This window comes from Pongo pygmaeus, chromosome 2, assembly GCF_028885625.2.
Source record: "Pongo pygmaeus isolate AG05252 chromosome 2, NHGRI_mPonPyg2-v2.0_pri, whole genome shotgun sequence".
NCBI lineage: Eukaryota > Metazoa > Chordata > Mammalia > Primates > Hominidae > Pongo > Pongo pygmaeus.
The window spans coordinates 170,202,941-170,275,029 of NC_085930.1; the positions used below are offsets into that span (position 1 = coordinate 170,202,941).

Here is a 72,089-nt window from a genome sequence, read left to right on the forward strand (position 1 = left end):
GAGGACCTGCCAGTTGGTCTTCATGGCTTGCGAGTACGTGTGCTTGGGAGTAGGACAGGATATGTGGAGATCAGATCCTGAAAGGTCTTCTTTCCATGCAAAGAAACTGGAAATAATGCTGAAGGTAATCAGAGGCCACTGAAGGATTAAAAGCAGGGGAGTGTGACAAAATCAGAACTGCATTTCAGAAGGATGAATTAAAGTCTACAAGTAGAGACAGCAGACGAGAGGTTACTTAAGTATTCTGGGCAAGAAATGATGAGAGGCTGTCTATGATCATCCTCTACAAAACGCCTTTGCTTATTCCTTGAAATTTGGGATGAGAAGATTTAGAAAAAAAAAATGGTTGTACTCTTCAAATATTTGAAAGGCTGTCATGAGACAGATTAGACACGGTCTGTGAGGCTCCAAGTTTGAGGGATAAATCAGTCATAAGAAGATATTAAGTGCACTATCCGGAAGCACATAATTAATAATTTGTCTAAAAATCGCATAGACTTCTTCACAGATAATTATGCTTTACATTTCATTCTTTCAACAAATAATCATTTGAGCAGTTAGCATGTAGCAGGCATCAGGCCTGTATATGATGGTGAACCAAACAGACAAAGGCACCTCCCTGGATGGAGTTTCTTTGCGTAAGGTATTGTTTACAAATAACTTTTATATAAAATAATCATTTAATCAAGAAGCAAGCTCACAGTTGGGATAGCTGAAAAGAGACTAATATACGGGCGAGGTTGGTATGGAGTGAACCCTGGCTTGGGAAGATCGAGACGATAACTGAAAAGCAGTCACTGACGGCAAATGAGCCCCTAGGACTTCTCTCCGCCGGCTTTCCCAGCCGCCAGGCCGCTCCCATAACCCTTCCGCCCGTCGGTGCCGCCCCTTTCCTCGCCCCCACCCCACCCCTTTCAACACGTCACTCAGGCCGCGGGATTTCGAGCATTTCTCTCGCGAGATCTTCTCTGTGGCGGAGACAGCCAGGTTGGCAGCTGACAGGACGGCCGGGGCCTATTTTGTTGCGGGTTTTGAGCAAATCCAGGCCTGGTCTGGAGGCGCGAAGTAGGTTCCGGGGTCCGAGACCTGGGCTGCCGGCCGCGGGCCCCTGAGTAGGGGGTGGGGCGGGATCACCGGGCTTGGGCCGTGCTCAGTGTGCGTGAGCGCCGCGTGCCCGGAACCCGTGTGCGGTCGCGCCCCGGGGTTGGGGGTCGGCGTGGGTGGCCCTCGGGCGCCGGGACGCCGTCCGGGGATTCCTGCGGCGTGGGTTTGAGGCGCGGTGATCCGGTGCGGTCCCTGGGCTGGTGGAGAGCGGGAGGGCCCGGGCGTCCGCAATCCCGAGCTGACCTCGCCCTGGGTCGTCCAGGGTTGGAGCCCAGGTGAGATGGAGGTCAGCGGCAGAGCTGGGTGGCCCGAGGGTCTTGCAGCTGGGAAGCTCAGGAAATCCCATGGTCCTCATCTTTCTTTTTAACGAACTTACCCAGTGGAGTTGGGTTTCCTTCTTTCCTGCTTTTTCGAAGTTCTGTGAATATGTTAATTATTCAGAGAGACTGCAGGAAGACGTAAAAAGAGGAGACCAGGTAAAGTGATTTAAATCCCAACATTCTCTTTTTTTTTTTTTTAAAAAAAAAAAACTTAAGGCATACAGAACGATGGAGTATATGACAGAATCCACCGACCGCAGCCCTGGACACATGTGAGTGCGACACTTCTTCCTTCCCCCTTAAATGTGAAAATCTTCATTGAGCCTGGGAAACTCACTATGGGGAACACTTGAGGGTGGGTGGGAAGGAGCGTTTATTGTCATAAATGGGAAATAATAAAAGTCTTATTTCAGTAGAAAATCGAATTAGTTTCTGGTTATAAAGCTTGTTCTAGTAAATATAAGCTCTAAGAGGGTTAAAATATTTACCATACATCCTTTTAGATCGGCACTGTCCAGTATGTAGCCATTAGCTACGTGTGGCTATTTAAATTTACTTTTTACTTATTTTTATTTTTTATTTTTTTGAGACGGAATCTCGCTCTGTTGCCCAGGCTGGAGTGCAGTAGTGTGATCTCGGCTCACTGCAGCGTCCACCTCCCGGGTTCAAGCAGTTTCCTGCCTCAGCCTCCCGAGTATCTGGGATGACTTACTGATTTTTATTGGATATTATAATGTAGTAATTTTTAAATTTTGAACATCTTAAAACTTAATTATCAATTTTTAATTTCTTGCATTTAAGTTCAAATTAACTTTTTTTTTTTTTTTTTTGCTGTTAAATAGGTTTAATGATACAGTGCTCTTCAAAGAGATGACTACAGAGACTTTTAAACGATAATCCTGGAATCATTGAGCACAGACCAATTAGCTAAATCTAAAATAAATTGGCTTCTTACCACAACTACCGTGTAAACATTGTAGTCCTTCTGTCTAGAATGACCCTAATCTCACAGGAAAACAGTAACTATGGAGAAACTAGTTTTGTGGCCAAAAGTAAAAACCAAAGGAAAAATAGGAATTCAGTGGTTAGTGAAAGCAGGAAATTTGGCCCCCTTCCCTGTGATGCTTTACTCTTCCCTTGTCCCTCAGTTAGCTCAGTGGGTTTGAATAAGCCATCTGAAAATGTCTTTGGAGCTCAGCATAGTGCTGATCTTCCTTGTTCTATCAGTAGCTTTTAACAGTTGTCTAAGGGCTCAAAGCCCTTCACAGAACCCTTTCTTGGAATGGGTTGTTTGACCATTATACTTCCCTGCCAGACAACCAGCACTTCTGGAAGAGCCTGGTTAGCTCTGTCTGGAACTGCTTGCTTTCCAGGTGGTACCGCTGGCTCCACTCTGTCAACATAAACCCCAAGCAGTTTAAGTTGGAAGTTTCCTAAATTAATTTAAACGGAATAAAATTAAATACTTGGTTGCTTGTTTGTACTAGCCATGTTGCCACATGTGGCTAGTGGCTACCATTGGACATGGAAGATTATTGAACTTTTATTTTGGACAATGTTGTTCTACATTAGGGGTTCTCAGACTTTTTCTGCCCCCAGTACATCTCGAATTATGATAGTTCCGTCATTTATACTGAGTCTCTAGATGTTGATAGACTTCCTATACTGTTAAAAAAAAAATTCTGCTATGGGTAAATGTTTATATTTTAGGAGTCCTTTTGCTTTTTTTTTTTAATTGGCCTTGGAGTATATTGGTGTCTGATTCTGTTAGAAATGATTTACATATTAGTTTCTATTGGTGTAGTCCAGAGATATACTTGAAGAAATGTTCATTAGAGATAAGTAGACAGCTGTAGTCTTTTAATGTAGTGACACCATACTGTTCACCTAAGCCATGGTCCTCTGTATGCCCTGAATAAATAGATTTTTGAAGGCTTAGTATTTAGAGGTGAGGTGGTTGAATTAAAAGGAGACAAACTGATCTTACATATTCTTGATACAGGATTTTCTTTTTGGTTTTTGCTATTGACACACTATTGCCTTGTTAATTGATTCTTTCTTGGTTTTCCAATTTTCAACAAGGGATAATGAATAACAGTGCTTCTCAAATTTTTCCCAAGTTTGCTATTACACTTGTGGTTGGGAAGTTTATCTGTTTATTTGTAAAAGTTAATGTGAATGTTTGTGTCTGCATAGAAAATGTTTGGAAGGATAGATACAAATTGTTAATAAATGTTATCTTTATGGATAGTGTTGGTTGGGTGTGGTAAAGAGCACGTTAACATTTTTTATTATATTTCAGTATCTAAAATTGAAATTAGTGCAAGATTTGTATTCTTCATCAATATACCTCCATTTGTTTTAATGCGACAACATAGTTTCATTTGCTTTTAATAAAAACGACTTGTTTAGACCCATACTGGCTATTTAAATGTAAATTTGAATTAAAAAAAATAATAAAATTGAGTTTCTCAATTGTACTAGTCACTTTTCATGGCCCAGTTGCCACATGTGGCTAGTGGCTACCTTGTTGTACAGACCAGAATAGAACATTTCTATCGTGGCATGAAGTTCTGTTGGACAGTACTGACCTTCTAGAACCTTTAGGACATTGGCCTTATATTGAGGATTTTTAGAGTTATAGCCATTTTTGGTGTTTTTGCCCCTGTATTACAGGGTTATTCTTTATCTACTGCATCTTTGAAGATTGCTTTGTTTCTTTTTTTTGTTTCTTTTTTTTGAGACATTGTCTTGGTCTGTCACCCAGGCTGTAGTGCAGTGGCGTGATCTGGCTCACTGCAACTTCCACCTCCTGGGTTTGATACGCATGCCTCAGCCTCCCAAGTAGCTGGGATTACAGGCGTGCGCCACCATGCCTGGCTAATTTTTGTATTTTTAGTAGAGATGGGGTTTCACCATGTTGGCCAGGCTGGTCTTGAACTCCTTATCTCAGGTGATCTACGCACCTCAGCCTCCCAAAGTGCTGGAATTACAGGTGTGAGCCACTGGCTGGCCCAGGTTGCTTTGTTTCTGTTATTTTTTTGAAAAGGGCAAAGATGCTGTGGCCTAACTTGAAGGCTTTTGTTTGTTTGGCCTCTAAAAAAAAATTTAGTGTATTTTAAAAATCTAATTTGAAAAATTTATCCTTTATTTCTTAAAGCTTGTGCTGTGAGTGTGGTGTTCCGATAAGTCCAAATCCTGCCAATATTTGTGTGGCCTGTTTGCGAAGTAAAGTGGACATCAGCCAAGGTATTCCGAAACAAGTCTCGATTTCGTTCTGCAAACAATGTCAAAGGTACAGTGCGGTACAATTTTGCTCTTTTTAAAGTTGGAATTTACATTTAGAGGTCCACCGAGATATGCTGAGATTACACGAAGGTATATGGAGTAAAGTGCGTACAATTAAGGTTTAAATTTTCTGTTGGTGTCGCCAAAGATTTTAGAATTTGCAATTTTATAATGTACTTTTCTAGTGTATCCTTCTAATCTGGTAAAGATAGTGTAAATGTATTTGAATCTGTTCTTCTGTTAAAGGATCTAATAGATTTGATGTATATAGTTAATAGATAGGAGTTGATGTTTGTAAGGGTGAGAGCAGGTTATTGAGGACATATTCTTGTTATTATGAGGTTTTTTTTTCTTTAGTTATTAGAAGCCATGTATGATAAAAAGCACCTTATGTTTGGAGTAATTTAGTAATATGTTTTAAAAACTCATAACGTTCACGTGTAATTAAAATAACTTGTTGGTGGAAAAGAAGCTCAATAAATCATATCTGGAATGGTCTGAAATAAAGATTGGATTTGAAGGCAGAAGACTTCTTCTGAATGTTAATGTTTCATTCCTCTTGATTTTCTTTGTCGGCATAAACAACTTACATCTATTAGGCCATTGAGTAACACAAAACTGCCTAATGAGTGTAAAAGTGTATGCCTGTGATTTCCAAAATGGATTAAGACCCTAATTTTTTGAGTGTGTATCTCTAGAGGGGTGGTTCATGGACTCCTTTGAGAATTTGAAAACTGTATCTCTTCCCCAAAATATTTACATACATGTATATATATGTGTGTGTATATATATATGTAAAAATATATATGTGTGTGTGTATATATACATATATACACACAAACACATGAAACTGTGTACTGTTTCAGGGAGTTTACAGTGTATAAGCTTAACAAGTGTGAGGCTTAATCTTTTATAAATATTTGCTATTAAAAGCCTGGTGGAGTTAGAAAAGTACTGATAAAGAACTACACAGACTTAGTTTGTCTTGGCTTCCTCACAAACTAGCTGTTTGAAACCCTTAGCCGTTTATCATGTCTGGGCCTCAATTTCCTCATCAGAATGAAAGGTTTCATTAGGTGATATGTGAAGCCCTTTCTAACTCTAAAAGTTTACTTATAGGCCAGGCTTGGTGGCTCATGCCTGTAATCCAAGCACTTGAGGAGGCTGAGGCGGGTGGCTCACTTGAGGTCAGGAGTTCGAGACCAGACTGGCCAACATGGTGAAACCCTATCGCTACTAAAAATACAAAAATTAGCCGGGCGTGGTGGGGCATGCATGTAATCCTAGCTACTGGGGAGGTAGGAGAATCGCTTGAACCCGAGAGGCAGAGGTTGCAGTGAGCCGAGATCATACACTGCACACCATCCTGGGGGACAGAGTGAGACTCTGTCTCAAAAAAAAAAAGAAAAAAAAAACAATAAATAAATATGTACTTATAAACAAAGGGAGACCTGTGTAATGTTTTTGATTGAACCTTGAAAAGTGAAAATCAAAACTTTCTGTTATTTAACAAGTATGGCAAAAAGACATTCACATAACACGTTTGGAAGTATTTTATATTTAGGAAGCATTTACTGAACACCTACTATAAGATGTATGTGGCATAGTGCTAAGTCCTGGGTAGGCGGGACTAAAAACCTTAAAGCACATACGTAAGAGATTTAAGTTTTGTTTTAGTCTGATTTTACCTAAGATTTTAAATGTTGTTTTACAATTTACAATTTGAAAAGGACTTGAAATGTAGATGAATAGACTGAACTATTGTTGATTTTTAGTGTTGTGAGGTACTAATGTACCTTTTTTTTGTGAAAAATAAGCAGTTCTCAGGCATTTTAGAAGTACATAATAAACCATTTTAATGCCATTTTGAGATGATTCTCACCTGTTTTTCAGAGCATAGCTTCAAGAGACTCTTGGACATTTTAGTGGTGATTTGGTGATTGAGTAATAAGATCACTTTAGTAGGTTATTTCAGATTGGCTTTCTCAGTCAGAATTTTACCTTTTTAATTAAAGCTACTAGTCTAGTTGAAAGTTTTGGAACCATTAAAATATGTTTGAGTTAAATGCTTCATATCATTCTTGGGTTTTATTCTGCCTGGTTAATAATTTGGGTTATATCTGTATATTCAGATGGAAATTTCTGTGTTTCCTGAGAGATGTTGGATTTCAGTATGTTATCTTCTCTTTTAGGTATTTTCAACCACCAGGAACTTGGATACAGTGTGCTTTAGAATCCAGGGAACTTCTTGCTTTGTGCTTGAAAAAAATCAAAGCCCCTCTGAGTAAGGTAAGTTAAACAGCTAAAATCAGTATTTATAGGTATGTTTTCATTAAAGGTCTCATTTTCAGAAAATTCTTGTGAGTGGGTTTTTCAAAAGGAATTTTTTTTTTTTTGAGGTGGGGTCTCGAACTGTCACCTGGGCTGGAGTACAATGGCGTGATCTCGGCTCACTGCAACCTTCACCTCCCGGGTTCACACGATTCTCCTGCCTCAGCCTCCTGAGTAGCTGGGATTACAGGCGCACACCACCACATCTGGCAAATTTTTTGTATTTTTAGTAGAGACAGGGTTTCACTATGTTGGGCAGACTGGTCTCGAACTCCTGACCTCGTGATCTGCCTGCCTCGGCCTCCCAAAGTGCTGGGATTACAGGCGTGAGCCACCATGCTGGCCTCGAAAGTAACTATTAAATGTTACTATTGTTGCCAGTAGCACCCCACTACAAACACTTTTTAAAGTTATATATATTCTTTTTATGAAAAGTAAAAATATCTTTTTGCTTTAAAAAGACAGAATTTAATTTTTTTGGTCTGTGATTTATCGAGAACCTCGTATAATTTTTTAACGGAAATTTTTATGTAAAACCATCACTAAATATAATTGAGATTATAATATTAGGGCTATGTTATTTGGTTTCTTTTTATTGTCATTATTGATCTGGAAATAAAATACTTGTGCCTGTCACTGAAAGTCAGTGCATAAATGTATTAAAAAAAAACAGAGTTTGTTTAAAGTACAGTTTATTTCCTGATATAAAATTGAAAGTGATTGACACTTTGAGTTTTCTTTATGTTAAGCTTTATGACTCACTTCTACCATGTTTTTAATTGAAATTGACTCTTTCAGATTGAAGACTTTTCTGATTCTCCTTTAAGCTCTAATAAAATTTCATGTAATAGTTCTTTGAAATTTCTGCCTTTATTTTCCTACTAGGTCCCAGCCAACCCCACAAATTTCTAATGGTCACTTGTTGGCCCTCCTGGCATAAAACTTTGTCTTTTTCCCTTCATATTTTAAAAAACCTTTTTGGTTTTTTCACTCCCTTCTGTTCTTGGTGATTTTTACTTTATCTTCCGATCTTTCTAATGAATTGTTTTTTTCCAGTAGTAATGTTTTTAAGTTCCAGAGTCTTTCATGTTCTTGATGCACTTTAAGTTTTTCTGAAGATTTTGATAATAGGACTTTTTTGTTTGTTTCCTTCTGTTCCCTCATTTGTCTCTGTTTTTTTTTATGAAGTCACTTTTTGTGTATCTTGGTTTTTTGCTTTTATACTTGGGGTTTTTGTCAAATGTCTAGTGAGTCTTAACAGTTCATTAATTAATTCATCAGATGTTTATTAAATACCAACTCTGTGCCAAACTGCTTTTGGTGTTGGGGATATGGCAGTGAATAAGACAATCCCTGTCTTAGAAAGCGTGTCTTCTAATTGCACACTAACATGCCAGTGTGGAGCAGCATGTTAGTATGCAATGATCAAAATAGGTAGATATATTACATGGTATATTAAAAGGTATATTCTGTGGAGAAAGGAGCTAGGAAGAGGATAAGAACTGTTCATGGAAGAGTTGAAATTTAAAGTAAGGGTGTTCAGGGGAGGTCTCACTGATAGGGTGACATTTGAGTAAACATTAAAGATGGTAAGGGAGGAAGCTGTGCAGAAATCTGGAAGAAGAGCATTAGGGGTAAAGAAAACAAATGTAGAGACCAAAAGCAAGAGCATACTTGTGTGAATAGAACGGAGTGGTGAGGGGAAAAGTAGTTGGGGATAGAGTTCAGAAAAGTCATGGAAGGCCACAGTATGTCTGGCCTTGTAGGCCCTTATAGGGGCTGTTTCTTACTCTGAGTGTAAGGAGTATAGAGGGTGAAGAGCAGAGTAGTGAGATGACATGACTTATTAGTATCCCTCTGGCTGCTGTCTTTAGAATGGACGTAAGGGAGGTAAAGGTGTAAGTGTTTGTAATAATCATGAGAAATGGTTTTGGATCAGCAATGGAGGTGGTAAGAAGTGGACAGATTTTGGATCTATTTTTAAGGTAGTAACATTTACTGATGTAGCTGGATGTGTTTTTGTAAGAGACAGAAGGGTTAAGGATACCTTCCATTGTTCATGACCTGAGCAGCCAAGTCACTGGGTAGGGGACATCAGAGTTCATCTGTAACTGGTATTTAGATGTCTACTAGACACTTAAGTAGAAATACTGAGTAGGCAGGTTGATAAATAAGCCAGTGAGTGGTCCAGTCTAGAGATAATGAATTTAGGTTATAGACAGTATTTAAGGTCATGAATTGGATTAGATTACTTCAGGAGTTTACATAGAGAAGGAAAGAAACTGGAGGACTGAATCCTGGAATCATTCCTTTAATGGGTAATGAGGAAGAAATAATTGGGTAATGAGGAGGAATCAGCAAAGGAGACTGAAAGGAGCTGCTAGGAGGTAGGAGGAAAATAGGGTGAGTGTGTTGTCCTGGGAGAAAAGGGAAGTGTTTTAAGAAGAAAGGAGCGAGTAGCTATGTGATTTGCAGTTGATGAGTCGAGTATTGAGTTCTGTAGATTTAGTTATGTGGACGACCTTAATAACATGGGCAATTTCTATTTAGTGGTGGTGGTAAAGATGTCATTTAAATAGAAATGAAAATGGGAGAAGGAAGATAGACAATTCTTTTGAGATTTGCTGTAAATGAAAACAAAGAAATGGGGCAGTGGTTGAAGGGGAAGTTTGGGAAGGGACACGTGTCTTTATTTTATTTTATTTTTTGGAGATAAGGTCTTGCTTTATTGCTCAGGCTAGAGTGCAGTGGCGCTGTCATGGCTCACTGCAGCCTCAGACTCCTGGGCTCAGGTGATCTTTCTGCCTCAGCCTCCCAAGTAGTTGGTACTACAAACATGCACCACCACACCTGGCTGATTTTTATTTTTACTAGGGATGAGATCTCTCTCTTTCTGTCTCTTTTTGGCCCTGTAGAGCAGAGATCTCACCATGTTGCCCAGACTGGTCTTGAACTCCTGAGCTCAAGCGATCCTCCTGCCTCAGCCTCCCAAAGTGTTGGGATTACAAGCATGAGCCACTGTGCTTGGCCAGGACACATTTCTTAAGATGGTATATATAACTGTATTTATAAGCTCTCTGGGAGTGTTAGAGTACGGAGGGAAATTTTTGTGAAATTGCAGGGAGAAGAATAATTGGCTGGGGGGTGGCCTCAAAAAGTGGAAAAGAGATATAGCACATAGTGAAAGAATACATTTATTTGTTAATTCACTCCTTCATTCAACAAGTATTCAGCACTTACTCTTCACCAAGCACCATTTTGGGAGGCCATAATATTTCATGGAACAAAGTGAAGATCTCTGCTCTCTAGAGGGGCATTCTAGAGGTTGATCTTGATGGGAGTATGGACAGTTCATCTGTGATAACAGGAGGGAAGGTGTTGAGTGGGAGCTTCTGGGAATTCTCCTCTGGTTCCTTCTTTTTTACTGGAGAAAACAGAAGCGTGGGCAGTAGCTATGTGGGAAGAGCTGTTAGATGTTTGAGGAGAGAGCGGAAGATATGAAATAGTCCTCTAGAACAGTTGGAGAGGAAATGCACCAGGACAGTGTTGGATGGGTGCTGGGCAGTGCTGAGGGTTACTGTTACAAATTTAGACTAGTCACTGTTGTGTGCATCTATTTCTCTGGTTCTGTCAGCCACATAGTTAAGGCATAGAGCAGGCAGAGCACTGGATTTAACCAAATTTATAATTTAGCTTAGTGGCTAAGGTGAAATAAGAGGGGGAACAAGGAAATTGAGTGTGTACATGAGAATAATTTTGATTATTGATTTTGAAGCTAGTGAGGAGGAATGAGGAATAAAGTTGGTAGGATGAATGGATTGTCCATTATATTAGCTTGAAAGATTTTTGGTGCCCAGGAACTAGAGGAAATAAGCTGGAAAGATGGGAGGTGGTAGTCAGGGAGTAGGATGTTTGGAATTGATAGTTTGGAGGGTTTGCAGTTACTGGTAATAAAAGCATATGGGTGACTGAGATAGGAAGGTGGATAATATTTTGGGAGAAGAAGAACTCAAAGAATGGAGAGAGAGGTCAGGGTATTGTGGGGATCACCTGTGTGGATATTGAAATCACTAGGTATTAATATTGTTGGAAAGTGTGATGGTGAGCCAGAAGCTAAAATCTTTTGAGAAATGAAAACAAGTGATACAAAGATGAATAGATTACTATAACAAAGAGAGTTGCGGGTGGTAGAGTCTAATGACTTTAGACTCACAGCTGGGTATATTTGAGGAGGAGACAAGGAGAATGGTCTGTGATTAGCAATGAAGAGCAAGGAGGATACCTGTCTGGTGCCTGGTCCAATGATAGGAAGAAAATGAGAGAAATAGCAGTCATCACTTAATATAGCTGCAGGGGAGAGGGAGAATCAGGAGATCTAGAAGGTGAAGGGAATGTTCAGCAAAGTTGAGGATTTAGGAGATTTCATTGTTAATGAATGTTGAGCTCCGGAGGGCACAGTAGAAGGGTTTTAGGATTCGGGGAGGAGTGTTAGATGGGGACAGAATAGGGAATATGCATAACCATATGGAAATTGCAGTATGGGAGATGAGGGGTGACTGAGGTGTCTGGGACTATGGTAAAGAAGGAAAGGGACTAATAAGGTTGATGAGTCGTGGTTGTCTGAGGACACATGGTGTAGTGGTTGTGTTGGGGAATGCCGAGCAGGATGTCAAGGAGACTCTCCATTCCTGCAGGTGGAGGTTGGAGCTTGAGGGGAAGATCAGTCTTATTCAGTGCCTTTGGGGCTTATTTTTATTTATTTATTTATTTATTTTTTGCCGCTGCAGATGGAGATTGAAGGAATAGGAATCTGCCTATATCACCCTGTGTACCTGGCGTCACTTGTTAACTACTAGGCTTTGCTTTAGGGAGGCCAGTTGCATGAGGAGGGTTTTACTCTGGTGTGTTGAATCTTTGCATCTACACTAAAAGTGTCTAGTCTACTTTTTACCAGACAGTACTTGATAAAAGTATAATCTGCTGCTGATACCTCTCAAATCTGTTAACTACAGCCCAAATTTTTTCATTGATCTCCAGACCCATTGTATCTTACTGTTCACTGAAAAGTCCTCTTGGGTATCTTACAGATACTGTCTTAAACTGAAATGTCTGAAATCAAATGTAACATCTTTTTCTCATTATATCCGTTGTTTGTTTGTGTCACAAAAATTGTACTACCTAGTTGTCTAAGCAGATACTTGAGCATCATTCTAGAGTCTGTTCTCTTCCTCTTTTCCATATCCAGTTACCATTAAATCTTACAGATTTTTTTTCTACATCACTTGGACTGTGCAGATAAATCTTACAGATTTTTATCTCCTAACTAGCCCTTGCATCTGCTTTTGTTATTTCCAGTGCCTCTCAGTTCAGATTATCTACAATCTCTGCCCAGATTATTACAGCAGCCTCCATTCTTGTTCTCCCACCCACCCCTTCTCCCCAAACACCCATTCTGGCCATTCTTGAGTTATATTCAGATCTTCACATATAGCAAACTGTTTTTGGTCTATGCAGATGCTGCAGATTTAGTAGTGAGTTATAGTTGTGGATTTAGTATTCAGTGCGTGAAACTTCTCTAATGAATGTCACTTCTTAAAAAAAAAGTCACAGAATATAGAGAGAATAATATAAGTGGAAACTTTTGTTCATGGGGTTACTAATAGATAATGAGGTCACCAGGTCTTTGCTTTCCTCCAAAAAATATAATTTCCTTTTAAAGGACAATGTACTTTTTTTTTTAAGGGAAAAGAATTTTTTTCCTATGCAAATACTTTAATTTTTGCTTAAATTATATCAGTTGCATTAATATAATCATTGGGTTGTCCTTTGATTTGCTGCTATTGTTACATAACTGATGATTAATCTTTTTGTGATGATTGTGTGTAGTATGCTGATCACAGATTCCTTAAGCATCTTATGAAATCTGCTTATTGATGATTTGTTCTTTCATGTTTTTTTTTCTCCTTTGGTGAGAACTTATGTTTCTTTTTGTTTGTGTTTTATTGAAGGTACGGCTTGTAGATGCAGGCTTTGTTTGGACTGAGCCTCATTCTAAGAGACTTAAAGTTAAACTGACTGTTCAGAAAGAGGTAAGCAGTACATAATTTTCTCAGCATGGTTAAAGTGCAGGTAGTGAAAATGAGGACCTAGTGATAAGTTATTCTTGAGCAGCTTAAAAGAAAAAGAGTACACTCAATTTTAGCTGTTTGTTTTCTTTTGAGCATCTGTACAAATAATTAGATCGCTAGTAAGAGTAGTCATTGCTTCTGATTAGCAGACTTACTGATCTTTTCCAGAGTTATTTTTATTAGGAAAGGACTGAAGTGAAAACATGGGCTAAGGTACTGATTCTCAAACTTGGCTGATCATTGTAATGACTCATCGTAACTGAAGCAAAAATTCTCTGTATGTGAGGCCTGGGAATCTATATGTAGGTTGAGTATCCCTTATCTGAAATGCTTGGGACAAGAAGTGTTTCAGATTTTGGATTTTTTGGAGTTTGGAATTTTCATTATACTTAACTGGTTGAACATCCCTAATTCAAATACAAAATGTTCCAGTGAACATTTTCTTTGAGTGTCATTTAGAAACTCAAGAAGTTTCAGATTTTGAAGCTGAAATTTCAGATTCTGGGTTTTTGGATTTGGAATGTTCAATCTGTATTTAAAAAGCCTCCCATGTGATTTCTGATCAGCTATGTTTGGGAACCATTAAGGAATTTTTTTTTTTTTGAGAAGTTTTCCTTCTTTTTCTCTTCTGAGGATAATTTTTCTATATAAACATCTATAGGCTGGGCATGGTGGCTCACACCTGTGATCCCAGCACTTTGGGAGGCCAAGGTAGGCAGATCACTTGAGCCCAGGAGTTTGAGACCCCATCTCTACTGAAAATACAAAAGTTAGCTGGGCGTGGTGGTGTGTGCTACTTGGGAGGCTAAGGTGGAGAATCACTTGAGCCCAGCTCGGAAGTTGCAGTGCACCGAGATCGTGCCCCTGCACTCCAGGCTGGGCAACAGGCAGAGTGAGACCCTGTCTCAAAAAAAATTATATGTATATATATGTGTGTGTAAAATATACACTGAATATTCTCACAACCACTTCAGCTAAAGGAAAATTTGAAATGCTAATCTAATAAATCTTAGGAATTAAATCTGTATACCATTCTTGAAATAGTGTAACTTGTTTTTATGACTTTAAATTTGAGGACATTTGATTGATGTCCTCAAAGCATTAATGCAAAAAGTTTTAAGTTAAATATTAAAGGTTCTTCTTTTAAAGAAAATACTTGTTATTAAACAAAACCAAAAGAATGAAGGAGTGTAATTGTTTTCTTTATCAGGTGATGAATGGTGCTATCCTTCAACAAGTGTTTGTGGTAGATTATGTTGTTCAGTCCCAAATGTGTGGAGATTGCCATAGAGTAGAAGCTAAGGATTTCTGGAAGGCTGTGATTCAAGTGAGGCAAAAGGTAATGAGAGAAGATGATGAGTGAGTCCTACATCTTATATTTCATCTTTGTTAATTATAAGACATCTGGTAAAACCTCTTTTCCTTCTTTCTAAATCCTATGGGTACCAGGGATAGTCTGGGTCCCTGAAGCATTCACCTTTGGAAATAGATCATTATTACATTTTAGATAATCTTTAAAGATTGTTATTGTTTGAAAAATCAGTATGCTCTATCTGTAGATGGTATGGTGTGTCCTATACCTATAAATGGCTTTTTATGGGCATTTATTGATCAAATAATTTATGTTTTAGACTTTGCATAAAAAAACTTTCTACTATCTGGAACAGTTAATTCTGAAATATGGAATGCATCAGAATACACTTCGTATCAAAGAGATTCATGGTGAGTTAAAACTCAAAAGCATTTGAAATGATGTCAGATTTTTATTTCAACATACCTAAGTAATCTTATATTTACTGATAATATCTGGATTAGTACTGTCCAAAAGAACTTTCTGTTAGAAAAAAAAAAAAAAAAACTTAATTCTTTATCTGCACTGTCCAGTATGGTATAGTCAGTAGCCACATGTGGCTGTTGAGTACTTGAAATGTGGCTAGAGCAACTGAGAAACTGAATTTTTAATTTTCTGCTAATGTCAAACATAATTGTCTTTTTATGTTTCATACCTAAGTATAATATTTCTTGAGGTTTCTGTTTGATATATATGCACACATGCTTCTGTCCAATCTTGCTCTCAGTCATGTGAGTGACATTGAAAAGAGTTAGAAAGAAAGCTTGGCTTCTTTCTACCTAGCATTTAATTAACCTCTACAAGTTTTTTAAGAACTTGCCTATTAAGCCATCCAATTTGATATCTCATAGGGGATGTCTTTTCAGTTTCTTTTATGATATTCACCTCTCAGGTATTCTACCCCTTGAGTCAATTTTAATACCATTTTCCAAGAAAAACCATTTCATCTAGCTTTTTTAGATTCTTGGTATAAAATTGAACAAATAAAATAAAATCTCATCCGTAACTGTAGTTATGTCCTCTCTATTGTTCCTAATGTTTATATTTTCTCTTTTTCTACTCACCTCATCTTAGACTTGCCACTTTTATCTCATATGTCAGTTTTTTCAAAAAACTATTTTTAGTTTTATTTTAAACAATCTTTTTCTTAATTTTGTTTTGTTTGTTTGTTTGTTTGTTTTTGAGATGGAGTCTCGCTCTGTCACCCAGGCTGGAATGCAATGGCGCGATCTCAGCTCACTGCAAGCTCCGCCTCCCGGGTTCACGCCATTCTCCTGCCTCAGCCTCCCGAGTAGCTGGGACTACAGGCGCCCGCCATCACGCCTGGCTAATTTTTTGTATTTTTTTTAGTAGAGACGGGTTTTCACTATGTTAGCCAGGATGGTCTCGATCTCCTGACCTCGTGATCCACCCGCCTCGGCCTCCCAAAGTGGTGGGATTACAGGCCTTAATTTTGTTTTTAACACTAATTCCTTCAACTCTATTTAGTTCTGTCTTGTTTTACTTGAAAGCTTAGTTTATTTTTAATTTCTAATAAATATATTTAAGATCATAAATTTTCTTCCGAGTACTATAATGGGTCTGTAGCTGGTACTTATAGCTACCTTTTTCCACTGCCCGTTGCGTATTTTATTTGCCCTCAGCAAGCACCTCAGCTGTTTCATTCTTTTGGGTACATACTTAGGTGTGGAATTACTAAGTCATATGGTAAATTTATGTTTGTATATAAGAAACTGCCAAACTGCTTCAAAGTGGCTGTACCATTTTACATTCCTGCCAGCAATATTTCTCTGTATCCTCCTCAACACTTGTTATTATATTTTTGTTTATAGCCATTCTAGAGGGTGGTATGAAGTGGTATCTCATTGCGGTTTTAATTTCCATTTTGCTAATGACTAATGATGTTGAGCATATTCTGGATACAAGTCTCTTACTGCATATATGGTTTGCACATATTTTCTCCTAGTGTGTAGGAGAAGATTCACACTGGATATTCTTAATGGTGTCCTTTGAATTGCAAAAGTTTTAAATTTTGATGAAGTCCAGTTTATCAAGTTTTTTCTTTTAATTGTGGTTTTGGGGTTATGCTTAAAAACTGTTTGTCTAATCAAGGTCACAAAGATTTTCTCCTATAGTTTCTTTCAAATGTTTCATAGTTTTAGGTCTTATATATTTAGGTCTAACTCTTTTGAGTTAATTTTTGTGCAGAGTGTGAGATAAGTGTCTAAATTCATATTTTTCTATGTGGATATTCTTCATCCCAGTGAAAACTCTGTCCTTTCCCCAGTGAATGCCTTGGGTCTTCTGTCAAAGATCTGTTGACTGTAAATGTAATGGTTTATTTCTAGAATCTCAAGTCTACTCCCATTGATCTATATATCTATCCTTATATTAGTACCATGCTGTCTTGAATACTTACTAAAGTTAGTGAGTTTTGACATTAAATGTGTAATGTTCATTTTCTTCAAAATTGTTTTGGCTATTCTGGGTAATTTTAGTATTGGCTGTTTTGGTAATTATATTTAGTTGAGTTATTTGCAAGAATATCTTTAATATTTCTCAGCTAGGTAGGTTTGCTTTTGGCTATTCCTTTCTTGATTTCTAGTGCTGCTGTTTTGTGATGAGATAATGTTGTCTTTAGTAATTTCTACTGTTTAGGATTTATTGAAATTGTTTTTCTTTTTAAAATCTTAATGCATGATTTTTAAATGAATGTTTTATGAATGTTTGAAAAAATATGTATTCTTTCTTAGAACTGTGTTCTATAATCTCAGTTAACTCGACCTTGATAATTGGTTATTCAAGTTCTGTGAATTGTTACTATTTTTTGTCAATTTGATCATTTTGGTTTTGAGAGAGTCTTATTCTAGTCCTTCACAATGATTGTATGTGTTAATATTTGTTAATTTTTTCTTTTCTTTTCCTAATGGTTTTTGTTTTCTGTATCTCAGATAGTTTCCTGTTATCTTCTTGGTGGATTATTCCATTTATTACATAAGATAACTTTCTTTTTTTTTTTTGAGACGAAGTCTTGCTCTGTCACCCAGGCTGGAGTGCAGTGTTGTGATCTGGGCTCACTGCAACCTCCGCCAACTGGATTCAAGCAATTCTCCTGCCTCAGCCTCCCGAGTAGCTGAGATTTGGCACATGCCACCACGTCCGGCTGATTTTTTGTATTTCTAGTAGAGATGGGGTTTCACCAGGATAGTCTTGATCTGCTGACCTCATGATCCACCCAGCTCAGCCTCCCAAAGTGCTGGGATTACAGGCATGAGCCACCGTGCCCGGCTGTTCATAAACTTTCTTTGTTCTTTGTTTTTCTGTCCCCCTTGGCCTTGAGTTTTATTTTTTCTAGAATTAGAATTATGAGTTTTATTTTCATTTGCTGATTTATTTTGTCTGTCTTTTTGCCAAAGAAGTCTTAAGTGATATCTCTAATCTGTTGTGACTACAATAGAGTTTTCTAATAATTTGATTTTATTTAAAACAGATGTAATTTATAATATAGTCATATTAGTAGAGGAGAATCCTATTTTGCATAATTATTTTCATATGGCTTTTTTTTTTTTTTAAGATGGTCTGGATTTTTATTATTCCTCAAAACAACATGCTCAGAAGATGGTCGAATTTCTTCAGTGTACAGTTCCCTGTAGGTATGTTCTGAACCTTGAATGTGACTAAATCTAAGGACCTGGGAATGGATGTGGATCACATATGTTCTTCAGGCTCAACTTCTCTTTATTTAAAATCGTAGTAGAAATACTTACACAATCAGGAAGCATATGTTGGGTTAACCACCCACTCATAGAGGTGGTAGGACTTGTGCTCCAAAGATTGGGAAGTTTTCATAGCTGGAGTTTATATTGAAAGGTACTGTTAGTGTGAACAAAGACTTGCAGTGGGCGTGTGACTTTTAATAATGCTATGTAGAAAGTAGATTGGTCTGAGCCAACAGCATGTTCTAGAGGTTTGGTGGAAAAGGTTCAAAATAGGTAGGGCTTAGAATGGTGAGGGTTTTGACATTCAAGTGGAGGACAGTAGGTTTTACCAGAGGAGGCATCATGAAGCCATTTTAGACCTTGGACAATGATGGTTTGATTTAATGAAAACTGATATTCCTGAGTCCATACAAGTTAATGATCTTTGTCTTTATATTACTATTAACTTTTTTCTTAATAGATACAAAGCATCACAAAGACTGATCTCTCAAGATATCCATAGTAACACATACAATTACAAAAGCACTTTTTCTGTGGAAATTGTTCCAATATGCAAGGTACTTTTTTTTTTTTTCATTTAATCCATATCTGTAAAAGAGTACAAGTAATTAATTGGCTTATATGTAATTTGTAGCTCCTGGTTTTCCTCTAGGGTTGGTTAAAAATTTAGAATAAGTTCCTTAAGTGATTTCTAACATATTCAGCTATGTTAAAAGATATATTTTTTTTAAAAAAGTCGTGCTTATAATTATGAATTGACATGCGTTTTATTTTGGTGTATTAAAATGAAAAGACCTGGTTACAGTTAATAAAAGTCCATATTCTTTAAAATTTGTGATCCTATGAGCCTATATCAGGTAGTTCAGTGAAATTGAATAAAAGAAATGACATTAAAATCAATATTAGTGAGCCACTTTGTGGAATATGTACAAACAAAATTTTGGCAAATTAAAGAATATTGTGATAATGTGAAAATGAGATCATAGAATCATTTTATGATTTTAAAACATAAGCTGAATAAAGCGTTTAAAATGTAGATTATTTCATTTAATTGTACTAAGATAAAACCCTGCTTCAAAAAAAAAATGAATTAAAATTCAATAAATAGTTATTGAGCATCTATAGTATAGAAGGCTGTGTACTGAGGATTGTATAACTGCAGGTCTCTGCCATGTAAGAATTTATATGTCAGTATTAAATCACTAAGAATGATAACTGCCATTATTTATTGTGACCATTCTACATAAAGTTAATCTAGATACTTTAGTGTCTTTCGCCTCGTTCTCATCTCATAATAACTGAGGTAAGCCACATCATTTTGATGATGAGGAAATTGAAGTTTGAGGAGGTTAGACAACTTGCCCAAAGTTACACGATCACAAAATGATGAAGCTAGGATTTGCACCCAGGTCTGTGTCTCTAAAGCTTTAAAACTGCTTTGCTATTTTATAGTATGTACTAGGGATGAAGTGATAGCTTAAAATAGGGTCAGCAAACTTTCTCTGTAAAGAGCCAGATGGTAAATTTTTTAACTTTCAGGTCGTATACTGTCTTTTGCAGCTACTCAGCTTTGCTGTTGTACCAAAGTAGCATGGGTAATATGTAAAGTAATGTCAGGGCCGTGTTCTGGTAAAACTTTATTTACAAAAACAGATGGTGGGTCAGATTTGTCCTGAGGGTGGCATTTTGCCAACCTCTGGTTTAAAACAGTGAATGTTTCCCTGGTACAAAGCTTGAGAAATATGAATTTAGGTGTGAGGGCATATTTAGGCCTTGTGTAACTGAATTTTACACATGTAAAAATTAACATATGTATTACACTATGTAAAAAAGTGTATTTGTTTATCTTTGGAAACTCATATATTAAAAACCAAGGACTGGATTAAGAGCTGTTATGATTGTGAATAGATAAACCTTAAAATATAACTCAGATCTTTTTTGTATTTGAATTCAGTTTAAAAACAGATAATTACGTTGCTGCTTCATGTCTCCCAATATAAATGTAGACATGTGACTTTTTTGGGCTTAAATCTTTGATTGTATATTGGCACATGTAGCCTTGTAAGAGAAATGTGTTCCTTTGAAGTTTATTTTTAATGGAGATTGAAAGAAGTCACAGGTGGATTTATAGAATCACTCTCCTGCTGATGTTTATAATACTCTGTTTAGAATGTACACTGTATTAACATATAGAGTGATAAGAGGCATTCACACTGCAATAAAATGGAAATAATAGCTTGGTGATTCAGGCCCTGAATATTTTTTTTTTTGAGAGACAGTTTTGCTCTGTCACCTAGGCTAGAGTGCAGTGGCACCACCTCAACTCACTGAAGCCTCGGCCTCCTGGGCCCAGGCTGTCATTCCACCTCAGCCTCCCAAGTAGCTAGGCCCCCAGGCATGCACCACCACGTTTGGCTAATTAAACAAACAAACAAACAAAATATATATATATATGTATGTATATATATATATGTATATGGAGACAGGGTCTCCATGTATAACTCCTGGGCTCAAGGGATTCTCCCACCTTGTCCTCCCAGATTGCTGGAATTACAGGAGCGAGCCACTGTGCTCAGCCAGGATTTTTTTTTTAAAGCATTTTTATTAAGACAAAATGCCTGTCATACTTAAGGTCTGATTCTTTTCTTTAGTCTCTTTGTTGATTGATAGAATTGAAAATAACGTTTTGGTTGGTCAAGTGCAATTGGATTGGGTGTTTATTGATGAGTGTTTATTGGACTGTTATTTAGGATATGCCTCATTCTAAATGGTAGTTCTTATGCCTAGGATAATGTTGTCTGTCTGTCTCCAAAACTGGCACAAAGCCTGGGAAATATGAACCAGATTTGTGTGTGTATTCGAGTAACCAGTGCCATTCACCTCATTGATCCAAACACCCTACAAGGTAAATTCTGGAAATGATTTGCCTTGACAATTTTGTTCTGTATGACAAACAATAATAATTCGTGTTGTTAATTTTTCAAGAGTTCTTGCTAATATTGTTTTGAAAGGTTAGTTAAAATTTGTGCTATTGTTTAATACAAAACACTGTGGAATTACAAGCTTTGATTAGTTACTCTTGTATTTTTTATTTAAAACAATTCTGTTAACTTTTACATATTTACTGGTTTATTCTATTAATTTTTACTGAAATTGACTTTTTTTTTTTTTTTTTTTTTGAGATGGAGTCTGGCTCTATCTCCCAGGCTGGTGTGCAGTGGCGCAATCTCAGCTCACTGCAATCTCCGCCTCCCAGGTTCAAGCGATTCTCCTGCTGCAGCTTCCCAAATAGCTGGGATTACAGGTGCCCGCCACCACGCCCAGCTAATTTTTGTATTTTTAGTACAGACGGGGTTTCACTGTGTTGGCCAGGCTGGTCTCGAACTCCTGACCTCGTGATCTGCCCGCCTCGGCCTCCCAAGGTGCTGGGATTACAAGCGTGAGCCACCATGTCCAGCCTGAAATTGACTTATTTACCTCATTTAATTTTTGTGACTATTTACTTAAGTCCATTGCCAAAATTTGGTTGTCTAGCAGTTATTTTAAATTTTGGAACTTTTGGCTTTTTGTGACCCATTGGAACATTCAGTTTGTGAATTTTAAGCAATTTTATTACTGTAGATCATTTTTTAACATTGTCTATAGAATAAATTATTTTTTAAAGAAGACCACATTTTGGTAGGTATCTTAGTATTTGGTTTTATCTTCTACTTGATCTTTTTCATGTATTTTCTGTAATATAAGTTTCCTTTATACAAAAAGTGAGTTTATTTTGATATTTTTCTGGAAAGTCATTCATTATCTTTATCAATTAGGATTCATAAGTTAAAGATCTGTTTGCAATATTGGGATAGACATTCTTTACCTATTTGGTAGAACTAGGCTTTATTTCCCATACACTAAGCAGCTAAGATGACAGATATGTTTCGAAAATAAAGTGCCAGCACATGAAACAGCTATACCACTGATTGGATCTGATCTTATTTAAAAGGCACTTAGCCCTGTGGCATTCTGGTTATAGTAACTATTTAATATATGTTTGACATCTGATATATTTTTCTTGTGCTTTGAGAAGTTTGGGGTTGGTTTATAGGAGTAGTTGATGACCCTAAGGAGTGAGTTGACACTAGTTCTGTTGACCTGCCACTTCCCAGTTGGTATCTACCAGTTTCTTCTTAGTTAATACATTTGATGACTCTGAAATATATAATTTTTCTTATGTTTTTGTGTTCTATCCTTATTTTTAGTTGCAGATATTGATGGGAGCACTTTCTGGAGTCACCCTTTCAATAGTTTATGTCATCCCAAACAGCTAGAGGAGTTTATTGTGATGGAATGCAGCATAGTCCGAGATATAAAACGTGCTGCAGGTGCTGGAATGATATCAAAAAAGGTAAGCTACATCCTGCCTGCCAGTGTATTTTTTTTTCCCTCAGTTATTATTGTTTCAGTCCCTCTTTAAAAAAAAATTTGTTGGTGATTCCACAGTATGGAATACAAACTTAGCACCTCATTAGGAAAAAAATTCTTTTTGTGTGTGTGTTTTTAATATGTGGTCATTGTGGAAATTATTAGACTGTTAAGTTAATTTATTCTCTTTTGTGTAGGAAAAATCTTTTAAATGTTTACTCCATTATATTTAAAAAAGGCATTTCTTTGCTTTATTTTTATAGAGGAGGACCTTTATTTTTGTAGTGGTTATCTTGACTTTTAAAAAGTCATCACCAAATACTAAATACTTCAGTGTGCATCTCTCACACATGGGAATATTTTTCTACATAATGAAAATGTTGTTACCATACCTATAAAACATATAGTCTACACAGTATTCTGCTCTTATCCATGGGGATACATTCAAGACCCCCAGTGGATTTTTGAAACAACTGACAATAGTACCAACCTCTATGTATATTGTTTATTCCTATACATACATACCTATGATAAAGTTTAATTTATAAATTAGGCAAAGTAAGAGATTAACAGTAATTAATAATAAAATAGACCAATTATAAGAATATACTGTAATAAAAGTTGTGTGAATGTAGTCTCTTTCTCGAAGTTATCTAATTCTACTCTACCAACCTGTTTTTGGATAGCGATTAACTGTGGGCAGATGAAACCTTTGAAAGGGAAACTGTGGATAAGGGGGGATTTCTGTGTTCAGATTTCCTCATTTGTCCCAAAAGTGTCTTTTATGCCTTGTTCAAACAGGTATTCAATTGGATACCACTCATTAAATGGGAATATTATACGTTTTTAGTCTTTTATTTAATAATAGTCCCCTTCTTTTTTCTTTTATTGGTTATGATACCAACTTCCTTAGACAACTAGTGCATTTATCTTGTAGAATACTCCACTTTCTAAATCTATCTAATTGTTTCCTCATGATGCCATTTAACTAGCTTCTTAATTCGTTGTGTTTCTCTAAACTGGAAAGTTGATCTAAAGGTTTGGTTACGTTTAGGTTAAATTTTTCTTGCCAGAATATTTCAGAGATGATGCCGTATACTTTTTATGATATCAAGAGACAAGTAATGTCTGACTGTTTCACTTGTTAACATAGTGATAGTCAGATTCCTCCCCTGTAATGTTATGATTTTTTTTCCTTTTGACCAGCAAGCAATCTGTGGCTTAATACTATAATAATATGCAAGTATTGAGTTCCTGTTATCTCTTTTTTTTCTGGCTTTAGCATCTGTTGATAATTCTTGCCCATAAATTAATTATTTTATTCAGGATTACAAAATGGTGAATTTTCTATTTCTAGGCTACATTTATTAGCTGTCATTCTTAAAGAAGAGCTTTTCATTATTAACTAGGGGCTATGTAGCTCTCCTGAAATGCTCGCCTGCATACATTCTTTTAATTAATTAATTAATTAATTTTAGACATGATCTTGCCGTGTTGTTTGGGCTGGAGTGCGGTGTGGCTTCATAGCTCACTGCAGCCTCAAACTCCTGGGCTCAAGTGATCCTCCTGCCTCAGCCTCTTGAGTAGCTGGGACCACAAGTATGTGCCACCATGCCCAGCTAATTTTTTTATTTCTTTGTAGAGATGGGGGTCTCCATGTTACTCAGGCTGGTCTCGAACTCCTGAGCTGAAACAATGCTCCTGCATTGCCTCCCAAAGTGTTGGGATTACAGGTGTGAGCCACCTCCCCTGGCCTATGCATAAATTATTAATTCTTTTAGCAAATACTTTTAGAGTAAAGAGTTGATCTAGGAATCATTTCCAGTGGTGAAAATTAGCTTACATGTACAGGTGGTGTCTCTCTTTGTGATTATCATTATGATCTCATGAAGTATACGTATTATATATTTACTGTATTTTCTTTTGTTTTCTTCTCTCCTCCTCTGCCTTCATCTTTTCTTTTCCTTTTTTTTTTTTTTAAAAGAGACAAGGTCTCACTCTGTCTCTCAGAGCTGGAGTTCAATGGTATGATCATAGGTCACTGGAACCTTGAGGTTGTGTGCTCCAGTGATCTTACCACCTCAGCATGCTGCCACACCTGTCTAATTTCTATTTTTTAATTTTTTGTAAAGTCAATCTCACTGTTTTTTCAGGCTGGTCTCAAACGATCCTACTGCCTTCCTTATAGGAATGAGCATGAGCGCCTGCCCTTTCTTTTTAAATCCTCATATTGCCCCAAATTTATTCAATGGGAGCCCCTTCAGAATGGTTCCTATGTTGTTTTGACGTGACTTTCCTAGTCTTTGAAAGCATCCTTGATTTCTGGCGCAACACAGCATTCAGGTGTTCCAGAATCACATGTATAGTTTATAACCCATATCTGAAATCAAATGTTTCTTCAAAGATGAAAATCTGGCTTCTTTTACTGTGAAATAGTATCTAGAGACTCCCAGGGTACCCTTTTGTGTGTGTGTGTGTGTGTGTGTGTGTGTGTGTGTATGTGTGTGTGTGCGTGCTAATAATGCTTCTTGAGACAAAAATAACTTGTGATAATTTGGGAAAAATCAATGGAAATGGAAGACAGATGACTTTCTACATTTTATTTAAAAATTAAGGTAATGTACTTAGGGCAAACTTTTCATTTATAATAAATGTAGAGTACCGCTTCCCCTCAGGCAGATATAAAACCAGATACTATATTTTCTTGTTTTTTAAAAAATAGCTAGAAGAGGTTAATAAATTTCTTACAAGCAGAAGAAGTCTAATAGCTAGAAAGTAAATCCTTTTTAAATAAAATGTAGTCTCCCTGTTAATTGACTTTGCTTTTGCAGTTCTTAAGTTTGAGACTTGTCTTTTATTTCAGTTTCTCCTTCTGCTCTATTTCTTTTCATTTTTTTCATTTCTTTTTCTTTGACCAACTGCAATAAGAAACACTTGATTCTTTTCATAACTTTATTTTGAGATTCCTTAATATTATTTATAACTCTTAGTATTTTGCTCTTGATCTCACTTCAGTTGGTCTGTCTTTGTTGTTAAAGGTGTTGGCATGTTGGAAAGGGAATTAATAGTTGTCTAGTTTAAAAATTGGCATGTTGTTTCTGCTATATATAGATATTATATATATATATGAATGATTATACTCTACACTAGTAGATACTTTAAAAATTAATTTGATAAAGATTTGGCATCTCTAGTGGTTTACTACTAGGATTTCTAGGCTGTTTTGTCTGAACTGTGATTTTCTGAACCCTTGTGTCAGGCAAGAGTTTGCTTGGAATGCTTTCTTGCTTTAAGATTCCCCTACCTTTTCAGTTATTTTGTTCACTCTGCCTATGTTGGCCCATCTTCCTGTGAAAACATTTCTTTTGAAAATTCTACATATATATATTTTTAGGGACATTGTTAATGTTTTATAAAAGTCTTGAATAAAATCTTAGAAAAAGTCAATGATTTATTTTTATGAATTGCTTGTGAGTCTTTCTATACTCATGATTCAGTAATTTGTTAATTTTTACAGTGTTTCATGTATCAGAAAAATAAAAAAAATTTTCCGTCTTTAAAAATTAGAAAACCAAAAATCAATATTGTATTTAACTTTTCTCTGAGATGCTTTTAGAGTTATGTTTAGATTATTGAAGAATATGTTTTCTTTCCTCTTAAGCATACCCTTGGGGAAGTCTGGGTACAGAAGACATCTGAAATGAATACAGATAAACAGTATTTTTGTCGTACTCATTTGGGACATCTTCTAAATCCCGGAGACCTGGTGTTAGGGTTTGTATTATTTCATATTTTAAACTGCCAATTAGGATTGTAAATTTTCTTTGGGAACCAGCAAAACTACCTAAGATACTAACATTGTTTATTCTAAAAAGATCGAAGGGTTCTTAGGAGCCTTATAACTCATTTTATTGTTGATAACTAAATTAAACTGGGTTGGACAGAAGCCCATAGTTACTCCATTTTGGTTATAATCTTAAAGAGTAATTTGTCGTAAGATTTTGTTAATTGAACCTTGAAGTTATGTGGTTGTATCCGTATTTAGAACTGCATTTGCAGATTGGGTCGTTTTTTATTGTGCAGTTGCTACTGCTCAGATAACTCACTTTTAAGATATGACAACTATATATATACAAAGGGCTTGTAAAGGCATAGATCAGTTCTTTCTGAATCAGAGCTTATCAGTGAGTGTGATTAAACCCTCAAATATTACTTTTGCTTTTAGGATTTCAGTTTCTTTTACTAGAGAATGAGGTTTTTTGTTTTGTTTTGTTTAAAATAAACTAGAAGGAAGCTTCTAATTGAATTCTAAAGTTGGACTGTTATGTAAGTCTGTTTTGCTTTTACAAATGTATGGCAAGGTGGACAATAATTGATTATAAGTGAAACTCAGAATTCCTTATTGTCTTTACCAGCATCTACAGAAGCATGTTCATTGTGTAATAAATGACAGAACTTTTTAAGTGGGAAGCATATTAAATGTTTGATTTTTAGGAAGTTTTAGGTGATATCCATAAAATAAAAAGTTACACACAAAGGGTAAATGGTCACTAAGTTTTTCATTGTTTACATTTCAGGTTTGATTTGGCCAACTGTAACTTAAATGATGAGCATGTCAACAAAATGAACTCAGATAGAGTTCCAGATGTGGTAAGGCTTTAGATTTTTCTCTTTTTTCCTGTGTTAAAGAGGGTGAATATAACTCTTAGGGGTAAGAGGTAGGAGTTCACACTTTTGAAAATAACAAATCAATTTAGAGATTTCTGAAACTGCAGATAAGGTATAATAGCAAGTCTTCATTTTGTTTTTTTTTTTTTTTAAAGAAACAGGAGGCTGGGTGCAGTGGCTCAAGCCTGTAATCCCAGCACTTTGGGAGGCCTAGGCAGGTGGATCACCTGAGGTCAGGAGTTCGAGACCAGCCTGACCAACATGGAGAAACCTTGTCTCTATTAAAAATACAAAAAAATTAGCCAGGCGTGGTGGTGCATGCTTGTAATCCCAGCTACTCGGGAGGCTGAGGCAGGACAATTGCCTGAACCCAGGAGTTGGAGGTTGTGGTAAGCTGAGATCGCACTGTTGCACTCCAGCCTGGGCAACAAGAACAAAACTCGGTCTCAAAAAAAAAAAAAGAAACGGGAGTCTTGCTTTATTGCCCAGTCTTGTGTGCAGTGTCATGATCACTCACTGCACCTCAAAATTCTGAGCTCGAGTAATCCTCCCACCTCAGCCTCCTGAGTAGCTGAGACTACAGGCACATGCCACCACTCCCAGCTAATGTTTAAAACACGTTTTGTAGAGACGGGGTCTTGTTATGTTGCTCAGGCTGGTCTCGAACTCCTGGCTTCAAGTGATCCTCCCACCTCAGCCTCTCAAGTAGCTGGGATTACAGGTGTCACCTATCATGCCTGGCTTCATTTTAAATAATTTTTCTTGGTGGGGTAAATCCAAGATTTATTGTGATTTTTTGTTTCTTTTCTAATCACATTTTCATTCTCGATCAAAATACCTGTTATTATCTGTAGAGCAAAAATAAATTTAGCCAGGTGCGGTGGCTCACTCCTGTAATCCTAGCACTTTGGGAGGCTGAGGTGGGCGGATTGCTGGAGCTCAGGAGTTCGAGACCAGCCTGGAAAACACAGTGAAACCCCATCTTTACTAAAATACAAAAAATTAGCCAGGCGTGGTGGCATGCACCTGTAGTCCCAGCTACTTAGGAGGCTGAGGCAGGAGAATTGCTTGAACCTGGGAAGTAGAGGTTGCAGTGAGCCAAGATCATGCCACTGCATTCCAGCCTGGGTGACAGAGCGAGATTCCGTCTCCTAAAGATAAATAAATAAATTTGCAGCTAAAAGTGATGACATTTAGCATTTATTCGGGTTCATTTTTATGAGGCTAACTTCGTTTCACATACATTGTTCAGTTAAGAAGGCATTTAGAGTTAAGGCTGTTATTCAAAGCTGAATAAAATATCAGTGAAAAATAATCTTCACAGTATCAAGCCTTGGAAAAAAACTATTAATTCTGAAAAATCTGTTAAGTTCTAACATGATGAGGTTAAGAATCATGAGAAGCAGTGAATGAAATTAGTGTGAAAGACCCTGTCTTCTATACTTGCTTAATCTTTTAGAATAAACATTGATTTCTTTAGCAGTGAGCAAAAAATATAGAGCCATGACAAATCAAGGACTCCGACCACCTGCCCAGTTGTGCTTTTATTAGTTGATAAATTAGGAATAACAGCGTGGTTGGAGTGTAAGTCTAAATAGGTATTTCTAACAAGGTCATAAGAGGAGAGCATGGCAATCTTACAAGATTTTGTATTTTGTAAAATTATTTTCATTCTATAATTTATTAAACAAGCATTCTAAGATATATTGTTGTGAAAGTTATATATAGTTCTGTAAATGCTTATTGGTGGGAATAAGAGAAAGAAAAAGTATCTACTTGTGATATTCAGAATGATTTATATGAATGGTAGCTGAAAACTGAAGTTTGAGTTAAAAGAAAACTACAGTTTTTGTTATTAAGGAAAACAGTATTCAGTCACTGAAAAATTTTAGTAAATTTTAACAATTATACAAATGACGCTTGAATCCATTCTCATAAGAAGTTAAATACATGGAGAAAAATTTTAAAAGTCCTCTTGACACAGTCTCTCCATCCCTTCTCCTTTCTCCTAAGGTGTAACCAGTGTCATTAGTTTGGTCATTTTTTAGCTTTATTGAATTTTGTGGCTTCACTGTATAGTTCCCATTCTTTGTAACTTTACAAATATTTATCTTGCAGGTATTAATCAAGAAGAGCTATGACCGGACCAAACGTCAGCGTCGTAGAAACTGGAAACTGAAAGAGCTTGCAAGAGAGAGAGAAAACATGGATACAGATGATGAAAGGTCTCACTTTTCTTTAAATCTCTTATGTTGTGTCAGAGGAAATCTTTATGATAAATACTTTTTATGTTGTAAAGAAATAGGCATCACACAATTGATCCTTGCACTCAATTATAATCTTGGATTCTTATCAAGGTATTAATGGAATCAGTATAAGATGATGTAAAGACATTTAACACAGATTTAGTAATTATTTCCTGGTTTATGACCTAATAATTGTAGTGTTAATGTAAACAATTCATTTGAAAAGTTAAAATATAGTCATACTTTGCTTAACAATGGGCATACCTTCTGGGAAATGCATCATTAGGTGATTTTGTTGTGTGAGCATCATACAGTATGTGGCACATGACTTTATAATAAATAATTACATTATGAATATCACAAATAGCAGATGGGTACTTATGGCTTGCTCATCACAAATAGCAGATGAGTACTTACGGCTGTTGCTCATTGATGCCAAGTGTGTTATTTCTCAAATAATTTAAGCAGAAATGAAGACAATGTTCTAAAACAGTTTATTGGATGATTCAAAAAGTGGCTTTAATGATGGTGAAGACGCCGATGTCTAAAAAGACTGAGAGTTTATATAAAATTGTTTCATGAAATGTGAGTGGGAAACAGCAGTATGTTTACATAGTCCTTAAAATGAAAAGTCCTTAAATGAAGAAAATATAACTGTGTATTTTTGGTGATTAAATATTTAAATGTTTATTTAAAGGCAATACCAAGATTTTCTTGAAGATCTTGAAGAAGATGAGGCAATTAGAAAAAATGTCAACATTTACAGAGGTTGGTGTTCTAGGAGTGTTTTAAGTCATTTGTTCTGTATGTAAGTATAGTTCCTAGTATGAATATTTTGGTATCTTAAGCTTTGATTCTCATAAATGTCTTTAATTGTTTTTTCAACTACTCTAGTCACACTTCTCCAAAAAAACTTGCAAAACAATAAATAAAACTTAACAAAATACTGTTTTGTATATTACAGCTAATATTATTCTCATTCTAGCTTGATCCCTTAAATTGCTCACTCCTATAGTGGTGGAAGTATATTCATACAGTTACTCAGTTCATTTGTTCAGTGAATATAATTTGAATGACTGCTGTAAGAGACAAGAGCTTCTGATACAATGTAGTTACATAATAATAATGATAAAGAAGGTAGATATTTGTATATTTTCAAATATACTTAATACTTTGTATACATATAAATACTTTGTATTTATTTTATTCTCTTTGTATTTTTTTAGATTCAGCCATCCCTGTGGAAAGTGACACAGATGATGAAGGAGCACCTCGAATTAGTCTGGCTGAGATGCTTGAAGACCTTCATATTTCCCAAGATGCCACTGGTGAAGAAGGTGCATCAATGATGACATAATGAGATGTTGTAGACTGTTTACACATACATGGGCTTAAGAAGTTGGACAGAATTACCTTAAGTGTCTCTACTATCTATGCCTCCAGATTTCAAGAGGAGAAATTTTGTTTTAAACCTGAATAAACATGTTGTTTTGAGTGCTCACTCAAACCACTAAAAAAGATGGATAGCTTTGAAGTTAGATAAGAAAAGATTATGGAGAATGTAATTATTATTGATATTTAGGCTATTTTACATGTGGAATTTTATCACTGTGCTTTTTATATGAAGCACTGTATTATTTTCACATAGTATAGTACTCTGGATGTAAAAGCTCAAAAATTGTGATTCCTTGAACGTTCACTAAATCTTAAAGCAAAAACACATTTTTACATCATTTTTACGTTATTTTAGTGAAAGACCGTATGAAGAAGCATTTTTAATATTGTTACATACTTTGATCCACTTTACATCATTTTTATGTTCTTGAGGTAGGGAAATTAGGGTTCAGTTTATCACTGGACATTCAGGAGGCAAGTCAATCTTTTTTATTTCCTTGTAAAATTAACTCTTCAAAAGCTGTTAAACAGAGAGTTATCTTAATTTTTATTGCAGTAGGAGGAAATATATTTAAAATATTTGTAGATTTATAGCAAATAGAGACTCGTTATTTAAAGGTTAAATAACAATTTGTTCTTTTGTTGTTTTTGCCAGTTTAGGGCAGTAGCTGTTTTTGTCATAAATATCTTCCTACCACATCGAAAATGCTGCTTTTAAAATTTTTGTTTATAAATTGAGAAGGAATTTTCTGTCTATAAGTTTCTGTCGTTGAACACATCACCATCAAAAAGAATATTAGAATCCAGCATGAAGATAATGGCTAATAAAAATGAGGTATATACTTTATAAAACCATTAATCAGATTTGAATGAGGAATGCTTTCCACATCCTTGAAAGAAAAACTGTGGCTTACGTTTTGAAGTATTCTGAGAATGAAGTATTAAGATCCAATTTCTATAAGCAAGATCAGACTTATTAAGCATGCTGCAAGTAAGAGCTAATTCATTCATTCTATGTGTGCCACTAAATAAAGAGATTGAGCAAGTGCCACTGTGTGGAACATTTTTCTTTTTTTAATATTGGACTTTCCAATTTCGAAATTATGAATAAAGGCCTAAATTTTCTATAGTGGCTTCTTTTCTGTCTGCATATTTTGTTAAAATTGTGGATCTAAAAGCCATATCCTGTCTTTGGTGGTGGCCTAGTAGGAATGGCTTGTCCTAGTTCTTCAAAGGTAAGATTGACCAAAGCAAGTTCTCATTGGTGGTCTGTGTTTACATCTTCTGTGTCAAGATATTTTAAAGCATGAAAATAAAGCCATTCTTGCCCTTTTTTGTGTGTTTGAAATGGTTGCATCGGTGTCATATTTACATGAGAAAGTATCTTAGGCAATTTTCCAAAGTAGAATTGTTAATGTTATTTAAGTACTTTTATAATCTTACCACTGAAAAATATAGTTTCCCACTAACCTTATATAGTCTTATTTATTTAGTCTTACTCATTTTGATGCTCTATTAAGTATTGAAACTTCTTGGTTGAAAGGCTGTGACAGGCAAACGAATGTAGCTAAGAGAAAAGCTGTCATCCAGGAGCTTGCACAAAGTTAAATAACCTTGATAAATCTACCATACTATAGTAAGGTTCCCATACTCAAGAGTCTTGTGGGTCCCCCAGTATTCTTAATCATGTCCCAAAGTTGTTATGGCTTCGGAAGGCTGGTATTATTCAAATGCACAAGAACATGATTTATAACCAATTTATAAATACAACTAATTTACAAGTCAGTATGATCATTATTTTTTTGTAGCCAAATCTGCACTTGAAGCTGCTGATTTAGAGTCAAAAGTCACTGAGGGGCCAAGTGTGGTGGTTCACGCCTGTAATCCCAGCACTTTGGGAGGCTAAGGAGGGCAGATCACTTCAGGCCAGGAGTCCAAGACCAGCCTGGCCAACATAGTGAAACCCTGTCTACTAAAAATGCAAAAATTAGCCGGGCGTCGTGGTGCACATGTAGTCCCAGCTACTTGGGACGTTTGAGGCAGGAGAATCACTTGAACCCAGGAGGTGGAGGTTGCAGTGAGTCGAGATCTCGCCAGTGTACTCCAGCCTGGGCAACAGAGTGAGACTCTGTCCCCCCACTCCCCCAATAAAAAAAGTCTGATGAGCAAGAAAAGTTTAGGGGTAGAGTTGCTTGTGTAATTGAGATGTTTAACAGCATGAAGCTAATTCCTTGCCATAGTAGAACCCAGAAGCTCTGGGCTGTGTGCCAGGAGATGCCTTCCTGGTCAGTACTTAGTACCAGAGTTTTCCCTAGATTCTTTAATTTTAGTAAATGTGCTCACATTGAGTCAATCCTTACATAACTGGGTATGTTATTTCCAGCCCAAGGAATGTTTATTTTTAAAAATATTTTTGATTATCCATAATTTTACAAAATGTTGCAAGTATTCCCGGATACCATTTACCTAGATTTGCCAGATGTAAACAATTTGCCTCATTTGCTTTCTTTCCCCTTCTCACTAATAATTTTTTCCTCAACATTTAAGAGTAAAATGCAGACATGGTGCTTCTTTATCCTCTAAATATTTCAGCATTCCTCCCACCCAAAAAACAAGGAATTCTCGAATCATAGTGTAGTGATCACTATCAGAAAATTAACATTGACACAAAACTGTTATCTAATTGATAGGCCATATTAAGATGTTGTCAGTAATCTCAATAAAGTCATTCATAAAAATAGTAAATCTAAGATTCTGTGTTGTATTAGGTTCTCATATCTCTTCAGTCTTCTTTAATCTGGACTAGTTCTGAGTGTAATGTTTTATGTAATTGACATTTTTGAAGAGTCCAAGCCAGTTGTTTTGTAGAGTGACCTCAATTTGGGTTTGTCTGATGTTTTCTCAAGATTAATTTTAGGTTATGTCCTTTTGGCAGGACTATGCCAGGAGTGATGCCAAATTCTCAATGCATAGTATCAGGAAGCGTGTGCTGTTGATTAGTCCAGATGTTCCCAAACTTGGTTATTTGTTGGTTTTCTGTTGTAAGGAAGAGCTATCTCTTTTTTCATGTCTTTGCTTATTCAGTTGTTTTTCATGTCTTTGTGGACTCTTGAGTTTTTACTTTACTACAATGGGATCTAGCCCTTTGCAATAGTTATTTTTACTTGATTTTTTAAAAATTTATTTTCAGTGTACAGTGAAATTTCTCTTTGATGTACAGATCTATGACTTTTAACACATAGATCATGTAATTACCACAGTCCAATTATAGAACAGTTCTACCACATCCACCCCAAAAAAATTCCATGTTTTTTTTTTGTTTGTTTTGTTTTCAAATCCTCCCATCCTTAACCCCTGGCAACTTCTGATCTGTTTTCTAACTTCATAGTTTGCTTTTTCCAAAATATATAAATGAAATCATACAGTATGTAGCCTTTTAAGTCTGGTTTCTTTCAGTCAGCATGGTGCACTTGAGATTCATCTAAGGTGTTGTGTAAATCAAAGTGGCTTCCTTTTTGTTACTGAGTAATGCATTATCAATATCACAGTTTATTCATTCCTATGTTGAGGTATGTTTGAGTTTCTAGTATTTGCTGATTAGTAGTAAAGCTGCTATGAACATTTCTGTACAGGTTTTTATTTTACTTGGGTAAATAACCAGGAGTGAGATTGTTGCATCCTATATTTAACTTTGTAAAAACCTGTCAAACTGTTTTCCAAAGTGGCTTCTGCCATTGTGCTTTCCCACCAGCAGTGTATGAGATTTTCACTTACTCTGCATCCTTGTCATATTTTGATATTGTCAGTTTAAAAAAGCCATCCAGATGGGTGGATGGTGGTGTCTTTTTGTGATTTTAATTTGCCTTTCCCTAATGGCTAATAATACTGAACATCTTTTCATGTGCTTATTTGTTATGTATATCTTTTTATCAGTAAAATGGCTGTTCACATCTTTCATCTATTTTTAAGAATTGGGTTGTCTTTTAGTTGGGGTTGCTATAACAGAATACCATAGACTAGGTAGCCGAATAAAAAAGCAAACCTTCTTTTCACAGTTCTGGAGGCTAGGAAGTCAGATCAGGGTGCTAGCTAGCATGGTCAGATTCTGGTGAGAGCCCTCTTCCTGGTTTGCACATACATGGCTGTCTTCTTGTCATCTTCTCACATAGTAGAGCGAGAGCTCTCCAGTATCTCTTATCTCTTCATAAGAGCACTCATCCCATCAATAAGGGCTCCACTTATGACCTAATTACCTCTTAAATGACCCACCTCCTAATGCCATCACATTAGGGATTAGGGTGTCAACAGATGAATTTTGGGGCACCATAAACATCCAGTCCATAGCAGATTTGTTGTTTTCTTGTTTTTTATTTTGATGTTCATATTGTTCCAGACTTGGCCAGTGGGTACCCCTCCAAGCTGGGGCTTACGTCCTTTTGACAGGTGCTTCTCTGTATTTGATCTTGTTCTTATGCTGATATAACTTTTTGGGCAGGATTTGAATTTTTCTTGTTCAGGCCCCACATATAATCTACTCTTAGCTTGTTTTGTATCATGAGGAACCAATGTACTTAAAAATAGGGCAGTGTGAGTTGAGTCATCTGTGATTTAAGGAATCATGAAATGGCTTCATAAAAAAACACTGATGTCAGTGTTACGCATTCTCAGCTTATCAGTTCTGTCACATGTTGAAATAACTTGATGACAGCAAGAAATCAGTCTAGGTATCTTTCTGTACTTAATAATGTGATAAGAAAATTGAATTTTAGTTAATTGACTTGATACATTTTGAAAACTGTTATTGTCTAGGGAAGAGACATGATTCAGGGTGACAAAACAAGATCTGTAGTAATTAAAGGTTATTTTGGAATAGGTTGGGCAGCCACTTTGTTTCTGTAGCAATGTTGCTTCTATTGTTTTATCTGATGGCAGTTTTATTTTGTTTTTGTTGGAGTCAGCACTGCAGTGGTGCCTGTCACACATTTTCCTTCTGACACAGTTTCATGTAAATATGGTCTTTATCACCTGCTTCGCAGCATTTTTGTGAAGTACTTTAAGGTAAAATATGTACTAGAACTAGTTTATTAAGTGCTAGACCATTCTTGGGAGCTATATGATGGAAATGAAAACGTTTTGGAATCAGCTTACCTGTCACTTATTAGCTATATGACTTAAACTTTCTGAACACCTGTTTCTTCAGTTTGTTAAAAGGACATAATACTGTTCACTACATAGAGGATTGCTAAAATTCTTAGCATAGTCAGTATGCAACAAATTGTAATTCAATAGTATCTGCTTTCAAAATTTATAAACAGTTTTAGTGTTTACTATTTAAACAAGTTGAAAAATGACTTGTTTCTTGTTGCATTTTGTATGCCTACACTTTTTAGAGCAGCATAGAGTCATAGAGTTTGTTCTAGAAAATTCATATGGTATAGGGAACCATAAAGACAAATGTAGAAATTACCCATAATCCTACCACAGGGATTCACTGTTAACATTTTGTCATTGTTAACATTTTGATATTTTTCTTTTTTAATACGCTTTATTTTCTATTTAGTTTTACACTTAACAGAAAAATTAAGAAAACACTACAGGGAGTTCCCATATACTCCATACCCAGTTTTCCCTATTAACATTTTATATCAGTATGATATAAAATATAATTATATGCTTGTTATAATGAGCCAATATTGATACATTATTACTAACTAAAGTCCATGTATTTAGAGTTCTTAGTTATTATCTAATTTTCTTTTCCAGGGCCCCATCCAGGGTACCACATTGCATTTAGTTGTCATGTTTCCTTATGCTCCTCTTGGTAGTGGCAGTTTCTCAGATTTCCTTTGTTTTTGATGATCTTAACAGTTTTGAGGAATACTGCTCAGTTATTTTATAGGATGCCCTGCTATTGGAATTTGTCTGATGTTTTTCTCATGATAAGACTAGGGTTATAGGTTATTGGGAGAAAAACCGCGGAGGCAAAGTGCCATTTTCATGACATAATTTCAATGGTGCTTACTATCAATATGATTTCTCACTGTTGATGTTGACCTTGATCACCTGACTGAGGTAGAGTTTGTCAGGTTTCTCCACTGTAAAGTTACTCTTTTTTCCCCCTTTCCTTACTGTACACTTTGGAAGGAAGTCACTGCACAGCCCACGCCTAAGAGGTAGTGAGTTACACTGCCCCTCCTTAAGCATGGGATATCTACATAAATTATTTGGAATTCTCCTGGATGGGAGATTTGTCTCTTTTTAATTTACTAATTATTTCAATCATGTTTAGCCATATGGAGTCATGAATATTTATTTTATACTTGGTGTTATAATCTGATACTATTTTAATTATTTTGTTCGAATTTGTTCTAGCTTTGGCCATTGGGAGCTCTTTCAGTTGTCTCCTTTGGGTGTATGGTCCTTTGACAAACCCCCATCATTGTGTTATGGTGGGTGTGTGTTTGAGCATTTCCTTACATTCTGGTACTATAAGGTGTTACAGTCTCATCTTGTATATTTATTGCCCTAGAATTGGTCATTTTTTTCAAGGAGCTCTGGTTTTATTTATTGGAGAATGGTTTTAGAAACCAACATCTAGGTGCTAGGTATGCTTGCTGCTACTGAGGTGGTTTCATTTAGTTCCTCTCAGCTGACAGAGTAAAAAAATGCTGTTTTACTAACCTATGTATTTATATATATTTATAAATACTTCTATATGTACCAAATATATCTACATTAAAGTACACATGAAGTTATACTGATGTCTCCAATTATAATTAATTACTGCATGGGTCAGTCTAGCTTCCTGTCCTTGTTTATCTGTGAACTACCATTCCAACAGTGTAAAACCTGATTTCTACCATCTGCCATCCATTTACTTAATTATTACATTCCAGTACACAATTATAGTAGTACAAGAATTATTAACCTGCATCCTGTAAAAAATTATTAACTACAGTAAATGTTTTATGTGCAGTTCCCTTTTGCCCTTAGTCTTTCAGACTGTACTCATTTCCAGAGTTATTTCGGTCAGCACCTTTTCCCCATTCCCTTTAGTGCAATTGTTTCATATACTTGTAAAAGAGTTAGTCTTATCATAGTCTTCATTTCTTCCTGGGATCACCTGACCTCCTAAATGACTTTTTTAAATTTACTTTTTGTGTTGTAAATTTCTACAGTTTTGACAGATGGGTAATGTCTTGTATCTACATTACAGTATTAGGCAGAATTTTACTGCCCTAAAAATCACCTGTGTTTCCCCTATTCATCCTAAACCCTAAACTCTTAGCAACCACTAATCATTTTACTGTCTCTATAGTTTTGCCTTTTTCAGAATGTTATATAATTGGAATCATATAACATGTAGCTTTTCATACTGGCTTCTTTAACTTAGCAATGCATTTTTAATGTTGTATGTATTTTGTGGCTTATGAGCTCATTTATTTTTATTTGCTGAATTATATTCTATAGTATGGATGTACCACAGTTTGTTTATGCATTCACCTATTTAAAGACATCTTGAGTACTTCCAGCTGTTGGTGATTATGAATAAAGTTGCTATAAACATTCATGGTCAGGTTTTTCTGTGAACTTAGGTTTTAAAATCAATTGGATAAACACCTAGAATCATGATTGCTGGATCTTATGGTAAGATTGTTTAGCTTTGGAAGACACTACCAAACTGTCTTCCAAAGTGGCTGTTTCCTTTTGCATTACCACTTTCTTTTTTTTTTTTTTTTAATGCTGAGTTATTAGTGCAATTCAAAAGCATATGAATTCCATATCAAGAACAAACTGTCCCGCCCAAGGTACAGTGTAATCCACACTGTATCATCTCGTCTAAAAATCTATACAGTAGCTACCCCATCCACTCAGTTCCTCTGCACTTAGGCTATTAGCTTTTCTTTTTCTTTTTTTTTTTTTTTTTTTGGTTCTCTTTTCTTCTCTTTTTTTTTTTCTTTTTATTATTATTATTATTATTATACTTTAGGCTCTATGGTACATGTGCACAACGTGCAGGTAAGTTACATATGTATACAAGTGCCATGCTGGTGCGCTGCACCCACCAACTCGTCATCTAGCATTAGGTATATCTCCCAATGCTATCCCTCCCCCCTCCCCCCACCCCACAACAGTCCCCAGAGTGTGATGTTCCCCTTCCTGTGTCCATGTGTTCTCATTGTTCAATTCCCACCTATGAGTGAGAATATGCGGTGTTTGGTTTTTTGTTCTTGCGATAGTTTACTGAGAATGATGATTTCCAATTTCATCCATGTCCCTACAAAGGATGTGAACTCATCATTTTTTATGGCTGCATAGTATTCCATGGTGTATATGTGCCACATTTTCTTAATCCAGTCTATCATTGTTGGACATTTGGGTTGGTTCCAAGTCTTTGCTATTGTGAATAATGCCGCAGTAAACATACGTGTGCATGTGTCTTTATAGCAGCATGATTTATAGTCCTTTGGGTATATACCCAGTAACGGGATGGCTGGGTCAAATGGAATTTCTAGATCTAGATCCCTGAGGAATCGCCACACTGTCTTCCACAAGGGTTGAACTAGTTTACAGTCCCACCAACAGTGTAAAAGTGTTCCTATTTCTCCACATCCTCTCCAGCACCTGTTGTTTCCTGACTTTTTAATGATTGCCATTCTAACTGGTGTGAGATGGTATCTCATTGTGGTTTTGATTTGCATTTCTCTGATGGCCAGTGATGGTGAGCATTTTTTCATGTGTTTTTTGGCTGCATAAATGTCTTCTTTTGAGAAGTGTCTGTTCATGTCCTTCGCCCACTTTTTGATGGGGTTGTTCGTTTTTTTCTTGTAAATTTGTTGGAGTTCATTGTAGATTCTGGATATTAGCCCTTTGTCAGATGAGTAGGTTGCGAAAATTTTCTCCCATTTTGTAGGTTGCCTGTTCACTCTGATGGTAGTTTCCTTTGCTGTGCAGAAGCTCTTTAGTTTAATTAGATCCCATTTGTCAATTTGCATTACCACTTTCAATGAATGAGTGTTCCTGTTGCTCAGCATCCTTGTCAGCATTTGGTAGTGTCAGTTGTTTATAGATTTTAGCCATTCAAATAGGTGTGCAGTAGTATCTCATTGCTGTTTTCATTTGCAGTTCCCCAATGACAACTGATGATAAACATCTTTTCATATGCTTATTTGCCACCTGTATATCTTGGTGATGTGTTGGTTCAGATTTTTGCCCATTTTAAAATTCTTGTTGTTTTAAGATGTGTATTTTAGATGATAGTCCTTTGTTAATATGTATTTTACAACTATTTTCTCCCAGTCTGTGGCTTGCCTTTAATATATATATTTATGGGCTGGGTGCAGTTGCTCATGCCTGTAATCCTAGCACTTCGAGATACCAAGGTGTGTGGATCACCTGAGGTCAGGAGTTTGAGACCAGTCTGGCCAACATGGCAAAACGCCATCTCTACTAAAAATAGAAAAATCAGCCAGGTGTGATGGAGGGCTTCTGTAACCCCAGATACTCAGGAGGTTGAGGCAGGAGAATTGCTTGAACCTGGCAGGCGGAGGTTGCAGTGAGCTGAGATCTCACCACTTCACTCCAGCCTGGGCAGAAGAGTGAGACTCTGTCTCAAAAAAAATTAATAAAAAATAAAATAATAAAAATATATATGAAAATAATTTATGTGAATTGTTTATATGTAATATATATAACTTACAGATGATTAGTGGTGAGATCATACTGTATATATAGTTTTTGTGCCTTCTTTATTATTATAAAATAAGCCCTTTCAAAGCCATTAACAATTCTTTGTAAATATATTTAATAAAACAATATTCCACTAGTAGATTACAGAATATCCCAATTCATCACTCTGCCCTGTGTCTATGCCTTTTATCCTATAACTTATAGTAGGATCAAATAAATATTTAAGGCTTTAGAGATTATATGGTCTCTATCACAACTACTCAGCTCTCCTGTTGTGGCATGAAAGGGCCATAGACAATGTGTAAATGAGAGTGGCTGTGTCCTGATAAAACATTATTTTAAAAAACAGCAGGCCTGCTTACCTTGATGTCACTTTATTTTTTGTTTTTAATTTTTAGTTCTTATCTGTGGGTATATAATTGGTATATATATGGAGTATATGAGATATTTTGATATGGACATACAATGTGTAAAAATCACATGGGGGTAAGTGGGATATCCATCACATCAAGCATTTATCCTTTGTGTTACAAACAATCCAATTATACTCTTGATTTTTTTTTCTTATTTCACTGAAAGTATATCTAGAAAACCCCATTGTCTCAGCCCAAAATCTCCTTAAGCTGAAAAGCAACTTCAGCAAAGTCTCAGGATACAAAATCAATGTACAAAAATCACAAGCATTCTTATACACCAATAACAGACAAACAGCCCAATCATGTATGAACTCCCATTCACAATTGCTTCAAAAAGAATAAAATACCTAGGAATCCAACTTACAAGGGACGTGAAGGACCTCTTCAAGGAGAACTACAAACCACTGCTCAATGAAATAAAAAAGGATACAAACAAATAGAAGAACATTCCATGCTCATGGGTAGGAAGAATCAATATCATGAAAATGGCTATACTGCCCAAGGTAATTTATAGATTCAATGCCATCCCCATCAAGCTACCAATGACTTTCTTCACAGAATTGGAAAAAACTACTTTAAAGTTCATATGGAACCAAAAAAGAGCCTGCATTGCCAAGTCAATCCTAAGCCAAAAGAGCAAAGCTGGAGGCATCATGCTACCTGACTTCAAACTATACTACAAGGCTACAGTAACCAAAACAGCATGGTACTGGTACCAAAACAGAGATATAGATCAATGGAATGGAACAGAGCCCTCAGAAATAATGCCGCATATCTACAACTATCTGATCTTTGACAAACCTGAGAAAAACAAGAAATGGGGAAAGGATTCCCTATTTAATAAATGGTGCTGGGAAAACTGGCTAGCCATATGTAGAAAGCTGAAACTGGATCCCTTCCTTACACCTTATACAAAAATTAATTCAAGATGGATTAAAGACTTAAACGTTAGACCTAAAACCATAAAAACCCTAGAAGAAAACCTAGGCATTACCATTCAGGACATAGGCATGAGCAAGGACTTCATGTCTAAAACAACAAAAGCAATGGCAACAAAAGCCAAAATTGACAAATGGGATCTAATTAAACTCAAGAGCTTCTGCACAGCAAAAGAAACTACCATCAGAGTGAACAGGCAACCTACAAAATGGGAGAAAATTTTCGCAACCTCCTCATCTGACAAAGGGCTAATATCCAGAATCTACGATGAACTCAAGCAAATTTACAAGAAAAAAACAACCCCATCAAAAAGTGGGCGAAGGACATGAACAGACACTTCTCAAAAGAAGACATTTATGCAGCCAAAAAACACATGAAAAAATGCTCGCCATCAGAGAAATGCAAATCAAAACCACAATGAGATACCATCTCACACCAGTTAGAATGGCAATCATTAAAAAGTCAGGAAACAACAGGTGCTGGAGAGGATGTGGAGAAATAGGAACACTTTTACACTGTTGGTGGGACTGTAAACTAGTTCAACCCTTGTGGAAGTCAGTGTGGCAATTCCTCAAGGATCTAGAACTAGAAATACCATTTGACCCAGCCATCCCATTACTGGTTATATACCCAAAGGACTATAAATCATGCTGCTATAAAGACACATGCACTTGTATGTTTATTGTGGCAGTATTCACAATAGCAAAGACTTGGAACCAACCCAAGTGTCCAACAATGATAGACTAGATTAAGAAAATGTGGCACATATACACCATGGAATACTATGCAGCCATAAAAAGTGATGAGTTCATGTCCTTTGTAGGGACATGGATGAAATTGGAAATCATCATTCTCAGTAAACTATCGCAAGAACAAAAAACCAAACACCGCATGTTCTCACTCAGGTGGGAATTGAACAATGAGAACACATGGACACAGGAAGGGGAACATCACACTCTGGGGACTGTTGTGGGGTGGGGGGAGGGGGGAGGGATAGCTTTAGGAGATATACCTAATGCTAAATGACGAGTTAATGGGTGCGGCACACCAGCATGGCACATGTATACATATGTAACTAACCTGCACATTGTGCACATGTACCCTAAAACTTAAAGTATAATAATAATAACATAAAAAAAGTATCTTGGTTGTTTTAAAATGCACAATTAAGTTATTATTGACTATAGTCACCCTGTTATGCTATCAAATACTACATCTTATTCTCTTTTTTTGTACCCATTAAAACCATCCCTACTTTCCCCAAACCTTCCCCACTACCCTTCCCAGCCTTTGGTAACCATCATTCTACTCTCTATCTCTGTGAGTTCAATGGTTTTAATTTTTAGCTCCCACAAATAAGTGAGAACATGTTAAGTGTGTCTTTCTGTGCCTAGCTTATTTAACTTAGCATAGTGATCTCCAGCTTCCTCCATGTTGTTGCAAATGACAGGATCTCATCCTTTTTTATGGCTGAATAGTAATCCATTGTGTATAAGTGCCACATTTTCTCTACCCATTCATCTGTTGATGGACACTTAGGTTGTTTCCAAATCTTGGCTATTGTAAATAGTGCTGCAGTAAACATGAGAATGCAGATATCCCTTTGATATACTGATTTCCTTTCTTTTGGGTATATACCTAGCAGTGAGATGATGGGATCAAATGATAGCTCTGTTTTTAATTTTTTGAGGAACCATAGTGGTTGTACTAATTTACATTCCCAACAAGAGTCTACAGGGGTTCCCTTTTCTCCACATCCTTGCCAGCATTTGTTATTGCCTGTCTTTGGGGAAAAAGCTATTTTAACTGGAGTGAGATAATATCTGATTGTAGTTTTGATTTGCATTTCTCTGATAATCAGTGGTATTGAGCACCTTTTCACCTGTTTGCCATTTGTATATGAAATGTATATTGAGAAATGTCTATTCAAATCTTTTGCCCATACATTGATTGGATTATTAGATTTTTTTCCTATAGAGTTGTTTGAGCTCCTTATGTATTCTGGTTATTAATTCCAGAAGGATAGTTTGCAAATATGTTCTCCCATTCTGTGGGTTGTGTCTTCACTTTGTTGTTTTCTTTGCTGTGCAGAAGCTTTTTAATTTGATGTGATCTTATTTATCCACTTTTGTTTTGGTTGCCTGTACTCGTGAGGTATTACTCAAGAAATCTTTGCTCAGACCAATTTCCTGGAGAGATTCTCCCATGTTTTCTCTTATTAGTTTCATAGTTTGAGGTCTTAGATTTAAGTCTTCAATTCATTTTTTTAAATTTTTATATGTGGTAGGGGATGGGTCTAATTTCATTCTTCTGCGTATTTATAATCCAGTTTTCCCAGCACCATTTATTGAAGAGACTGTCCTTTCCCCAATGTATGTGCTTGGCATCTTTGTGAAAAATGAGCTCATGGTGGATATATGGATTTGTTTTTGGGTTCTCTTCTGTTTTATTAGTCTGTGTCTATTTTTATGCCAGTACCATGCTGTTTTGGTTACTATAGCTCTATAGTATAATTTGAAGTCAGGTAATGTGATTCCTCCAATTTTCTTCTTTTTGCTTCAGATAGCTTTGGCTATTCTGGGTCTTTTGTGGTTTCATGTAAATTTCAGGATTTTTTTTTCCATTTCTGTGAAGAATGTCATTGATACTTTGATAGGGATTGCATTGAATCTGTAAATTGCTTTGGGTAGTATAGATATTTTAACAACATTGATTCTTTTAATGAACATGGGATATCTTTCTTTTTTTTGTGTCCTCTTCAATTTACAAAGTACATCAACTTTTTGTAGTTTTCATTGTAGAGATCTTTCACTTTAATTCCTAGGTAGTTAATTTTATTTGTAGCTATTGTGAATGAAATTCCTTTATTGATTTCCTTTTCAGATTGTTTATTGTTGGCTTATAGAAATGCTACTGATTTTTATATGTTGATTTTGTATCTTATAACTTTAGTAAATTTGTTTGTTAGTTCTAATAGTTTTTTGGTGGTCTTTAGGTTTTTCCAATTAAAATATCATATCATTGGCAAACAAGGATAATTTGACTTCTTTCTTTCCAATTTGGATGTCCTTTATTTCTTTCTCTTGCCTGATTGCTCCAGCTAGGACTTCCAGTACTATGACGAATAACAGTGGTGAAAGTGAGCATCCTTGTGTTTCAGATCCTAGAAGAAGGGAAGGCTTTCAGTTTTTTCCCATTCAGCATGATACTAGTGGTGAGTCTATCATATATGGCTTTTATTATGTTGAGGTGTGCTCTTTCTATACTCAATTTTTTTTAGGGTTTTTATCCTGAACAGATGTTGAGTTTTATCAAATGCTTGTTTTAGCATCAGTTGAAATGATCATTTGTTTTTGGCCTTCATTCTGTTAACATGGTGTATCATGTTGATTGATTTGCATATGTTGAACTATTTTTGCAGCCCTGGGATAAATTCCACTAGGTCATGATGAATGATCTTTTTAATATGTTGTTGAATTTTGTTTGCTAGTATTTTGTTGAGGATTTTTACATCGATATTTATCAGTGATGCTGGCCTGTAGTTTTCTTTTTTCTTTTTATGTGTGTCTGGTTTTGGCATCAGAGTAATAATGACCTCATAGGATCAGTTTGGAAGTATTCCCTCCTGCTTTATTTTTTAGAATAGTTTGAGTAGGATTGGTATTAGTTCTTCCTTAAATGTTTACTAGAATTCAGCAGTGAAGCCATCAGGTCCTAGGCTTTTCTTTGCTGGGAGACTTTTTGGCTTTGATCTTGTTATTTTTTGTCTGTTCAGATTTTGGATTTCTTCATGGTTCAATCTTGCTAGGTTTTATGTGTCTAGGAATATATCCATTTCTTCTAGGTTTTCCCATTTATTGGCACATACTTGTTCATTGTAGTCTCTAATGATCCTTCTAATTTCTACAGTATTGGTTATAATGTCTCCTTTTTCACCTCTGATTTTATTTGGCTCTTCTTTTTTTTTCTTAGTCTGGCTAAAAGGTCACCAATTTTGTTTATCTTTTCAGAAAAACCAACCTTTTATTGATCTTTTGTATTTTATTTCAATTTCATTTATGCTCTGATCTTTATTATTTCTTTTCTTCTACTAATTTTTGGTTTGGTTTGGTCTTGCTTTTCTAGTTCTTTAAGATGCATTGTTAGATTGTTTTTTCTGATGTCACTTTGTAGTGCCCTTTTACTTTTATTCTGACCTTTGGAGATTAGAATGAGGTGCAAGTTCTGAGCCTGAGCCTCTGAGAGATTGCACGTTTCCTCTCGGGCCTCTGCCATTGCTGTGAGAACATGTTTAGTTAAATCTGTTAGAGGAAGTGAGGGAGAACAAACCCAGGTTGCCGTAGCTGAAGCCAGCCAACCCTCAGACATGTGAGCAAGCACAGCTAAAATCAGCAGAGCTGCCTAGCCAAACCCCAACTCACCCCAGACACATGAGCAATAAACTTGTATGCCCCTGAGGATTTGTGGTTGATACAGAGCATTGTTGTGACATTAGACAATTAATATTCTGACATACCAACACTGAATTAACAATTTTTGTGGCTGGGCATTTCTAGGCTTTTTCTTTTTCCTTTTTCCTGTAAAAATTTGTTTCATTTCTCATTATTTTCTCAGAATATATATGTAAGAATGAATTTACTGTGTCAAAAAGCATATAAGAATCTCAGTACATAGAAAAATCCTTTTCAGAAAGGTCGTACCTACCATGTAATGCAGTTTATGAGATTTTCTCTTTTACAATCTTACTGTTCCTGATGTTTGGCATGTTTTCTCTTTTAATGTTTTCTAGGCTCAATTCAGGTGAAGCCCAGTCTATAGTGATCTGTTAGATGAACTTCTGTAGCAGTTACAATCTGTCCTACATGGTTAGTTTTTATAAACCTCCTGAGTTATTATCATTACCATTTTTATATGTATGTCTTTCTCTCCAACTAGGCTATATATTGCCTTAGGGCAACACAAATATAGCACAATGCATAGGTCCTCAAGTGTGTAGTTAGTAGTACAATCTGATTTGAGCTACATTTTGAAAAATGAGTGGTCTTTTTGGTTGGGTATTGCTTTGCTTTAGATAACTCTTTGAGAGTCTACTCATGAAGCAAGAAGTCAAGCAGATTTTTAAGGCTTTGGAGAGGTGGTAAATAGAACTTGTTGAGAGAGTTGTCCATATTGGTCAAGACTTCATTTTGTTTATAGAAGCCAAATCTGCATCTAATCCTATACATTGTTACATTTTATATGAGTAGTGCTGTGTCCGGAGTTGATTCCTTCTGGTGGGTTCGTGGCCTCGCTGACTTCAAGAATGGAGCCACAGACCTTCGCGGTGAGCATTATGGCTCTTAAAAATGGCACGGACCCAAAGAGTGAGCAAGACTTATTGTGAAGAGCAAAAGAACAAACCTTTCACAGCCTGGAAGGGGCCCTCAGTGGGTTCCGGCTGCTGGCTGAGGTGGCCAGCTTTTATTCCCGTATTTATCCCCTCCCATGTCCTGTTTCTGTCCTATCAGAATGCCCTTTTCTTAATCCTCCTTGCAGTTGGTTACTTTTAGAATCTTGCTGATTGTTCCATTTTCCAGAATGCTGATTGGTCCATTTTCCAGGGCGCTGATTGGTCCATTTTACAGAGTGTTGATTGGTGCATTTTACAAACGTCTTGCTAGCTACAGAGCACTGATTGGTGCGTTTTACAATCCTAGCTACAGAGCGCTGATTGGTGCATTTTACAATCCTCTTGTAAGACAGAAAAGTTCTCCAAGTCCCCACTGCACCCAGGAAGTCCAGCTGGCTTCACCTCTCAGTGCTAATTAGTCAACCACAGAAGTCTGATATTGTAGTATTAGCACAGACTGTTCAGTTTTAACACACAGTAAATTATTTTCTTCCTCCAGAGAACTTTATTGTGTATAATGTCACATATGTTATTTATAAATAATCCTGTGGACAGACAACCACAAATGACCTACACAGAGAAGAAAAACTATTGGGAAATATTCAAGAACTAGAAAATATGTCTGGTAGTTTTCCTGTGTTTATGGATTTGGACCAGAATAATGCTAATGGGCTGACTACTCAACAAAGGACAAGATAAATCAGTGTACATGTGGATTCAAGAGTGTTCTATACTAAGAGAGTGCTGTAGAAGTCCCCATGGAATGTTACTAGATTCCTGGGATGATGATACTGAATAGTGTGGAATGTGACATTCTTTGTCTCAAAGAGAGTCTTTAAAAAAATCTGTGTTCTGATGGTAGAGTTCCAATTTTGGCATTTTGCCTTCTGTGATAATAGATAGACTTTGACTAGGTAAATTTGTGATGGAGCAAAAGTTCGTTTGGGGTTGTTCCACTTACCCCTTACTCTTTGCCCTCCCTAGTCATGTTTGTCCTCTTTTTTCTTTATAGGAAATGGCCTGATACTCACAGTCAGGAATAAATAAATAGTTATGGATTAAAATATTATTCTTGAGAGTATTTTCATCTTTGTCAGGGAACAAACGTGCTTATTTGTACTTGAGTTCTTGTCCTTCTACCATCATCACTGGAAAAACATCTCTGGGTAGTCACTGCCTCCCCAAACTGGACTCACGATGGAACTTTTGAAGCTGTGTTACCTACCCCAAACAAACTCAAACCCATAAAGTATGAGAATAAATGATTATTATTTTAAGCCACTGAGTTTTGGGGGTGGTTTCTTATGCAGCATTATTGGCAATAGCTAACTGATACTCTCTACATCTTTAAAATTCATTTCACTGTGCAACTTCTGATGGGTAATACTTGCTCTGATTGTAGAAGTAGGGCAACCCTCTTTCCCCAAACACCTACTAGGGTTAAAGTTCAGATGATAGTAGATGTACCCCTATCGATTCTTTTAAAGTAGCTTGACTTTTTCTGCTAGTGTTGTCTTGAGTGGGTTAGTTAATCCCCATACGTTATTTCTACACATTACAGGTTTTACTGGTTTTAATAGTACTCTGGAAGGTGGCTTGAGGTGGAGGAGTGATATGGTTTGGCTCTGTGTCCCCACCCAAATCTCATGTTGAATTGTAATTCCTGATGTTGGGGAAGGGACATGGAGGGAGGTGATTGGATCATAGGGGAATGGTTTTCCCTATGCTGTTCTTGTGATAGTAAGTGAGTTCGCATGAGATCTGATGGTTTTGTAAGTGTTTGGCTCCTCCCCCATCCCCCTTCTGCCACCATGTAAAGAAGGTGCTTGCTTTCCCTTCGCCTTCTGCCATGATTGTAAATTTCCTGAGGCCTTCCAGTCATGCTTCCTGTTAAGCCTGTGAAACTATGAGTCAATTAAACTTATTTTCTTCATAAATTACCCAGTCTCAGATTTCTTTGTAGCAGTTTGAAAACGGACTCATATACAAGGAAGGATTGGGGAGGCTAAGCAGACATAACTCCAAGTGTTCTTAGTCTTACTTCAGGCTGGGCCGCCTCTTATTTTAGATATTGGCTTGTGGCAGTGTCAGTTTCCTAGTTTTGATCCTGTACTATGTTATGTGAGATGTTATCATTGGGGGAGGCTGGGTGAAGAGTACAGTTGACCCTTGAACAACACTTATTTGAACTGTGAGGGTTCACTTGTAGGTGGATTTTTTTTCAATAAATATATTGGAAAATATTTTGAAGATTTGCAACAATTTGAAAAAACAGACAAACCATGTAGTCTAGAAATATCAAAAAATTAAGAAAAAGTTAGATATGGCATGAATGCATAAAATGTATGCTAGTCTATTTTATCATTTACTACCATAAAATATGCACAAATATATTATAGAAAATTAACATTTATCAAAACTTAGGCACAAAAACACGTCTTATACATGGCACCATTCACCATCGAGAAATGTAAACGGATGTAAAAATGATTTATTCAGTCATAACTTCATAAAATTAACTGTAGTAACACTGTACTATTGTAATAACTTTGTAGCCACTTCCTGTGGCTATTGTAGTGAGCTCATGTTGGAAGTATCCACTTAAAATGCCATGTGACCCTAATCATCTCGGCATGAGCAGCTCATTTCTCTGGTAAATTGCTTATCACAGTAAAAAGTGATCTCTCTTGATTCTTGCATATTTTTATTGTGTTCAGTGCAATACTGTAAACTTTAAATAACACCATGGGACCCCTATGAAATGCCACTAGTAATGTTGGAAGTGCTCCCAAGAAGCAGAGAAAAATCATGACAAGAAAATGTTGAGTTGCTTAATATGTACTGTAGATTGAGGTTTGCAGCTGTGTCCACTATTTCAGACAGATGATTCACCTTGTAAACAGATAATGTAAACTTACAGTATTGATAAATACAACACAGTACTGTAAATGTATTTTCTCCTCTTGATTTTCTTAACATTTTCTTTTCTCTAGCTTACTTTATTGTAAGAATACAGTATATAATATATATAACATACAAAATATGTGTTAATTTTGTTATTGTGAAGGCTTACAGTCCACAGTAGGCTGTTAGTAGTTAAATTTTGGGGGATGATATGTGGATTTTCGATGGTGTGGGTGGCGGGCATCCCTAACCCCCATACTGTTGAAGGATCAATTGTACATTAAATTTTTTTTCTGTGCATCTATAATTATTTCAGAATAAAGTTAAGAGTTAAAAGTATTGCCATGTTATATAATGCTAATATAAGAGGATTATATATTAGCTAATATATATCTAAACATATCTTTTAAAAAATGTATATTTTTTCCTCTAATATTAGCTAGTATTACAATACTGTGCTTATATAATGTTTACAAGGTGAATAATATATATAATTAGCTAATATAAGCTAATGTTAGAGGAAAAGAAATAATTCTTCCTTTGTTATATGATTTATTTAAAGAAACTTGAGTGAATATTGACAGTTTATTGAACAGTCTCCATCACCGATCTCTGAGGTGTTCTTTAGAAAAAAGTTAATGTGACAGAAAGTGTGTGTATATGTTTATTTAGTTCCATCTAATCTAATTTAGAAGAGTTCCATGAAAGGACCCATTTTTTTTTTAGTTGTTATTGGTAATGTTAGCAAAAGGGAAGAAGATGATATTAGATAAAGAAAAAGAGAAAAGCAGATCCTCTTTTATGTGAGGTTATTGTTAGGGAGGTGGCACATAACAGAGGACTATCAATTTTCAATTTTGGCAATCCAGAATGACTTCTGTCTTAGAAAATGAAAAGCAATTTATTTTCATTAGGAGTGTTTAGCACTGTGAATGTTAACAGAAACATGTTTGTTTGCTGTCAGATATGTGGGAATAAGCTAAAGCCCATAAAAGTTGGATGGAGACTTAGCAACTTGGGAAATAAAATATTCTGACAGTTTCTAGCTTTGGACTTTAACCTATTTCAGTGATAGTAACATCAATGTCCTATGCTTTTCCCCATGGTTCTGTGATTTGACAATGTACAGTGTAAGCAAGAATAAGAGAAATACTTTTTCTTTTTTAAAAGATAATTTTAAAGGTTGTGATATGGCTTGTCTTAGTACTTCTTTTGGTATTTCAAAATACCTTATGATAAGAGACAATCTAACATCGGAAATACTGAAATCACCTTTGCAAAATTATAACTGAGAAAATTATGATAATGAAAGAAATCAGACATAACCCATTCCATCTTGCTTCCAACCTTTAAGCTGTCCTTGTTCATTCCTGGGCATAGGCCGAACTAACCTTGGGAAGGAATTCAGTTCATGGTTTGACTCTGAAACAAAATTGATAAAAATTTTGTTTCCCAAAAAGACCCCTTTCTCACCTGGGGACCAGTCTGCCTTTGTAGGACTAACAAATTAGCTACAAGATTAGAAATTACAGTTCAGGGGTCATGCAACCTCTGGCTCCAAGAGTCTGAACCTCCCCAGATTGCTCCTGAGGAGAACATCACTACTGTAAAACCTAAGATCAGTGCTTGAGATATTTTTCAGACTCTGTACTTACTGGATCAGCTGAGACCATCCAGACCGGTAATCTGGCTCAACCAGTTCTGCCACCCCACCCAGGAACAGAAGACAGCAAGAAAAACTCACTTCAACCCCCTATGATTCTGTCTTCAACCTGACCAATCAGCACTCTCCACTTCCCAAGACCCTACCCACCAAATCATCTTTAAAAACTCTGATCTCATACGGGGAGACTGATTTGAGTAATAATAAAACTCTGGTCTCCTGCAGAGCTGCTCTGTGTGAATTACTCTTTCTCCACTGCAATTCCTGTCTTGATAAATTGGCTGTCTAGGCAGCGGGCGAGGTAAACCCATTGGGCAGTTAGAATAGGTCTGATAATATCTTCACTGATAATAGTATTCTGATAATAGTATCTGATAATAGTATTCTGGCACGCCCCACTGACTAAACTTTGGAAAGTTTAGCAGCAGATGTATGGAAACTTATTTAATTTTACCCCAGCATATGAATGAATTTATCAAGAAGGAAGCGAGATTGGTTATGTCACTTTATTTTTTAACTATTTTGTCCACATTTTTCTTTTTCTAAGGAATGAGTATTTACTTGAAAGGCCCACAGACATTATTTAGCTATCTTTACCATGCATTTCTTTCTTTTAATATGGCACCATGTGGAAGTGTAGTTTTGCTCTACTCATACATGTGTGAAAGAAAGCATAGCGAATATGACTAAGTGCATAGGCCCAGGAACCAGATGTCCTGGGTTTGAATCCCAGCTCTTACTGTGACCCTCAGGCAAGTACCTTCTTTTAACTCAGTTTCCTCATCTGTAAAACAGGAATTTCATTGTTTAAAATTGTGGGGTCCAATTATTCTGAGGTTAATAGTAAAGCAGTATTTTTCAGGTGCTCTGGCATAAAAGGGCTGGAAGTGCAAAAAGAAAGACAAATGGGACTGGAGCAGTAAAATGGAAGATGAAGGGGTGATATCCAGAGATCAGAAATTGGAGATGCCCCTGGGCTGGCTGCTGCACCATTGGAGGCACGGTTAGAGTCAAGCTTGGATCTGCTGAAGAGGTGTCACTTAGCCAAAGGGTGCTGCCTCTGCCCTAGCTGGTCATCTGGATTCACTTCATTCACATAGCAGCAAGAGTATCTGCCACCAACTACCACACATTTGGAGTCAAGAGCCTTTCTCTTTTTTTTTTTCAGCCTTCTCAGTTCCTTTCAGTGCCTAACAAGAGAAGCAAGAGAGCCTGGAAATGTAGTTTGATACCTCCCAGCCCTAGATGTTCAGAGTATAGAAGGGTAGGTGGACTGAAAAACAACAGGTAAATAATCTGTACAAAGACTTCATAATGTGCATATATCTTTTATAGTCAGTAACTGTGGTTGTCTCTAGGAAGGAGAACTCAGGGGCTGGAACATAGCGGTGGAGGGATACATTATTTTTACTCCTGGTTTTTGGGCTTTGTTTTTAAGGCCTTTAGATCCATAGAATTGAATTGATTATTTTCAGGTCATTGCACACTGATTTTGGTCCTTGTAAGTCATTATGCTCATTCCTTTCTCCCATTGTCACTCATGCCATGGATGTCTACTTCCCATACTTCTATGTAGATACATTGAAATATATATATATATATATAAAATAAAAAAATCTTCACACTGTTATTTATGGTTTAAATTTAAAGAAATACTGTTGTGTTATCCATTTTCCCATTGTTGGGCATCTAAGTTGCCTGCAATTATTTTGCACAATGCTGAGATAAAGAGCTTTATCTTGGCCGGGCGCGGTGGCTCACGCCAGTAATCCCAGCACTTTGGGAGGCCGAGGCGGGCAGATCACGAGGTCAGGAGATCCAGACCGTCCTGGCTAACACGGTGAAACCCAGTCTCTACTGAAAATACAAAAAATTAGCCGGGCGTGGTGGCGGGCGCCTGTAGTCCCAGCTACTTGGAAGGCTGAGGCAGGAGAATGGCGTGAACCCGGGAGGCGGAGCTTGCAGTGAGCAGAGATTGCGCCACTGCACTCCAGCCTGGGCAACAGAGGGAGACTCCGTTTTAGCAAAAAGAAAAAAAAAAGAGCCTCATCTTTTTCTTTTCTTTTGAGGCTTTGTTGAGGGTTTCTGGGATACATACCCAGTGTGGTAGGCAGCCTCTAAAATGGCTCCCAATGATTTCTGCCTCCTAATATTCATACTTTTGTTTAATGTCCTTCCTTTTAATATGAACTAGGTCTAGTGATTTTTTTCTAACAAAGAGAATATGTCAAATGTAACGCGATGTCACTTCTAAAATTGGTTTACAGAGAGACTGTGACTTCTGTCTTGCTCGCCATTTCTCATTCTCTCTTTTTGGAGCTCTTGCTCTGGAGGAAGTGAGCTGCCATGTTATAACTGCCCTATGAAGAGGTCCATGTGACAAGGAACTGATGTCCCTGGCCCATGGCCAGTGAGGCCCTAAGGCCTGCAACACTCTGTGAGTGAGCCTGGAAATGAATCTTCTGAGCCTACCCACAACCACACTGATCCTTAAAATGGCTATAGCTCCAGGTCCTTGATTGCAGTCTTTCAAAAGACTGTGATTCAGGGCATTCAGGAAAGTCATGTTTGAATTTTTGACCCACGGAAACTTTGAGATAATAAGTGTTGTTTTATTATTTATTTTTAAGCCACCAAATCACGGAGTAATTTGTTACACAGAAATAGAAAGTACATCCAGGAATGTGACTGTTGGGTTGTAGGATGCATATGTAGGGGGAAAATAACTCCCATACGTTTGTAATCGGAAAAGATCCCCGTTACAAAAGACAGATTAACAAGAGAAAAACAAGTTTATTAACATGTGTGTTTCATATGTACAAGGGAGATACCAATGATTAGTTCCCAAAGAAGTAGCTTTGAATTCTAGCTTTTATTTTATTTTCAACAAAGAAGAGTAAATTTTTAGAGAAGTGACAGCACAAAGGAAAAGGACTTGGAGTCTCTACAAGCAGCAACTTGTGGGGAAGGCAAACAAATGGCAGATAAAGGTTAGTAAAGCTTGTGAAAATAAATTTCCTCTGGTATCATTTCAAGGCTGATGAGGGTCTAAAGCCGTTTTCAGTGGTTAACCTTTGTTGTCTGTGGTAAAGAAGGGGTGGCAGGATACCTTTTTTCTTATAAATCTACGTCCTGCTTTCAGGCAGATAGAGGGAGGGCAGAGAGCTCTCCTTTATCTGCTCTTTATTCTTTTTTTTCTTTCTGGAGCCAGAATCTCGCTCTGTCACCCAGGCTGGAGTGCAGTGGTGCCATCTAGGCTCACTGCAACTTCTGCTTCCCGGGTTCAAGTGATTCTCATGCCTCAGCCTCCCAAGTAGCTGGGATTACAGGCGCCCGCCACCACACCCGGCTAATTTTTGTCTATTTAGTAGAGATGGGGTTTCACCATGTTGGCCAGGCTGGTCTCAAACTCCTGATCTCAAGTGATCCACCTGCCTCGGCCTCCCAAAGTGCTGGAATTACAGGCTTGAGCCACCGTGCCTGGCCCATCTGCTGCTTCTTAATAATCTTTAGCTCAACAATCTTTTATTTAGGGGAAGCATATTCTGGTCTCCCACAGATAGCTAACCATAAGGACTGTCAAATTTCTTTCCTACCAGCAGTACATGAAGGTTTCTGTTTCCTCATAGTTTCACTAACACTTGATAATATCAGGCTTTTTCCCCCTAATTTTTGATAGGTATAAAGTGTTACTCTAATTATATTTATTTGATTACATGCTGAGTATCCTTTCATATTACTCACTGGTTATTTAGGATTTCCATTCTGGTCAGTATTTCTTCATATTCTTTGATTTTCCTTTCATGTTGATTTGAAGAAATTTCTTATATAATAGCCTTTTTTGGTTTTAGACATGGAAAATATATTGTTTGTTAAGTTTGTGTATGATGTTGTTTGCTAAACAAATATTTAACTTTGATGTAGTTATAGCCGTAAATTTCTTCTTTTTTTCTTTTTTTGAGGCAGGTTCTCATTGTCACCTAGGCTGGAGTGTAGTGGCACCATCACAGGTCACTGTAGCCTTGACCTCCTGGGCTCCAGCAATCCTCCTGCCTCAGCCTTTTGAGTAGCTGGGATAACAGGTGTGTGCCACCATGCCTGGTGAATTTTATTTTTATTTTTTGTAGAGACAGGGTCCCACCACGTTGCCCAGGCTAGTCTTGAACTCCTGGGCTCAAGCCATCCTCCTGCCTCGGCCTCCCAAAGTGGGATTACAGGCGTGAGCCACCATGCCCGGCCCATAAATTCTTTTTCTTTAAGGTTTGTGCTTCCCTGAGTCTTGTTTAGGAAGGACCACTGATGCCATAATTTAGATTTTTTTAAATAAGTAAAGGCCTTTGCTTTAAAAACTGTTGAATGAAGTGCCTTTAAAAGTATGAATGAGGGTTGGGCGCGGTGGCTCATGCCTGTAATCCCAACACCTTGGGAGGTCGAGGCGGGCAGATCACGAAGTCAGGAGATTGAGACTATCCTGGCCAACATGGAGAAACCTCGTCTCTACTAAAAATAAAAAAAATTAGATGGACGTGGTGGCACGCGCCTGTAGTCCCAACTACTTGGGAGGCTGAGGCAGGAGAATCCCTTGAACCCAGTAGGCGGAGGTTGCAGTGAGCCAAAATCGCGCCACTGCACTCCAGCCTGGGCAACAGAGTGAGACTCTATCTCAGAAAAAACAAAAAAAATATGATCGAACACTGATGATCATTTATTGCTCATCTCATCGGAATTTTCTTTGCATTACCACTATCAAGTACTTATTTTACAAATAATGTGGTAACTGTTAACCTATTCACAAATCTGGATAAAGATGAGATATGGCCTTTTAGTAAGTGACCCAAGTCAGGTTGACTGGAGAATCTAGTAAGAGTAAATTGATATATTGGTCCCCAAATTTCAGAAACTGTAAAATAAATATGTTGCAAAATAATAAAAATGTGTTTTCCTAATTTTTTTTTCCCCCAGTGAGGGGGGAAGAGCTTCCAATTCTTTTAAACAATAATTTTAGGTTTAATTAAAATGGCCACCAGGTGGCACCCATGCCTGATAAGTACTTCTGAAAATCATAAGCATTATTCTCATACTTAAAATCTGTTAAAATTGACGGTATAATTAAGGAGATAATTCTGGTCCTCTCCTAAGTAGTCTTCAAGAAACTGTTTTTAGGCTCCAAGTTGGATGAAGTGTCTTGTCTCTGTGATCCTATGGCTAATAGTACTCACCAATTACTCTGTAATTGTTTACTTGAGTCTGTTTCTACTCGAGGTAGAGAGCAGGACATTTTCAGCCTCACTAGGCCCCGAATAACGTGGCTTTTATTTATTTTTCTGGTAAACATTCAGTTATGAGTTAAAGCCAGGTTTGGGAGAATTAAAATCTAAAATGTAGACTTTCCAATTTAAATAGGTCTTTCAATACTTATGAAATCTACAGGCTTGGGAAAATAATGAAAATAAACATTTCATTGTTTAAATTTTATATTTTGAATTGATAATGAAAAAATAGTAAAAATTCTCTTCCTCATTCACTGGGTTGATCCACAAGTCCCCTTTCATTTTGGGAAATGGGCCTAAAGACACTTATGGCCCTTGAAAAATAAGTTTTATGAAATAATATGTCTAAGGACTACAAGGCTGACTTCAAAGCAACAGTCTGGACTCCAAGTACGAAACTTTAAAAAAATCATTTATTCTAAATAGCACTAATGAGACTCAGGCTGTGTCTGTATCTGAGTATACTAGAAAGTCTCTATCAGCTCCTTCCCTTTTATCTTCTTAGAGATGACATCTTTTCTGTATGGTTGGTGCATTGAGAGACTCAGCCAAGTATCAGGCTTTCCATCCATGGGACACATGTCTCCAGAACCTTCTAGCTGTTCACTTGCGACCAATACTCAGAATGCCTTTACTATTGAAGACACTTTTAAAAATGATCAATACCAACATTCCTCAAAGTGTGATTAGTGAAGTGATAGTCCTTCAATAAACTACCTGTACTTGGGGAAAAAGGTATCCTATCCTTGTTTCTGTCTTTGCAGCTTGTATTATCATATTAAAGACTCTGAAGCCCTTTAGCAGTGGTTCTCAATGGAGTGGTACCGCCCCCTAGGGGATGTTTTGTAAATTTGTGGGAGTGTTTTTGTTGTCACAATAATTGGCCAGAAGCCATGGATACATGCTAGGTAACATTCGGCGCATCTAACAAGGCTATAGAAGCAAGAATCGTCCTTCAGCCCCTGGGACTTTCATTTGTCCTGACAATCATGTAGCTAAAAATCTGTATCTAATTAAGCCTACTACTAATTGTGTTTAACATATCAATATAAAGTTATTAGGATTTTATAGTAGACACTTGAATGTCTTAGGGATACAATGACAATATAAATCAAGGAAAGATTGTATCAAAAATAATTTTTTAAAAAGACATGGTCTTGAGGCCTGCAGGGGAAAATGGTGAATAGGAGGCAGGACTAACTTGTAGCTCCCACTTGGACCGACAGAACAGCATGTGGAGACCACATTGTGAACTTTTGCTCCAAGAACTACTGCAGGAACATACCAGGAAAACAGAAATAGTTCACAGACCCTTTGAAATAAGCAGCTTGCCACTGCAAACTCCAAGAAACAGCCAAAAAACTGTGAGTGCCCAAAGTGTGAGAGGGTGAAAGTCTGCCTCTGAACACACATCCTCACCGGGGAGCTTGAAAATCTGGATCACGGGAGAGGGATTTAATCTTACCTAGAGCTGAAATGAATTTAGAGAGTGGAGAGAAATATAAAAGTAGAAGAGGCAGAAGGAAAGGCCTGTAGGCACTTCCGGCATCCAAGAACGCCCAGGGAACCCATTTCTGACTTTATTTCACAGGGGTGTTTGGGGAGGGCTGCTAGTGGAATTGCGGAAAGACCACAGGAAGAAGGAAACTTCCAGCTGAACTTTGTAGTAATTTCGACCAAGTGTGAATTTTCCAGGGCAGAATGCAGGGTTGGGGGCAAACGGGAAGTGCAGACATAGGCACAGAAGCCAGAGCAGGAGGGGCGAAGCCTGAAAGCCCTGCTTGCTTTCTCAGAGAAGAGACTTGTAACCTGGAGCCAGTTCCAAGCCCTGCTCACCAGCTGCCTGATTATAAACTCCGTGTTGGGGGAGCACAGTGGGAGTGAGACTGGCCTTTCTGGCTACCTGGGAGCTGGGTGAAGCCTGTCACAGCCGGCTTTCCCTCACTGACTTGGAGACTTGTATGATGCAGCAGAGACAGCCATAATCCCTTTGGCATGAGAAACACACCCATATCTCCCACAGCAGGTGCAGCAAACCCCACCCAAGGAGAGTCTGAGCTCAGACACACCTAACCTTGCCCCCACCTGATGGTCTTTCTCCACCTGCCCTGGTAGCTGAAGACAAAAGACATAATCTCATGGGAGCTCTACGGCCCTGCCCACCACTTGAGAAAACTGAATACTTATCCAGGTGACCCTAGGGCAAGCTTGTATCCTCCCTATGCTACCACAGCTGATGCTGCTTTGAAAGTGCCACCTCCTGGCTGGAGGCCAACCAACACAGCAACTCATAAAATAACAACCCTGCCCCCTAGAAGGAAAAAACAACAGCTAACTCCACTGCCTGTAACATCTTGGCTAACCAGAGGTCCTAAGTCTGTCCATGTGACAACTTTACTGCCAGCACAACTAGCATTCGTGAAAAGTCGCACACTAAACAAAACTACAACCAAGGTCCCACACAGAGTCCACCTTATTCCCCTGCTACCTCCATCAGAGCAGGCGCTGGTATCCACTGCTGAGAGACCTGAAGACAGATGACATCACAGGACTCTTTGCAGATACTCTCCAGTACCAGCCTGGAGCCTGGTAGCTCTGCTGGGTGGATAGACCCAGAAGAGAAATAACAATCACTGCAGTCCAGCTCTCAGGAACCCTAATCCTTATGGAAAGGGGGAGAGCACCACATTAAGGGAGCACTCCATGGGACAAAAGGATCTGAAGAGCAGCCCTTGGGCCCCAGATATTTCTCTGATATAGTTTACCCAAATGAGAAGGAACCAACAAAACAATTCTGGTAATATGACAAAACAAGATTCTTTAATACCCCCAAAAGATCACACTAGCTCACCAGCAATGGATCCAAATCAAGAAGAAATCTTTCAATTGCCAGAAAAAGAATTCAGAAAGTCAATTAGTAAGATACTCAAGGAGGTACCAGAGAAAGGTGAATAGGAATTTAAAGAAATTTTAAAAATTTTACAGGATATGGATGGGAAAATCTCCAGAGAAATAGATAGCACAAGTCAAAAACAATCACAACTTCTGGAAATGAAAGACACACTTAGAGAAATGCAAAATACATTGGAAAGTCCAACAATAGAATCCAACAAGTTGAAGAAAGAACTTCAGAGCTTGACACAAGGATTTTGAATTAACCCAATCTGACAAAGACAAAGAAAAAAGAGTTTAAAAAAATGAACAAAGCCTCCAAGAAGTTTGGGATTATGTTAAATGACCAAACCTAAGAATAATTCGTGTTACTGAGGAAGAAGAGAAATCTAAAAGTTTGGAAAACATATTTGAGGGAATAATTGAGGAAAATTTCCCTGACCTTGCTAGAGATCTGTGGGAGTTAAGGCAGGCTGGTGGGAAAAATTTTAAGGATAGTTATAAGAAATAGACACAAACCTTCTTGGAAGGCTGAGGGGTTTGCATAACTTCAGAAATAGATCTGGCTGAAGGCAGCCTAATCCTCTTACCTTAAGTAAATAGCTTAAAGTAGGTACAAAGGAATGTAAGGGAGTTTACCTAAATAACTTGTTTACTCATGTGGTCCTAAAATTAACTTTTGATCATTTGTGGGCAGGATGGCTCTCTCGGGGGGAGGGGACCAGGTTAGTTACCCTCTGGTGGTGTTGACTCAAAGCCTTTGTCATTGAATGTATGCTGAATAAATTCCAGCAGGGCCAGTTAATCAGGGCCTCGGCTGCTACAACTCTTTTGGTCAGTGGCCTCACCTCCTAAGCCCACTCTTTCACTGAATATCAGTGTCTGAGTACGTTATTCATCTGTTGTGCAGCTGGGGTCTGTGAGATGGACCCTGGCAGAGATCTGGACATCCAAATATAAGAAGCCCAAAGAACACTTGGGAAGTTCATCACAAAAAGATCATTACCTAGGCACATAGTCATCAGATTATGTAAAGTCAAAATGAAGGAAAGAGTCATAAGAGCTGTGAGGCAAAAGCATCAGGTAACCTACAAAGGAAAACCTATCAGATTAACAGCAGATTTCTCAGCAGGAACCCTCCAAGCTAGAAGGGATTGTGTTCCTATCTTTAGCCTCCTTAAACAAAACAATTATCAGCCAAGAATTTTGTATCCAGCAAAACTAAGCCTCATAAATGAAGGAAAGATACAGTCCTTTTCAGGCAAAAAAATGCTGAGAGAATTTGCCACTACCAAGCCAGCACTACAAGAACTGTTAAAAGGAGCTCTACATCTCTACATCTTGAAACAAATCCTCAAAATACACCAAAATGGAATGTTCTTAGAGGATAATTCTCACATGACCTATAAAACAATAACACTATTACAAAAAAAAAGGTATTCGGGCAACTGCTAGCACCATGAATAGAATAGTACCTCACATCTCAAGACTAATGCTGGATGGAAATTTCCTAAATGCTCCACTTTTTTTTGAGGCAGAGTTTCACTCTTGTTGCCCAGGCTGGAGTGCAATGGCACAATCTCAGCTCACTGCAACCTCCACCTCCCTGGTTCAAGTGATTCTCCTGCCTGTGCCTCCCAAGTAGCTGGGATTACAAGCATGTACCACCACGCCTGGCTAATTTTGTATTTTTAGAAGAGATGGAGTTTCTCCATGTTAGGCTGGTCTTGAACTCCTGACCTAAGGTGATCTGCCCACCTCGGCCTCCCAAAGTGCTGGGATTACAGGTGTCAGCCACCACACCTGGCCAAATGCTCCATTTAAAAGATACAGAATGGCAGAATGGATAAGAATTCACCAGTTAAGTATCTGCTATCTTCAAGACGCTCTCCTAACACACAAGGACTCACATAAACTTAAGGTAAAGAGGTGGGAATAGACATTCCATGTAAATGAACACCAAAAGTGAACAGGAGTAGCTATTCTTATATCAGACAAAACAGATTTTAAAGTGACAATAGCTCAAAAAGACTAAGAGGGACATTATGTAATGATAAGAATCTAGTCCAATAGGAATATATGACAATCCTAAATATATATGCACCTAACACTGGAGCTCCCAAATTTATAAAACAATTACTACTAGACCTAAGAAATGAGATAGATGGCAACGCAATAATAGTGGGGGACTTTAATACTCTACTGACAGTACTAGACAGGTAATCAAGACAGAAGGTCAACAAAGAAACAATAGACTTAAACTATACCCTAGAACAAATGGACTTAACAGATATTTACAGAACATTCTACCCAACAACTGCAGAATATACATTCTATTTATAAGCACATGGAACATTCTCCAAGATAGACCATATGATAGGCCACAAGAAAAGTCTCAATAAATTTAAGGAAATTGAAATTATATTAAGTACTTTCTCAGACCACAGTGGAATAAAATTGAAAATCAACTCTGAAAGGATCCTGCAAAACCATGCAAATATATGGAAGTTAAATAATTTGCTCCTGAATGATCATTGGGTCAACAATGGAATGATCATTGGGTCAACAATGAAATCAAGATGGAAATTAAGACGTTTCTTTGAATTAAACGATAATAGTGATATAACCTATTAAAACCTCAGGGATACAGCAAAAGCAGTGATAAGAGGAAAATTCACAGCATTAAATGCCTACATCAAAAAGTCTGAAAGAGCACAAATGGGCAATCCAAGGTCACACCTCAAGGAACTAGAGAAACAAGAATAAATCAAACCCAAACCCAGAAGAAGGGAAGAAATAACAAAGATCAGAGCAGAACTAAATGAAATTGAAACAAAAAAAAAATACAAAAGGTAAATGAAACAAAAAGCTAGTTCTTTGAAAAGATAAACAAAATTGATAGACCATTACAAGATTAACCAAGAAAAGAAAAGAGAAGATCCAAATAAACTCAATTAGAAACAAAATGGGAGATATTACAACTGATACCACAGAAATACAAAAGATCATTCAAGGCTACTATGAACTCCTTTATGCACACAAACTAGGAAACCTAGAGGAGATTGATAAACTCCTAGAAATATACAACCCTCCTAGATTAAACCAGGAAGAAATAGAAACTCTAAAACTCTGTTCAGAGTTGAAAAAAAATTCCCAACAATTTTTTTTTTTTAATTTTATGAGACAGGGTATTGCTGTGTCATCCAGGCTGGAGTGAAGTGGCACAGCCTGGCTCACTGAAACCTCCGCATCCCAAGTTCAAATGATTCTCGTGCCTCAGCCTTCCAAGTAGCTGGGATTGCAGGTGCATACCACCATGCCCTGCTAATTTTTGTATTTTTAGTAGAGATGGGGTTTCACCATGTTGGCCAGGCTGGTCTCAAACTCCTGACCTCAGGTGATCTGCCTGCCTTGGCCTTCCAAAGTGCTGGGATTACAGGCATGAGCCACTGCACCCGGCCATGCCAACAATTTTATTTTATTTCTTCAAGATGGAGTCTTGCTCTGTCGCCCAGACTGGAGTGCAATGGTGCGATCTCAGTTCACTGCAACCTCCGCCTCCTAGGTTGAAGCGATTCTCCTGCCTCAGCCTCCTGAGTAGCTGGGATTACAGTCACACACCACCACGCCTGGCAATTTTTTTGTATTTTTAGTAGACATGGAGTTTCACTATGTTGGCCAGGCTAGTCTCAAACTTCTGATCTCGTGATCCACCTGCCTTGACGTCCCATAGTGCTGGGATTACAGGTGTAAGCCTGGCTGACAACAAGTTTTTTAGCAAAAATTTGCTTAAAATTTTTTAGTAAAAAATTTTTTTGGGGCAAGATTGAAATGGAAATTAAAAAAAAAAGCCAAAAAGAAAAAAAGTCCAGGATTAGCAGATTCATAGCTGAATTCTATCAGACATTCAAAGAAGAATCAGTACCAATCTTGTTGACACTATTCCAAAAGATAAAGAGGGAATCTTCCCCAAATCAAACTAGGAAGCCAGTATCACCCTAATACCAAAACGATGAAAGGACATAACCAAAAAAGAAAACTACAGACCAATATCCCTGATGAACATAGATGCAAAAAATCTCGACAAAATACTGGCTAACCAAATCCAACAGCATAAAGATAATCTACCATGATCAAGTGGATTTCATACAAGACATGCAGGGATGGTTTAACATATGCAAGCCAATGAATGTGATACACCACATAAACAGAATTAAAAACAAAAATTACATGATCATTTCAATAGATGCAGAAAAAGCATTTGACAAAATCCAGCATCCCCTTATGATTAAAAACCTCAGCAAAATCGGCATAGAAAGGGCACACCTGAAAGTAATAAAAACCACCTATGACAAACCCACAGCCAACATTATACTGAATGGGGAAGAGTTGAGCGCATTCCCCCTGAGAACTAGGACAAGACAAGGATGCTCACTTTCACTGCTTCTGTTTAACGTAGTACTGGAAGTCCTAGCCAGAGAAATCAGACAAAAGAAAGAAATAAAGGGCATCCAAATCAGTAAAGAGGAAATCAAACTGTCGCTGTTCATGGATGATAAGATCGTATACATAGAAAACCCAAAGGACTCATCCAAAAAGCTTCTGGAACTGATAGATGAATTCAGTAAAGTTTCAGGATACAAAATCAATGTACATACATCAGTAGCACTGCTATACACCAATAGCGACCAAGCTGAGAAACAAATCAAGAACTCAACCCCTTTTGTAATAGCTGCAAAAACAAACAAACAAACAACAACAACAAAAAACCTAGGCATATACCTAACCAAGGAAGTGAAAGATCTGTATAAGGTAAACTACAAAACACCGCTGAAAGAAATCGTAGGTGACACAAACAAATGGAAACACATCCCATGCTCGTGAATGGGTAGAGTCAATATTATGAAAATGACCATACTGCCAAAAGCAATTTACAAATTCAATGCAATTTCCATGAAAATACCATCATCATTCTTCACAAAACTAGAAAACACAATCTTAAAGTTCATATGGACCAAAAAAGACCCTGCATAGCCAAGGGAAGACTAAGCAAAAAGAACAAATCTGGAGGCATCACATTATCCAACTTCAAACTATACTTATAAGGCTATAGTCACCAAAACAGCATAGGTACTGACATAAAAATAGGCACATAGACCAATTAAACAGACTAGAGAGTCCAGAAATAAAGCCAAATACTTACGGCCAACTGATCTTAAACAAAGCAAACAAAAACATAAATTGGTGGAAGGACACCGTGTATTTGTCAGGGTTCTCTAGACGGACAGAACTAATAGGATATATGTACATATGAAAGGGAGTTTGTTAAGGAGAGTTGACTCACATCATCACAGGTGAAGTCCCACTAGAGGCTGTCTACGAGATGAGAAGCTAGGAAGCCACTCTGAGTCCCAAAGCCTCAAAAGTAAGGAAGCTGACAGTGCAGCCTTCAGTCTGTGGCTGAAGGCCCAAGAGCCCCTGGCAAACCACTGGTGTAAGTCCAAAAGTCCAAAAGCTGAAGAACTTTAAGTCTGATGTACAAGGGCAGGAAGCATCCAGCAAGGGAGAAAGGTGAAAATTGGAAGACTCAGCAAGTCTGTTCATTCCACCTTCTTCTGCCTGCTTTATCTTGCTTTGCAGGCAGCCAGGGGGATGGTGCCCATCCAGATTAAGGGTGAGTCTGCCTCTCCCAGTCCACTGACTCAAATGTTAATCTCCTCTAGCAACACCCTCACAGACACACCCAGAAACAACTTTGCATCCTTCAATCCAATCAAGTTGACACTTAATATTAACCAACACAACACCCTATTCAACAAATAGTGTTTGGATAATTGGCAAGCTACGTGTAGAAGAATGAAATTGGATCCTCATATCTCACCTTATACAAAAATCAACTCAGGATGCATCAAAGACTCAAATCTAAGACCTGAAACCATAAATTCTAGAAGATAATGTCAGAAAAACCCTTCTAGACATGGGCTCAGGCAAAGAGTTAATGACCAAGAACCCCAAAGCAAATGCAACAAAAACAAAGATAAATTGATGTGACTTAATTAAACTAAAAAACCTTCTGCACAGCAAAAGAAATAATCCGCATAGTAAACAGACAACCCACAGAGTGGGGGAAAATCTTTGCAAACTCTGCATCTGACAAAGGACTAATATCCAGAATCTACAAGGAACTCAAACAAATCAGCAAGAAAAAAAGCAAACAATCCCATCAAAAAGTGGGCTAAGGACATGAATAGACAATTCTCAAAAGAAGATATACAATGGCCAACAAACATGTACAAAATGTTCAACATCACTAATTATCAGGGAAATGCAAATCAAAACCGCAATGAGATACCACCTTACTCCTGCAAGAATGGCCATAATTCAAAAATTAAAAAATAATAGATGTTGGCATGGATGTGGTGAAAGGGGAACACTTTTATACTGCTGGTAGCAACATAAACTAGTACAACCACTATGGAAAACAGTATGGAGACTGGCTGGGCATGGTGGCTCACACCTGTAATCTCGGCACTTTGGAAGGCCAAGACAGCCAGATCACTTGAGGTTATGAGTTTGAGACCAGCCTGGCCAACATGGTGAAACTCCATCTCTACTAAAAATACAAAAATTAGCTGGGCATGGTGGTGTGCACCTGTAATCACAGCTACTCAGGAGGCTGAGGCAGGAGAATCACTTGAACTCGGGAGGTGGAGGTTGCAGTGAGCCAAGATCACACCACTGTACTCCAGTCTGAGACTCTACCAAAAAAAAAATAAATAAAAAATAAACTAAAAGTAGATCAGCCATCCCACCACTGCGTATCTACCCAGAGGAAAAGAAGCGATTATATGAAAAAGACACTTGAACATACATGTTTATAGTAACATAATTCACAACTGCAAAAATATGGAACCCACTCAAATGCCCATCAATCAAGTGGATAAAGAAAATGTGGTATGTATGTATACCAAGGAATACCACTCAGCCAAAAAAAAAAAAAAAAAAGTCATTTGCATTCTAGATAGAATTGGAGACCATTATTCTAAGTGAAGTAACTCAGGAATAACAAACATCGTTATGTTCTCACTTATAAGTGGGAGCTAAGCTATGAGGACACAAAGGCATAAGAATGATACAGTGAACTTTGGGGACTCAGGGGAAAGGCGGGGGCGAGACGAAAGACTACACATTGGGTACAGTGTACATTAGTTGGGTGATGGGTGCACCAAAATCTCAGAAACCACCACTGAAGAACTTATCCATGTAACCAAACACCACCTGTTCCCTCCAAACTATTTAAATAATAATAATAATAATAATAATAATAATAATAATAATAAAAGACATGGTTGTGTTATGGTGTCTAGGCTGAATTGCAATAGTTATTCGCAGGTGTAATCATAGTGCACTGTGGCGTCAAACTCCTGACCTCAAGTGATCCTCCTGCCTCAGCCTCCCAAGTAGCTGGGTGTATTTCGTTTTGTTTGGAGCTTTGCCAAAAATTGTTTCTTCTTTCAGAAAGGCATATCGTGAACAGACACCACTGGTTGTATTTAAGTAGCTGATACAGCACAACTGTGTAGCCTGTGTTTGTAAGCTGTCACATTCACAGTTATTCTGCATATAGATGCAAGCATATGACTACTTGTTTTTTGGTTTATACATGACCAAGCATTTGCATGTTAAAATACACATTATGTTGTTGTTGTCAGCCTTTCTGGAAATTACATTTATATAGGACATATCTATGAATTTTGTTTCAGGATGGTAAAGGAGGTGGTGTTACATTTCTGCACTGCTGGTGCATTGAGAGACCCAGGCAAGTATCAGGCTTTCCATCCATGGAACACATGCTCCAGAACCTTCTAGCTGTTCACTTGTGATGGATACTCTGTTTGCCTTCACTATTGAATACACTTTTAAAAATGATCAAAACCAACATTTCCCACATTGTGAAATGTTTACAAAAAAGGTATGTTGGGTTTGTTAGGGCTAGAAATTGTTATTCTAAGTAAAGAAACCTGGAGAATTTTCCTAACCCAGCTAAATTTATTCAACAACAGAACAGTTTTATTTGATGCCTGCTGCTAAGTTTAATTAAGTTATTTGCTGGGTTTTCCATTTGTCCCTCTGATTTCAGTGTAAACTTTTTACCCATCCAAGATGTGGGCCAATGCTTCTTTTCAAGCTTGTGCTAACTAATAACAGAGACCAGAGCTGGAACTTAGTCAAGGCAAAGCTACAGGCCGAACAGTGGTGGAGAAGGGTGGAACATATCATGACTTGAGGTAATGATGAGCATGTGGGTGAAGTGAGGGGCAGTGAGACCATACGGGGAACGCTGAGGCCAAGTGGGTGTGTGTCAATGGAGGGCATGCATGCGTAGGGTTGGGCACTGGGCACTCCCCATATAACCACTAACAGATTAAAAACTCTGGTATTTTTTCTGATTCCTTAAATAAGGGAATATATGGAATTTTGTATAAGTCTCAGTTGTGATGAATTGTTCCTCAGTTGTGATGAATTGTTTCTACAGTTAACCAAATTGGGATTTGGAACATTTAAAAGCCTGATATACAATGTACAAAATTCAGTAGCACTTCTATACTTCTTTTTTTTTTTTTTTTTTTTTTTTTGAGTCAGGGTCTCACTCTGTCACCAGGCTGGAATGTAGTGGTGTGATCTCAGCTCACGGCAACCTTTGCCTCCCAGGCTCATGTGATACTCCCAACTCAGCCTCCCAAGTAGCTGGGACTACAGGCATGCATCACCATGCCAGCTAATATCTTTTGGTAGAGATGGGGGTTTCGCTATGTTGCCTAGGCTGGTCTCGAACTCCTGAGCTCAGGCGATCCACCTGTGTCAGCCTCCCAAGGTGCTTGGTTACAGGCGTGAGCCACTGTGCCCTGCCAAAAATCAGTAGCACTTCTAGATACCAACAACATCTAAGCTAAGAACCAAATCAAGAATGCAATCTCATTCACAATAGCCACAAAAAGAATGAAATACCCAGGAATACAGCTAACCAGGGAGTGAAAGATCTGTACAATGAGAATTACAAAACACTGCTGAAAGAAATCAGAGATGACACAAACAAATGGAAAAACGTTTCATGCTCATGAATAGGAAAAATCAATATTGTTAAAATGGACATATTGCCCGAAGTGATTTACAGATTCAATGTGATTCCTATCAAACTACCAATGACATTCTTTACAGAATTAGAAAAAGTTTTTTTCTTATTTAAAATTCATATAGAAACAAAAAAGAGCCCGAATAGCCAAAGCAATTCTAAACAAAGAGAACAAAGCTGGAAGCATCACATTATTCGACTTCAAACTATGTTACGAGTCTACAGTGACCAAAACAGCATGGTACTGTACAAAAACAGACACATAGACCAATGGAACCAAATAGAGTGCCCAGAAATAAAGCTGCACACCTGCAACCATCTGATCTTTGACCAAGTCAACGAAAACAAGCAATAGGGAAAGGACTCCCTGTTTAATAAATCGTGCTGGGATAGCTTGCTCGCCATATGCAGAAGATTGAAACTGGACCCCTACATTTCACCATATACAAAAATTAACTCAAGATGGATTAAAGACTTATATGTAAAACCTAAAACTATAAAAACTCTCGTAGAAAACCTAGGAAATACCATTCCAGACATAGGCCCTGGCAAAGATTTCATGATGAAGTTGCCGAAAGCAATTGCAACAAAAACAAAAATTGGCAAATGGGACCTAGTCATACTAAAGACCTTCTGCACAGCAAAAGAAACAATCAACAGAGTAAACAGATAATCCACAGAATGGGGGAAAATATTTGCAAACTATGAATCTGACAAAGGTCTAATATTCAGGATCTAAAAGGAACTTAAACAAATTAACAAGCAAAAACCAAGCAACTCCATTAAACAGTGGGCAAAGGGCATGAACGTTTTTCAAAAGAAGGCATAACAAATGGCCAACAAGCATTATGAAAAAATGTCCAATATCACTAATCACTAGAGAAATGCAAATCAAAACCACAATGAGATAGATATCATTATCCACCAGTCAGAATGACTATTATTAAAAGGTCAAAAAATAACAGATGCTGGTGAGGTTGCAGGAAAAAGGGAACGCTTACACACTACTGGTGGGAACGTACATTAGTTCAGCCCTCATGGAAAGCAGTTTGGTGATTTCTCAAAGAACTTAAAACAGAACTACCATTCAACCCAACAATCCCATTATTGGGTATATACCCAAAGGAATATAAATCATTCTACCATAAAGACACATGCATGCATATGTTCATTGCAGCACTATTCACAATGGCAAAGACATGGAATCAACCTATATGCCCGTCAACAGTAGACTGGATAAAGAAAATGTGGTACATATACATATGGAATACTATGCAGCCATAAAAATGAATAAGATCATGTCCTTTACAGCAACATGTTTGGAGCTGGAGATGATTATTCTAAGAAAACTAACATAGGAACCGAAAACCAAATGCTGTGTGTTCTCACTTATAAGTGGGAGCTAAACATTGAGTACATATGGACACAAAGAAGGGAACAATAGGCACTGGGACCTACTTGAGGGTGGAGCGTGGGAAGCAGGTGAAGATCAAAAAACTACCTTGGATGCCATGCTTATTACTAGGTGATGAAATAATCTATACACCAAACTCCTGCAACATGCAATTTACGTATATTACAAACCTGAACATATACTCCTGAAACTAAGTGTTTTTCTTAAAATTAATATAAAGATAGTTTGCTTTACATTCCTCTTACTACACACAACAGGGAACATGCATCATAAAGAAAAGAAATAGGCTGGGTGCGGTGGCTCATGTGTGTAATCCTGGCACTTTGGGAGGCTGAGATGGGCAGATCGTTTGACCCGGGAGATCGAGATCAGCCCGGGCAACATGGTGAAACCCAGTCTCAACCAAAAAAATAAAAAAATTAGCCAGGTGCTGTTGCATGCACCTGTAATCCCAGCTGCTTGGGAGGCTGAGGCAGGTGAATTGCTTGAACTTGGGAGGTGGAGGCTGCAGTGAGCCTAGATTGCTCCATTGCTCTCCAGCCTGGGTGAGAGATCAAGACTTTGTCTAAAAAAAATAAAAAAGTTAAGTGCTTTAAATGCTAAACAGTCAGCTATAGGATTTTGTTACCGAAGAAAGTCAAACGGAAGCACCTGACAGATGAAATCTGGAGATGGCTAAATAAAAGCAGTGACTGTAGAGATTTTCCCAGTGACCATACTTGACCAGGATTAGAAAACCTCAGGATCGGGAATCAGGCTTTCTTGGTCTTGCCTCCTGCTTTGCTGTGAAACCTGGGAATGTAGTTAGCCTCTCTGTCTTATCTGTTTTTCTGTCTACCTCAATAGGGCTTATGAATATCATATACAATGACAAATGGTAAAGTATCTTGAAAATGGAAACTTCTGTACTATTTAAGATGTTGCAGTTACTAATTAATTCTGGTTTATGATGCAGTTTAAATGAGGTTCATTTTTTATTGCAAATTGATTATTTCCTCTGTTATGATAGTATTCTATTGATAATATTTATTTAATCAAAACATCATTATTTGTCCACAGACAAATAGTAACAGTGCTGCCACTGGGGTCTAGGCAACCTGATTCACAACCTAGGGTACTTCCCCCATCTTCAGGTCCACTGAATTTAGTGCTGCCTGGAACCTCACTTCCTCTTTAATTTTGCATGACTAGACTCTTGTCTAGTAGTGTTGCTATTATCTCTTCGAAATAGTGGAGAGACATGACTTATGGCTCTAATGTATTCTCATAGCTTCCTTACTGGTCATAGACTTTTTCTTCCCATATGGGCATAAGTATCTGGGTCTCAGCCTATATCCTAGAGATTATATAGATGGATGCAGGTAAGCAGGTGTTCCCTAGTTAATGTCTACAACCATTTGTGTAGAATAGCCTGGATCT

General features: G+C 37.3%; 1 protein-coding gene across 3 annotated transcripts; it reads left to right on the plus strand.

Annotated features, from left to right (window-relative positions):
- The first annotated feature begins 903 nt into the window (after positions 1-903).
- NMD3 (NMD3 ribosome export adaptor) lies at positions 904-32,089 on the plus strand. 3 transcript variants are annotated; one of them, XM_054482359.2, is made up of 16 exons: positions 904-1,065; positions 1,641-1,696; positions 4,585-4,719; positions 6,905-7,001; positions 13,052-13,132; positions 14,382-14,510; positions 14,803-14,893; positions 18,097-18,175; positions 18,702-18,798; positions 21,029-21,146; positions 22,489-22,634; positions 26,313-26,425; positions 27,229-27,301; positions 29,438-29,544; positions 30,263-30,333; positions 30,792-32,089. In XM_054482359.2, the coding sequence occupies exons 2-16, from the start codon at positions 1,653-1,655 to the stop codon at positions 30,920-30,922; spliced, it is 1,512 nt and encodes a 503-aa protein (XP_054338334.1). In that variant the 5' UTR covers positions 904-1,065; positions 1,641-1,652; the 3' UTR covers positions 30,923-32,089. The 3 variants fall into 3 exon arrangements, with proteins under 3 accessions (XP_054338334.1, XP_054338335.1, XP_054338333.1); XM_054482360.2 differs by having other exon boundaries at positions 915-987; XM_054482358.2 differs by having other exon boundaries at positions 966-1,379.
- Positions 32,090-72,089: the final 40,000 nt, after the last annotated feature.

Bases quoted from the DNA above. Each gene is read 5' to 3' on its own strand.
- NMD3 (XM_054482359.2), top strand. From the start codon at position 1,653: ATGGAGTATATGACAGAATCCACCGACCGCAGCCCTGGACACAT. The intron at 14,511-14,802 runs GTAATGAGAGAA...TTTATGTTTTAG, and splicing joins TGATTCAAGTGAGGCAAAAG to ACTTTGCATAAAAAAACTTT. The intron at 18,176-18,701 runs GTATGTTCTGAA...TTTTCTTAATAG, and splicing joins CAGTGTACAGTTCCCTGTAG to ATACAAAGCATCACAAAGAC.